Raw genomic sequence first — 72089 nt, forward strand, 5'->3', positions numbered from 1 at the left:
TATGGCATCATCAGTGGACCTGTTGTGGCGGTATGCAAACTGTAGAGGGTCCAGTGAGTCGGGTAGTGCAGAGCAGATGAAGTCCCTGACCAGCTTCTCGAAGCATTTGCTTACGATGGGGGTCAGGGCTACAGGTCGCCAGTCGTTCAATGAGGAGATGGTGGAGGATTTGGGTACAGGGACGATGGTGGCCATTTTGAAGCAGGCTGGGACTACAGACAGAGAGAGGGAAAGGTTGAAGATGTGCGTGAACACTCCAGCCAGCTGAGCCGCGCATGACCTGAGGACGCGGCCGGGAATCCCGTCCGGACCAGTAGCTTTGCGTGCGTTCACCTTCCTGAAGCACTTCCGCACATCGTCCTCAGACACAGTGTGCGCACTGACGTCATCCGCGGTGCGCACACTGTCCGGTCTCATGGTGTTCGCTGTGTCGAATCTAGCGTAGAATACGTTTAGATCCTCACACAGAGAGGCCGTGGTCTGCGGTGTGCTGGTTTTCCCTCTAAAGTCTGTGATCGTGTTTAGTCCCTGCCACATACTCCGAGGGTTGTCAAACTGTTGTTCCACCCTGTCCCTGTACTCACGTTTGGCTGCTTTGATCGTCTTCCGGAGTTGGTAATGTGCGTGTTTGTAGTCCGATGTGTTCGCGGAGGCAAAGGCGGTGTTCCGTGCCGCCAGTGCCGCGCGAACATCTCCGTTAATCCAGGGTTTTTGATTTGGGAAGGATTTGACTGTTCTGGATGGGACGACATCTTCCACGCATTTCCTGATAAATCCACAGACTGAGTCTGTGTATTCATCAATGTCTCTGGCGGCCACGTGAAACATTTCCCAGTCCGCGTGATCAAAACAGTCCCGCAGCGCAGACTCCGATTGGTCCGTCCAACAGTGCACCGCCCTCTGGGTTGGAGCTTCCTGTTTCAGCTTCTGCCTGTAGGCGGGCAGGAGCAGGATGGAGCAGTGATCTGATTGGCCGAATGGGGCGCGGGGGAGGGCTTTGTACGCATCCCGGAAAGAGGTGTAACAGTGGTCGAGTTGCCGGTTTCCACGTGTGTTGAAAAGGATGTGTTGATGGAGTTTTGGTGAGACTTTCTTCAGGTTTCCCTTATTAAAGTCTCCAGCTGTGATAAACGCTGCCTCTGGGTGTGCGGTTTCCTCGCTGCTGATCGCGCTGTACAGTTCCCTGAGTGCACGGTCAGTGTCGGCTTGTGGGGGAATGTAAATGTAAGGACAAACAGATTCAGGGATAGCTTCAGGGATAGCTTCTTTCCCAGAGCTATCACCGTAGTAAATAAGCACAAAAACAATTGAACCTATTCCATACCGTTACTGTCATTATATTATGCTGCTATTCATACTGTCATTATATTAATGCTGCTATCCTGTATATTATGGAACGCCAGGACTGCCATAATGAATTAATTAAATACACCATTAAATAATTAATTAAATGTGGCAATAATTAATTAAAATTGGAATTAATTAATTAAATAAATAGTTATGACACATGTAATTAATTAATTATTTATGTATTTCACATTTTAATTAATTATTGACACATTTAATTAATTATTTAATGATATATTTATTTATTTCATTTTGGCAGTCCTGACGCCTGGCTCTCATCATGAAATAATTTTATCTGTCAGCCTCACCCATCAAACTCAGGAGGCGGGGTTAACGCTGCCCATGCAGCTTCTCTAACATTTGATTGGTTGCCGTGCAAAGTAAGTCAAAACAGGTCGATCCTAGATAATCGATTGCTTGTGTAGACTTGGGGCAGCCAGGTATCCCAGAATGCAGATCAAATCACAGGCAGCAATGGTGGTGGTGTAGTTTTAAAATACCCCGTTTTTCTGTCACCAGCTACACTTTTAACAGTGTTTTAGCCGCGAATGTCGCGCCGTATGTCTGGTCAGGTTGTCAACATAGAATATGTTTGCAAAAGTGCTCAGATGTTTTCAGAGATTTCACTAGCTCTGCTAACAATTAGCATGCAGAGTGCACCGAGGGGGTTACGTTAACCGGTTTGTTTACATATTCCACTCTCCGTGTTCCACATGTTGCATTCGCAGATTCTCATTTTCACCGAACGATCGTCTCTTTCCGCCTGGTCTTGTGTCTCTGTGCTTCTGTAACATAAAGAACGAGCTGACATTTTTCTCACGAAACCAGCGATCAGCTCAACAGACCCTCAGTTTACCTGCATGCATCCTCCTCCTCATCTGTCAGCTGTTTAACACCTGCTGCTAATTCAAGAAACACGCCTACGTTACCTGGTGATAGTCACAGTTTAACTGGGCAGCCGGTGCTCGATATAAAGCAATGTCAGCGCATTTTTCTGCACAAGATAAGTAAATATAGTGTTTTCCCCGAGCGCAGAGCTGCTGGAGCTTGTTTCCTTACAGAGCACTTTATAGGCGAACAGCTTCATCAGCGGCTGATGTCCAATCACCGGCACACAGCTTTCAAACCTCAGCTGAGTTTTAGCTCTCAGTGGTTAAACGCTGGACTTCATTCACTCAGGTTCTGTCTGTCGGGTCACGTTTACTTCGCTGTTTTGTTTACAACTGAGCAAATCGGTTTGGCTGAGGTTAAAGTTACGTTTCATAACTGCATAGTTTCACAGACGTTTAATGGTTCACTGGCACATGTGTTAGACTGAACTATCATCTAAATATCATCTGTTTTTTAATAGTTATTCAACTGTATTCTAAGCACCAGCTGTCTGTTAGAATGTGATTTTTTTTCTCTCTCTGTTGGCAGAGGTATAAAAATGCGCAGGAAAATCTGACGTGCATGGCGAACTTCACCGACGATATTTAGGGAGGAATAAACACACATCAAACATAAATGAACCATTTGCCTGTCTCCATAATTGAGAGCATTTTCTCTTCTTATGTCAACTCTCTCTCTCTCTTTTTTTTTTTTTTGCTTTTTCGGTCATGTTATGTTTACCTGTCAAAGGCTTGTTACAAACTATGAAACACATTGTGCAGACTTCTGGATGTTAGAAGAAAACTAATACTGCTCATGAATGAGACTAAAGGCAGGAAGGTGTCCTTTAAAACTAAACATGTTAATAGGACCTCCCTGTTTATATCATACTTTATGATATAGCACGTGTATTTCAGTAATAGCTGAGGCCACTATACGTGCTGGCCTCATATCAAATGTGAAGGCAGACTGAGTCTATGTTTGACGTTTTTTATATCTAATCTTCCTTTTCAAACATTTAAACAGCAGCGAGTCTGCAGCTGAGGGAATACAAACTCAAATTGTCGGAACAGGTTTGCTCGTTTCTTGGATTCATTTGGTGATTTATTAAATCTATAACTGTTATTCTAATCTGCTGCTGAGTCTCTTACACTTTTCTTTATGCTGTATATTTTCATGTCTCTGGAATAGTTGGAAGTTAGATAGTCAGGTGGGAAACTTTGTGTTAACTCATGGAGCTGAGGATATCGTGGATATCGTGGACATGCTGACCTCGCTGCGTGGTGTACAGAGCGAGGTCAGCATGATTAATATTCACAATAAAAATATTAGCCGAACATCATGAAGTCTGTATGTGTTTCATAGTGTCGAACAACCTTTGTACAGTTAAAGCCAGCAGTTACTACATGACAGAAACACCAACGTTATCTTTTTTATGCGTTTATACACAGGTCACGCTGATTACTGAACAAAAACCCAAAGATCAGATGTTAAACAGATTTATTTGCTCTCTCTCCTCCTTAAACATGTTTTTAATGTTAGTTATAATTCAGAATTGGCGACTGAAACACGTAGGACACATAAGAACATCAGGAAATAAAACACCGATAAATATAACCTCAGTAAAAGAAGTCAGCGGGGGTTACTACAGCTGTGTACCGGGGCCTGCGCTTTGTCGGTGGGATTGCTTGCGAGGCGAGCGGGTCTATCCCACGCTTTGCCGTGAGACTGGGCAGACATCTCCGAAATCATCGAAACACTTTTGCAAAGAGGCTGTATCTTGACAAACCGACCAGACACATGAAGATTAAACCGCTACATTCTCGGCTAAAAAAATATTAAAACGGTATTTGGTAACACACAAACAGGGTTTTTCAAAGCTCAGTTCTGTTAGCTTCCACATGCCGGTTGTTGTGTGCTAGAAACAATGGCCACCAGGCCAAAGCAATGGTTTTGACTCGATCAGCGTTAACCCCGCCCCCTGAGTTTGATGGGTGAGGCTGACAGATAAAATTATTTCATGATGAGAGCCAGGCGCCAGGACTGCCAAAATGAAATAAATAAATATATCATTAAATAGTTAATTAAATGTGTCAATAATTAATTAAATGTGTCAATAATTAATTAAAATGTGAAATACATAAATAATTAATTAAATGTGTCAATAATTAATTAATTAAATGTGTCAATAATTAATTAAAATGTGAAATACATAAATAATTAATTAAATGTGTCAATAATTAATTAATTACATGTGTCATAACTATTTATTTAATTAATTAATTCCAATTTTAATTAATTATTGCCACATTTAATTAATTATTTAATGGTGTATTTAATTAATTCATTATGGCAGTCCTGGCGTTCCATAGTATATATTGTACATACTATTGTTTGAGTACTTACGATTGTTTTGTTTTTTTGTACTTTTTATATTTTACATTTATATTTATTATTGAAACTTGCACCAAGGGAGTGGCACTCCAATTTCGTTGTACTCTGTACAATGACAATAAAGGCTATTCTATTCTATTCTATTTCCTGATAAGTCCATGTAGCAAACCCTACAAAGTCATTGTGGAGAAGATGACAGCCCATACACAGCAATGGTAATGGTACAGACTGTGTAAATATATACCATATTGGCATGTTAGCATTACCAAGGCACAGCAGCACTTCGAAACAGCTTTGCAATTCTGAAACAAGCTATGTTTCTTTTTTTTCTTTTTTTATTGCATCAGCAGAAGCTTTTTTTTTTTCAACAACCGAACCATCAATTCTGATATCAGACTAATGACACTGCTGAAACGATGCAGCCTCATCAACACATATAGCTGCTCTGTAAGCAGTGAGTAATTTCAGCTTATTACCCCTGGTACACCGACCCAACTGCCAGCTCATGTTTTAGCCCTGCACTGAATATCTGATTTAGTTTTAATTGGTTTGGAGACCAACAGACGAAGGGCAAACTACAATCTTTTTTTGTGTGCTTCTTTGCAACAGGATTAAAGGTAAACATGCATAATCCAGTGTAATTCTCTAGACTGACTGAGTGACCTTACAGTCACATTCAATATCAGTAAATCATTTTTGCCAGAAAGCAACATCCATGCAATAAATTATTCAGTAATCCAAGTTGATGACTGAGATGCAGAAGTCCTCCCCCTCACGTGTCACCCTAGTTTATTAATCAGCAGATGCTTGAATTTTATTTTAGCACTAAACTCAGGGCTCAACAAGAAACAACAATGTTATTGTATATCCTGCCTTGTTATGATCAGCTCTCGTGTTTTCTGGTACTGATGTGCTTTTTTTCTTTTCTTTTTTCTTCTTCTTGCTTTTGAACAAAGGCAGAAAATCCTTGACTGACCTGAAGACATTTAGTCGAATGGCAAGCGTGTAACATAAAGAAAAACACAGGAATCTCCAGTAAGCACTATCTCAATACATGTATGTGTATATATGTAGCTATGACATCACATTAAAATTGGAATAACTTTGTGGAAACATCAATCATATATATATATATATATATATATATATATATATATATATATATATATATATATATATATATATATATATATATATATATATATATAAATAATTTAAAAAAATTAATCAACAGATTCTGTTTAAAAAGAAAGAAAAAAACCTTAGTTTTGCTTTTGTAAATGTTTGTGTTGTAGTCAATGATTTAGGCCCTTATAAAAGTTGTACAATAAAGACATAGTATACGCTTACTGAAATTGGAAGTGGTAAGTTACTCAAAGCACTTCAGAGTAATCAGCCTCTCTCCTTTCTCTCAGCCGCAACATACACTGAACCTTTAGATAACATGCTCCCCACTTGAGAGTGGGGAAGAGCAGTTTAAACTTTACTCCATGATTTGATTGAATGCAGTACCCTGCACTGACATTTACCCTTTACTTGTAAGCCAGCAGCAATTTGTACTATCAAAGCTGGATTCAAAGCTGCACCTTTTGCTGCTGTTTTCTTGATCCAAGTAGCTATCTGCATTGTCTGGGGAAAAATATAAACAACATTTAAATTCAATATTTTGATGGAATAAATTTATAAATTGGGCTGGATTGTATTGGTAAGTGTGCATTCAGTCAGTGTTATTATAGACACACGCTCCTCAATCCCAGGGTCTCAATCCTTGTAACCTTATGCCTTGCTGATGTCAGAACTCGGAGTTTGCCTGTTATTTTTTTCTCAGAACTGCAAACACAGCACATGGTCAGTGTGGCTGACAAGTAGAAACAAGTAGACTTTAAACTTCTGTCTCAATTCTGAATCCAGCCAATCCCAGTTCTCTTAAACCAGACACACTCTGGACAGGTTATTACAGGACTGCTCTCAAGTCACTTTATTTTATAGATAGCACAACCAGGTGCAATATATGACTTCATTCAATGAGAGTCTGATCTCGTCTCACCCCTCTCTGTGATGACAGATCACCTCACCTTTTAGTGTTGACATTTGTGAGATATACACTATATATATATCATGGATAGAACACTATTCAAGTAATACTTGGAACAAAGTAGGTCATTCCAGGTCATCAGTGATTAACACTTCCTTTTTTGACTCTTGTCTATTTCATAAATTTTGACTGATTATTTGTTCATTGGTAAATTCATCGGCTTTTTGAGCTTTTGCAGCAAAAGGTCATCTGATTCTCAAATGTTTATTCATGATGTTGCAGGTCTTAGTTTCCTTCTCCAGCTCTGAGCTATTGTAATAAATTTACTGTCTTGCACTCAAGCTTTGCTCCACACTTACATTTTACAGCTGTTATTGGTGAAGTTGTTGTTTTGTTTTGCTTTTTTAAATCTGTGGCTCATCCATAGCACAAAGGCTATTGATACCCTTAATGTTGCGTCACTTCCCCTTCCTCATCTATACTGAAAACTACAAAAATATTTCACTTTACAGTAATACAGCAAAGAACGCAGGCTCTGCGCAGAAGCACTAATTGATTTTTTCTGTTTATTTTTCTTCATATAACAGCTGGTGCAGTAAAACCATGGGCAAGTCAGGGAGTAAAGTTCTCATAGAAACCTCTGTGGATGGGGTTCAAGCACAGGTAAAAGCAGCCACCTTGAACACAACACACAACCTTCACACACAAACACATCCAGAACCTAACTGGCAAACACATATAATATCTGTGTGTTCTGTAAAAACCCATTACCCTACTGTGAGTGTTAATGCTCTGGTGGTTAGAAAAATATGTGTTTCCTGGTAAAATGGGCCAGCTGCTGTACTCACTGGCTATGACAGGTTATGCAACCAGATCAGACACAGCTTCCTTTCACACTTCAATTTTTTTCACATCCCTCCATCATACCTATAATCATCAAAATACATTACTGTGCTTAGGAAAATCCATTTTAGCCATTAATAACAGGACTAAAGAGTTGCTCTGAGTGATGGATAGAAACACAGTTATTTTCTCTTCAAAAAAAGAAAAAACATTATATCTTTATGTAAACTTCTCACAAGAACCGACGTAGCTAGATCAAATTTCCAGTGTGATCTTTGTACTGTAACTTTTTAAGTAAATTAATAACATTTTACAGATAAATCTTCACACTTTTCTTGCACTTTTCCCTATACACAGCAAATCTCTCCAAATGCCGTGGGAGATGTTTTAATTAACGGCCATAAATAAAGAAAAAAAAAATCTTTTGGCACCATCATCACTTTGGGTCATTTTTTTAAAATGCAAACAGTGAAGCCAGATATGATGAAATCAAAAAGAAGAAGAGAACAAATTTAACAAAAAAGTAACTGCTAATTTCACAGAGCTTGAATTTCTTATCACCATAATTTACTCTGTTTAGAAACAACTATTAGTATGAAAAACGGACCATTTACAAACTGGATTCTAAGTAACTGAAGGTTTACTAAATTTGATGAGGCCTCAGAGTTAGTATTCATTTAATTATTTATACTAAAAATAGATGCACTTGTGTAATGGCTTTGTGAATAAATGGCTCTCTGCTGTTGTTGTTGTTGGACCTTGCTGAAGCGTTTTCTAGTCAGACAGTGCCTCCTTTTTTAACTCTGCCAGAGACTTTACTTTGAATCAAAGGCCTCTGTTACTTTTCCAACTCAGAAGTCTTTGTGCTTTGTGAGAATTCAAAAGTGAGACCTCTGAATTAAAAGCATTTCCTTTTCTACACTTCTTCAATGAGTTCAGTGAGTTTCACATTAGGGTAAATTGTGCTTTTTCTTTGCTGTTCCTTTCATGCCCTGTCTAATGGAACTGGATAGTGTTACGCTTCCTGGAGCAGGATGCACAGAATTAAATTAATATTTCAAAATGTTTATAATGATTTCCTGCTGCACGCAAAATGTGCTTTCTTCAATTAAAGCTCAGCTTTACCATAATATTAAATGCGAGTTCACCCTGAACAAGGGCATGTACCAGCAGGAGTTTGTGACATTACAACTTGTTCGCATCCAATGATGGACCAGTGCAATAAGTAGGAAAACAGTTCAGTGAAATAGGACACACATTGTAATCAGTAGGGAAACATTTGAAACAAATAATATTTTGATATTAACTTTTTAAATTATTTAATTAGGTAGAATGCGGAGATAGATAATCACAAAAGTGCTAAATTATTTATAGAGCTTAAAACATGTTTAAAGGGTACCTTAATATACTGGATCTTGAATGAAATAGACATGTGGAATTTTTTGGGAATCTCAGCATTGTTTTAAATAGATACAGAAGTTAGAGACAGCTGTTGTTTAAGACCACATAAAGAGGAGGCCACATTCACTGTATAAACTTATATTAACAAAACAAAAATCACTGAAACTATAAGAGCCTGGGGGCCTGGCCTTAAAAAGGTAGGAGTCTAAGGCTACATTCACACTGCAGGCGAAAGCGCATCAAATCCGATTTTTTTGACCCTATGCGACCCATATCCGATCATGGTATGACAGTGTGAACGGCACAAATCCGATATTTTCAAATCCGATCTGGGTCACTTTCGTATGTGGTACTGAATTCGATACATATCCGATGTTTCAGAAAGCGACTGCTGTGTGAACGGTCAAGTCGCATTAAATCAGTCTTTTACGTCAGTGACACAAGACAGACGCCAATTATCAGCGCCGGAGAAGCGCCCGAGAAGACATCGCGAACGCTTCCTGGCCAGCCGGTGAAACTGCTGGGAAGACAACGTTGGAGAAACGTTAACATTTTATTTGTACTGCATAATCTGCAGATTCTGACAGAAATCTGCAACTATCCTTTGAAGCACCGCTCCTCTCTAAAACAGCAATAAGGATAATTATTAGGTTATCTACATTATTATGTAAATAACAAAATAACTTGAGGCAAAAATTGGGAAACGTGAAGTCCGAGCAGACAAAAAAATCAGATTTGATCAAAAAATCGGAATTGAGCATTAAGACCTGCAGTGTGAACGTAGCCTAAGCTGACCACACAATGGCCCTAAAACCCAAAGTTTCCAATCTTCAACTAATTAAAAAGTGCATAAACTATCGAATAGTACTGTAAAAAAGAAAAAGACCTAAATCTCAAAAAGCCGCAAAACAAAATAAAAAATAAAACTATTGGAAAAGAGACTCCTTTTCTCCAGACTCGCTTAAATTGGTTCAGTTGTGTCCTTGTCTTTGCTTCAGTGTTTCACGCTCATATTTTAAAAGAGACTTTTGAATTTCTAGCACCTAAACTTTGAAACAGACGTCCTCAGTTTATCAGATCAAATGAATCTGTGGTTTGTTTTAAAGGCTGCTGCCCGTTGTCTGTAGCCTTTTGTTCTCCTAATATATGTGTAAAGGACGGTGTATGCATGAAAGACTGTGTTCACATGTATAAATATGTACACTACTTTTTAATGTGGAATGTTGTTGTTGTTTTTTATCCAAACTTTGAAGCACTTTAAAACTGTGTGTTTTAAAATGTTATATACGTTGTTATTATTATTATTATTATTGTTGTTATTATTATTATTATTATTCCAGTGCGTAATATCCTTGGTCATCTACTGTACTTTCCCCTCAGTGCCCCAAATTTTCTTTCATTCCTTAACCTAGCTGACCCAAATTTCCTGTGCCAAGTGAGTGTACTTTTCAACTTATGCTGTGGCTAAAAGTCATACCCTAACACCCAATCTCTACTTGTTCTTGCTGACTGGGTGCCATCATTGTAAGCTCTTGTGACTCGGTGGTGGGCTCCACAAGACGAAGCTAGACTGAAGTGCATTGCTTCACTGGGATTAGGGATTAAGATTTCCCTGGCTGCTTTGGTTGAGTAAATCTGGGGATTATGATGTCGACAGCCTGTGGCTGCAGGAGAGGAAATTGAATTGTGACGGACGGAACACCGATGGCCCAGAATTACAGCGCAGTGAGTGAGAAGTCAGAGATGGGAGTCCGTGTCTGTGCCTTTCTCCTGCTCAGGAAAACCTCTGCTGGATACCATTTACTGCCTTAGGGGTGTAGGGATTGCTTACATAGCAGAATCAATCTGAGTAGATGTTTAGGATGTTGATTGTGTGCTAAGAAGATTTCTGTGTCACTGGTAATCCTGCTCTGACCTGTGAAGCATCAGGTGGTGAGTACTGTGAACTGCAACAGGAAACACTTACATATTAACCAAAGGATTTCTCACTTGTTGTACAACTGAAGTCAGTGTTAAAGACAATATCTTGTCTCTATGTGTGAGACTCCAAAAACATGAGAAGCTGTGTAAATTTGACGGTGTAAGATAACAAACTGACACATTCAGTGCCAACTTACTGTGTTCATGTGTGCCTTGTCTGTCTGTGCATAAGCCAACCCCTGCTGTTGCTCCTCCTGCTGCTGCTGCTGCTGCTGCTGCTGCTGTTAAATTCGAAGGACAAACTAAAACCAGCAGGATGAAGGTGAAATGGACCCAGCTGGGTTTGGTGTTCTTCCTCATATTGTCACTGGTGATGACAGGATGCTTCTTCTGGCAATATCAGATGCCAAAAGTCCAGCCAGGTGAGAGCACGTGATTGGTGTCCGGTGAATAAAAACCTCAAACAAAGCACATTTATATTGATTAACATTATATTAATTATAACACAGATGCAAATAAAAAAAGTCACAATTTAGGGATTTTAAAAATGAGACACTCAAGATATACAGATCTCTTAATTATGAGATAAAACAATCTCATAATTGTATGATCTTTATCTTGTAATTATGAGATGTACCAGTAGCTTTCTTAGTGGGAGCATTTGTAGCATCATTGCAAGTTCAAAATCTCAGAAAGCGGCTTCAGGTAAGGTAAGCTAAGAACTTTAATGCAGTAAAGCAAACCCAGCACAAGATATGTAATGTGATTCTACATCAATAAAGAGGATAGTAATGGGAAAGGTCTTTTGAAAGAAATCAGCTCTTTAGAATTAAAAGGGAAATAATAAATCCATTAAAATATTACATTAATGCATGACGCGGTCACATGCTTTTTGATGAAAGAGTTATGTATCGCACGTTTTGTGAAATTGGATCCTATAAGGTTCATTAAAAAAAGCAGAGAATTATTGAACCACCAGCTCACTTAGACTACATTATACTTGCCCTGTCTGACAGTATCAAGTGGTGATTCCAGTAGTCTACCCTCTCCCTCTGCTCTTTATTTCTCTTTTCCCCTTGTACTGTCTATACCACCCAGATGAAGGAATGGGTCGCAGTGCCAAATCAGAGATGATGTGTCCCCGTTTCCCAGAGCCTCTACCTCTGGAGCATCCTATCCCCAGTCTAAAAGAAGCATTGGAAAAGGTGATGTCATGCACAGACCACAGACTTAAATCTGCAGGCGCTTTTCCAGCATGTCCATTTAAGTCGGAGTAAATTTACAGGCTGGCCGGTAATCCTTAACACCAAATGTCGGTTCAGTTGACAGAGGGAGATTAAAGACATAGTGGATGAAAAATCTGAGAGTCTGTCTGAGCAAAAGGTTGTGTTACTGTAGCCAGGAGGTTGCACTGTAGCACCCACTAGAGAATTTGGGAATGCAATGTAGTGGATGAACATAACTGCAGTAACCACAGAAATAAACTGAAATGAGCATAAAGTCTGGTAAATCTAAGGTGGAGCAGATGATTGCCATTTACACTTTAGTTTGTATTTTCTATCATTTGAGAAAAGCTTCTTTTACTGTAATCTCAGCAGCCACCAAAGCCAAACAGAAAATGGATAAAAGACATGTGAACATTTGATCTGATTACATTGAAAATGTTCTTGTGCTAACATTGCCACCCTCTCACCTGTACATACTAATGTAGTGTAGTAATCAAATTCAGTCATTTCTCCTAATTATTGTAGTAAGATAGCTATACCATATGCTTCTTCTGGGGTATACTCTCAGCAGCATATCATATCAGGTCCCCATAAGGAGAATCATGTGCTAACGGCTGTCTAAATGACTCGGGTAAAGTTTGTAGCATGCGTGCTTGTTTTTGTCTGCTTCCACTTGTCTTTGCACTAGGATGATGTCGGCATAAATGTGCTTTCATATTCGTTGTGTTCTCACTAGTGCTGTCAGTATTGATCTCGTTAAAATGACGTTAATGCCATAACGCGGCAAATCTCCGTTAACGAGTTACCCCAGTGTGTGGGCCTGGACGGTGTCAACACGTTAAAAAGCTAACTGCCCTAACGCACTGCGTGGCACATCTGACATACTGTTTTACTTTTGTCCATGACGCGCTTACCATCAGGGTCATGCTTCACATGAAAACCAAGATAGTTCCAAACGCCAGATCTGAATGAGGGTGGGGGAGGTTCAATTTCGGGTAGCGTTGAGGCAGTTGCCATGTTGCAACGAGCTTAGCTTCTGTCTTGCTAGCTTGTGCTGCGCTCAGTGGATCTGCGCTCGACAGTGCAGCCTAGGCGGAGTAGTCGAAGGCAGATCCACTGAGCTCTCAACACAGACAACATCGTCAGAAGAAAAGTTGATAAAATAAATTTTAAAAAATGTATTGTTCGATTCAAATGCCTACCGAACCGAAAGCATTGTATCGAACGGTTCAATATCGATACGAGTATTGTTGCACCCCTAATAGATAGATAGATGCCACCTTCGTATCTTTAAAATAAAGTTCTAACATGAAGCAAAGAATAAGAAGTTCATTAACTGGAAATATTTTGGAACTAACTACTCACTTCTTGCTGTGTCTCACCCAGGTGGACGTTTTGCTTCGGCAGACCATCAACCCTATCAGCCTTCCTGCCTTGTCGGCCATCGTAATCCTAAATGACACTGTTTTGTGGACAGGCAACTTTGGAAAGCGGAATGCCAGCGACCCTCACTCAGGACCAACAAATGAGTACACAATCTACAGGTGAGTGCCTTAAAGCTCATTCATAGGTCTTATGATCCTGTCTATAAAAGTCCAAACTTCATTAACCTGCTTGATTAAAGAAGAAAATATTGAAAATATAAGGAAATATTCATAACAGCTGGTGAAAAGAATAGTCTTCCCTGGTCCACAAAAAATAATGACATAATGATAATGAGGTGTACATTACCTGTTCAATTATATATTCTTGGAGCAGCAGCTGGAGCAGGTCCTTTATAGAAATCCTCTTAAAACCAAAACTAAATTAAGCTGTTTTCACACAGGCACTGCAGCCCCGACCTCTTCTGGGAGTTACCCGACAGAGGTGCAAATGTCAGATCAGGCATTAGCCACTCTTTACCCTAACCAGCTCCCCTATACAGAGTCCATGTCAAATGTGTGAATACAGCAACCGATATAGCAGTCGAGTGTGTGCATCATGTGTTTTCCTGCCGCACACAATATATAAGCAGTATTTCCAGTCCCACATGAATCATCAAAAAGTGTCTGAAGGTCAAATGTGAAAGCATCTTTAAATCTAATATCATTATAGTTTGTTTATTTAGCTCTAAACTAGTCATACTTACATACAATGAGTCCAAGAGTCTTGGAATCAGAGATAACAAATGTATGTGTTTTCAAATGTGAACTTCCTTCAAGCTCATTGAAAGTCTCACATTTATAATTCAGAAGGCATGACCTCTGTCTGATCTATTGCCAAACAGCTGATGCCATCTTTTGTTACTAAAATGTTAAGTGCAACTGCTTCCACTATTAATGTCACAGTCTGCAGCTCTGCTGGCAACAGGCCCGCTGCTCATGTTTCCGCAGACCTGCCTTGCAGCTGTTTGCCAGATGTCCTCGGGCTTTCCCTCCAGTTCTCTTAACCTGACTACATCACTTCAAAACACTAGTTCCTAGTTGTCAGTGGCTCCAAGATCCCCCCCCCCCCCCCCCCCACACACACACACACACACACACACACAACCACATCGTTCTTTTGTGCTCGTTAAGCTTTTTAGGAGTTTGCTCGATTGGTTTCTTGCAGCCTGTTAGTTCCAGCTGCTGATTGCCGAATGCCTATTTATTGGAACTGGCTGCTGCCTGTAAATGTCTGATTTAGTTTACCTGTTGTGGATGCCTTCTATGGTGCTGACCCTTGATGCACCCACTGCTGCTACCTGGGTAACAGGTGGAGGGCTAGATCATGTTACCAAACAATTCAGCCAGCACACATCTGGATAGTATCAGTGTCATGACAGTCCACACTAGCTCAAGAGGTTAAGTGAAATGAGATCAAAATTTATAACTTCTAACAATGTTCAAAGTCAAAAAATGCAGCAGATCAGATTTTCATGATTTTCTTTGTTTCTTTTGTGTTTTTAATCAAATAATTTTCTATTTCAGTGGAAACATCTCCTCTTGTTATCCATGCAAACACAAGCAGTTTGTGAAATACTCAAGGGATCATGCACTACACATGCAATTCATTCATTTCTGTTTCTAGACCATTACTTTGTGTTCTGGGGCATTAATTGTACTTATTTATTTATTTAATTTAATTCTGTTTTTATCAGTGACTTTGCCGATCTGCTGACCAATCTAGCTACTGTCTCCCCTAATATAATATTGCTGGGTGACTTTAACGTTCACGTGGATAACTGCGACCATCCTCTTACCAAGGACCTTCTATCCTGCCTTGATAGCTTCAGCCTTAAACAGTACATAAACTTCCCTACCCACATTAAGGGCCACACTTTGGACCTAGTCTGCTGTTCTGGACTTACCCCCTCCATCTGTACAGCTGACGAACTGCTAATTTCGGACCATCTACTTCTCTCCTTTAATGTTCACATGACCCTCTCTGTAATTAACAATCCCCGTATTATCTCTTTCCGGAATATCAAGAATATAAATCTTGATATCCTTTCCTCTGCTTTTTCTAGCTGCTTGTCTTCTAACAACTTAGCTATTCAAGAGGACCTGGTACTTTTTTATAATCATAGCCTTAGTAGTATTCTAAATTCCCTGGCTCCACAAAAAACCAGAACTGTACTTTTTTCTCGCTCTGCACCCTGGTACACCCCTGAACTCCGGCTACTGAAAGCTAAAGGCCGACAGCTTGAACGTCTCTATAAGAAAACTGGCCTTACTATTCATAAGGATATGTTTAATAACCACGTTCTGTTTTACCAGGAATGTATTAGTCAAACCACATCTGCTTATTACTCTGCTATTGTCTGCTCAAGTGAGAACTCTACCAAGACCCTTTTCTCACTATTCAACTCTTTTAACAGGCCACCTGATTCTCTCCCTGCTCATCTCTATTCATCTAACTTCTGTGATGCTCTAATGCTATTCTTTATTGATAAAATTCATAAAATACACTTAGACCTGGACCCTAATGCTCAATGTAGCTTCTCTGTCCTAACTTCTCCCCCTTCTCACTTCCTCTCTGTTTTTCAACTTCCATCCTTAGCTGATATTGCTGATCTCATCCATAAATCAAAGCCTTCTACCTGCCAGCTCGATCCTATCCCCACTGTCCTCGTCAAAGCCTGCTTACTCCCTCTCCTTCCCCTCATATCTGCTATTATTCACTCTTCACTCACCACTGGAACTGTTCCTGCTTCCTTCAAAGTTGCTGCTATTACCCCAATTCTGAAAAAAACTGGTCTAGATCCCAACAACTTTAATAATTTTCGTCCTATCTCCAATCTACCATTTCTCTCAAAAATCCTTGAAAAAATAGTTGCTTCACAAGTCCATCTTCACCTAACTGATAATAACCTTTACGAACAGTTCCAGTCTGGCTTTCGTCCTCTACATAGCACTGAAACTGCTCTTATAAAAATAACAAACGACCTTCTTATAGCAGCTGATTCTGGTCTCCTCTCCATCCTTATCCTTCTTGATCTGAGTGCAGCTTTTGACACCATCTCTCATCCCATTCTCCTTAGCAGATTAGCTTCTATTGGTCTCTCTCACACTCCACTAGCCTGGTTTAAATCATACCTATCTGACCGCACTCAGTTCATTCAATTAAAATCCTTCACTTCTCAGCTTTCTCCTTTATCCACTGGGGTGCCCCAGGGATCTGTCCTCGGGCCCCTTCTTTTCATCATCTACCTTCTTCCACTCGGACATATTTTTCGTAAATATAATATTCAGTTCCACTGCTACGCCGATGACACCCAGCTCTATCTCTCTACCAAACCTGACTCTACTCTTCCTCCACCCTCCCTCATCCTCTGTCTAGCTGAACTTAATTCTTGGTTCTCCTCCAACTTTCTTAAACTCAACAGCAATAAATCGGAACTTCTTCTGGTTGGCACTAAACGACTGCTATCCAGAATTAACAATTTCTCTCTCACCATCAATAACTCGCTGGTCCCTATCTCTCCCTCTGTGAAAAGCTTGGGTGTCATTCTCGATAGCACATTATCTTTTAACTCACATATCAATAATATTACACGTGCAGCATATTTCCAACTCCGTAACATTAATCGCCTCCGCCCCTTCCTCACACCTCACGCCACCGCCATTCTCATCCATAATCTTGTTATCTCTAGAATTGACTACTGCAACTCATTATTATTTGGCCTTACACAAAAATCTATCAACAAGCTCCAACGTGTCCAGAACTCTGCTGCCCGTATTATTACTAGGACTTCTTCTACCCACCACATCTCCCCAATCCTGAAGCAACTTCACTGGCTCCCGGTCAAATTTCGCATCCATTTTAAAATAATTCTGTATACATTCAAGGCTATTCATTCTCTCTCTCCACCGTACCTCTCTGACTTATTACAGATGAAGCTCCCATCCCGCTGCCTCAGATCTTCATCTTCTCTTTCTCTCTCTGTTCCCTCTGCTCGTCTGATCACAATGGGAGGGAGGGCCTTTAGCTGCTCTGCCCCTCGACTTTGGAATTCCCTACCCCCGGACCTCAGAAATATTAGTTCATTCTCTCTTTTTAAGTCCACCCTCAAAACTCATCTGTTTAAAATTGCCTATTCTTAAATTTCTGTATGTTTTAACTTTTATCTTCTATTTTTATCATTGTGTATATTTCCAGTTTTTATCTGTTGTACAGTGTCCTTGGGTGCTTTGAAAGGCGCTATTTAAATAAAATGTATTATTATTATTATTTATTTTACTTGAACGTTTTTCATCAGACCTGTTTAATATCTATGCCAGTGCTGAGGGTGAGAAGTTAAAGTTTTACAGCACTTTTAGAATGCTTAATTCAGCTGTACTTAGTAGTAAAAGCAGCTAATCAGATGAGATGATTAGCTAACTTCAATCCACCCATTTTCTTAACCACTTATGAGGGGAAGATGGGGCATATCCCCAACTGTCATAGGTGGAGACACAGGGTGAATCCTGGACAGGCTGTCAGTTTATCACAGCGCTAATTCACAGAGTAACCAATTAATTTGATAAGCAATAATCTTTGGACTATGAAGCTGGAGTACCCTGAGAGAACCCACAAGGGGAGAACCTTCAAAATTGGCATTAACAGCTAAGGATGATGCGAAGATCTACTTCCAAAGCTATCACAATTTATCCTCTTGGGATTTCATCCAAAGGTGGTCACAATTTGTCAGGTTTAACTAAAGTAATTGACCATTTTCCAGAATGCCAGTGTATCTAAAATTGGACTCTAACACTTACCTCAAAAAGAAATAGTCGAACCATGAAAAAGACCTTAGAAATGTTACCTCACTTATTGCTTTAAAGCGGTATAAAGCTGGAGGATTTGAGAAAGACAGATGAGTCAATCAATGAAAGCCTCCAAATCGGACTTTAAGTTGCTAAGCTGGCGTCCTTCGTTTTAACTATAGAAATGTCAAAGGTCTTTCATCAGACCCTCTTTGCCCAATACATGCTGTAATCTGAAACCCCAGTGTTCAAGTTTGTAAAGCAGTCTTTCTCTTAAAAACCCAATGCTAGAAAAATCATTACATGATAAAAGGTTATTGTCTCACACTTAAGAAGTTTTCTCTTTATTTACATAACAAAGCCCAATTTTTAGTTATCACTCAGTTAGAAAAATACTAAGAGCTAGTCGAATACACAAGTACAGTTTATTTTCTAATGAATTACCAGAAATGTATTTAAAATCAGTGTACACCCATGCTTTCCACTGAGCCAAATTGCTCTTCAGTTTTGTGCTGATGGACTTCTTCTATCCACAGTTTCAAAAAATTAACCCACATTGAAACGAAATACCAAAAGATGTGAAAAAACTCTAATTGCAAGATGTCTTAAAGTTGAGAGTGTACAAAAAGATCAGTGATCAAGTAGAAATGAGTGAAAACACAGATGCAACGGTAATCAGGTGGTACAAAATAAGCCACAGTGCGACTAATCAAAGCTGAAGACGCCGTCTTCCTAAAATGACACCACAGACAGTGCAATCTGTAGCTCGACAGGCAGTGCTTTAGATTTGGCACGGCAGTCACCAGTGGAAATCAGAGTTTCTGTGACAGCTTAGATAGTGTGAAGAAAAATGCGTAACTCCGACCTGCATGTAATAAATCTCAGTTGGTCTTTTGCACACAACTTCATGCGTTTTCTAAAGAAGTTTGATAAGTTAATCATATTAAATTAAATTAAATAAAAATTATTTTTTAATAAAAAAAATATTTGGTTGTTTGTTTGTTTTTATGGGTGACACCAAGAAAAAATGGGGCTCACACTGTGAACTACCTCAGTGAATGCGTAGCACGGACAGTGTAGAATGGAGGTAGGAGTGTGATCATATATAGCAATGCAAAAGTTACTGAGAAAAAGACGTATATAGATTGCACCGCCGTGGAGTGTGTGAGGAGGACCCAGGAGCAGACACAGGCAAGGAGACAGACTGTTCCAACAAAAGGCGAGCCTTTATTTCAGGCTAATATACGTGGAACATAAAATAAAGTGAAAACAAACTAGAGCCCAAAAAGACTGAGAAACTCTGACTTCACAAAGAAAACTATGAATCAACTATGGTGCTAAGACTAAGGCTATGAACTAACAAGGAAGCTATGATGACGGTGACTACTATGACTGTGAACTATGACATTAACTATGATCTTTGAACTGTGACTTGACATGGGAAAAATAGCACGATCCGACAAAGACTGAAGGGAAACACACAGACTAAGTACACACAAGGGGTGATCATGGGAAGTGGAAACACATGAGGAAACAGCCGGCACAATAAATCATAATGACACGATAGGGAAAGTGTAAACTAAGCACATAGAACATGGAAACGAGACTTTAAAAATAAACAGGAAACATGACGGGACGGGACGCAGACAAGAAACATGGTTGACAATATGAACCACACAGACATGAAATATGACAGCTTAAGATATGAACCAACAAGAAAGGCCTAACCACAGGGGGCGAACACACAAATGGCTCTAAAAAGCAAAGAACTAAAACAGAGCAATTTAGGAGGTAATATCTAAATTAACTTAACATAAACAATGAATAGCAAAGTACAAGGAAAATCAGATCCTAATTAATTATAGCAACAACCAGAATTTAACATATCTTCAATAACATACGTCAAAAATAAAAACTGAACTCAAAATGCTGGGTCACAGACCCAGCCCGTGACAGATGCACTGGTTTACTGAAGAAACCCAAGAAAAAAAGATACGTGATAAAGCACAAGGGCAAACTAAAATCAAAGAAGAAAAACTGGAAAGAAAAATAAAAGATGGTTAAAAAAATTGACCTTTTTTCAGTTGTTCAGATTTGAGGACGAGTTTAGTCTAAACAAACAGTGATAGTTGGGGATGGATATGAGAAAAAATAACTAAAATAATGCCACTGAAAATGTTGTTGTCTCACCAACATAATACTGCACTGAATATCCTACTACCAGTGGAATTACTGGACTACTTCATGAATCAAAGGAGATTACAACAGAGGACACATAATAAATAATTTCAGAATACAGCATTAGAAAATGTTATACTCTACTCCTAAAATAATTACCTTACCTTACCCTTTGTTATCTCTCTGTGTACTCCAGAGAGATAACAAAGGGTAAGTCTGAAAGAATGCTGCAAATTCCTTGAATGAATCCTTAAAAAGAATGCCAAGAATTTCAAAAAGGTTCCAAGGACTCTACATAAGAGGTCAACCTCAATTACAACATTAAATCTTCCTTATACATTAATAATAAAAAATCTATAATAAATAGTGTAGATTTCCAGTAGATAAATGGGTGCTTTATCACTTTTCTCTCCTTCATAACTCGCTGTCATCTTGCTTTCTCCCTCTGCTGCTCTTGCACACTGTGTCCATCACCATTATTTGGCTATGATCATGGTGCTGAAGAAGATTTTGTACCTTTGGCAGCATCTGCCTGAAGGGACAGATTTCCTTTTTCTTTGAGCCCCTGTTTTCTCCAATTATGTTTTGCACTTTATGTATTTTGGCACTTTATTTTTTATTTTTTTTGTTTGTTGTTTTGTTTTTAGGTATGAGGTTCAAGGAAATAAGCCCCAAATATGGAGAATTTAAATTTTTTCAACAGGCTGTTTTGGCTTTAACACCACTTCACTGACTGGATAAATTTGTATTAGTGTACTTTGAAGTATAGTTTGTTTAATTAACAGTTAGATTTTCTTAAACTATTAACTATTTAAACCAACTATTTTATTATATTATTATCAGTATGACCAAAGTCATTAAAACATCTCAGTCAGAATATACTTTAAATTGCAAATTCATTTCAGGAATTTATTAAATAAAATCCCAAACCCACATATCAGTGTAAATGAATTCAAAATTCAAACTTCTGTGCACACAGCTTGGACTGATCAGTCGGTTTTTGAAAGGATAGCTCAACATTTTGGAAAAAAAAGTTTAGTCACTCCTTATCCACACAAGGAGTGATTTGCTCATGGCACATCACTTTGTGGTTGATGGTTGGCTGCTTGCAAAAATTCCAGTCTCCGGTTGCCTAGATAACCCTCTAGGTTACCCTGTTTACCCTACCCTGTCAATAAAATGCATCCTGCACTCTCGTTAGTATTTGCTTTAGTTATTCGCCTCAAAGCTTAGAAAAGCCTTCTACACAGGCAGTTTCAGCAAAAAAGAACAAAGAATAATAAGCTAAATCCACACCTGAATAGCTGCTTTAATAGTAACAATCCATATAAATTTCACTCAGTAATAAACTGAATTTGATAACTGGGATTGGCACCAGCTCCCCCACAGCCCTGAATTGGATAAGCAGAAGAAAATGGATGGATGGGTGATACTGCAGCAAATGCAGAATATAGCAGTTATTGCATGTTCATCCTGGGGGAATGTTTAGTGTCGCTATCTTAAAAAAAAAACAAGAAAACCTGAATATAAGCCAGGGAAGGGAAAAGGAAACCAAGGAGGAATACAAACAATATGCCTCAGTGTGTGATTAAAAAAACCTTTTCAACCTTAGCTATCATATTGCTTTGTTATCTCTCTTTTAGAATTGCAAGTTTATCAAAACTTTTTCCAACGCTGATGCTGTACAAGCTGTGGGAGGACGGGAAGATTGGCTCTCTTGATGACCCTCTGGAGAAATATGTGGAGAACTTCACCATCAAAAACCCTCTGGGGAAGATGCGAGACTCCGAGTTGAAATATGTGACAGATGGCCTGATATTTCTCGACAGTGGAGAAGTTCAGATCCGCTCATCTTCAGTCACTCTACGGAGGATGGCTAGCCAGCTCTCGGGTACATATTTATACTATATCCCTATGACCTTAAAATAACACTGAATTTTAGCCTTTTCTTGTTAAAAGAAAACAAAATGCTTCAGCAAAGCGGCAGTTGACTTTTGGGTTTGCATGAAAAAGCTTTTTGTCAGCCAATAAACAGAAGTTTATAAATCACAAATTTATCTGTATCTATAATTCATGTGTTAAATATCTGATTGAACTTTAAATAATTTCAACCAGCTACTATTGTGACACCAAAACAGCCCTGACCTGCCACGGCATGGACTCTTCTAGACCCCTGAAAATGTGATGTGGTATTTGGCACGAAAATGTTAGCAACAGATCATTGAGGGTGCTGCAAGCTCTGAGTGGGGCCTCCGTGGGCTGGACTTGTTTGTCCAGCACATCGTACAGATGCTCCATTGGACTGACACCTGGGGAATTTGGAGACCAAGTCAACACCTCAAACTCATTGTTGTGCTTCTCAAACCTTTCCTAAACCATTTTTGCTTCATGGCAGGGGCACGTTATCCTAGTCAAAGCAGCCACAGCTAGATACCACACCTTTCTATTAGAACTAGCATGAACTTTTCAGCAATTTAAGCTAAAGTAGCTCGTCTGTTGGATCAGGCAACAGGTGACAGTTTTTGTTCCCGATGTGTGTTAATGGACCTTGGCCCCTCATGAACCTGTCGCTGGTTCACCACTGTTCCTTCCTTGGATCAATTTTGATGGTTTTATAGGTGCCCGGAACCAGCCATCACAATTTCACTCGCAATCCTTTCAGTTACATATTTTTGCTGCTTCTAACACATCAACTCTTAGGACAAAATATTCACTTACTCCCTAATATCTTCCACCCACTAACAGGTGATGAAGAGATAATTAGTGTTATTCACTTCGCCTGTCAGTGGTCATAATGTTATGCCTGATTAGCATATACATGACTGTATGGTTTTCCATACCGGCCTAATAAGGAGGCTGATTTTGCCAGTGGTCCAACTTGCAGAAATATTGTCTCGCCCTCTCCTTTGAGAGAATGTTTATCAAAGGTCTGCTATTCTTTTTCTATCTCTCTTCCGCCTCTTCCAGTTTCCAGTTATTCCAGTGTTGTTCGTGCAGTTGACCTTTTATTATCCCAGGAGATTTGGTGGCAGACAAAATTGCACAGTGAAAGTGAAGCTTCTCGGGAACCATTCTAAATGCACTGTTCAACAGCCTATCAAAAATATCAGAAAAACAAAATGAGACCAACTTTGAGAGTATGTGCCTCAAGAAACAAGTTTTTGATGGAAAACCTCTTGAGATAATTTCCTTTCAGAGGAAGAAAGAATCCCAAGAGCCATTAGCTTGCAGTTAACATCAAAAGCTAAAGCAAAGAAAATTAGCCACTTCAAGGTTGAATTTATAATCAAGCTGGAACAATAGAAGGGAACAAAGAGACGAAAGAGGTTTCTAGGAAAGCTCTTGCTACATGCTTGATTCCTGCGACAATATCCATTTATTTATTTGGCAATAATATTTCTGGAGACTAATGATGCTTTATGGATCGATTTTGAGCTGAAGCAAATGATTCATGAACTGATGAGCCAAGTGGCAGTAAACCTACTATTACTGTGTCACAATGAAGAATTTGGTGCTTTTCCACAGCACAATAAATTCAGTCCGTCTGGATTTTGAAGAGTGGTTCAGACCCCTCAGTAATATGAAGGTGTCTTTAGAAAGTTGCCAATTTTCTGACATATTCTGACAAACAATTAATGAATGAAGGACAAAAACAATGTAGCTGGTTTGACCTCCCTTTTTATGGCGGAGGCGATCGTAGCTCAAGAGTTGGGAGTTCGCCTTGTAATAGGGAGGCTGCCGGTTTGAGACTCGGCTCCGACAGTCTTGATCGTTGTGTCCTTGGGCAAGACACTTCACCCGTTGCCTACTGGTGGTGGTCAGAGGGCCCGGTGGCGCCAGTGTCCGGCAGCCTCGCCTCTGTCAGTGCGCCCCAGGGTGGCTGTGGTTACAATGTAGCTTGCTATCACCAGTGTGTGAATGTGTGTGTGAATGGGTGGATGTGTAAAGCACTTTGGGGTCCTTAGGGACTAGTAAGGCGCTATACAAATACAGACCATTTACCATTTTGTCATTTAAAGCCATTTAAAATCCCTTCCTACTGTTCTTCTAATTTAATCTTAAACATCTATGATCTTTTCACTTTCATTGATATGCATAAGTAAAGCAGACATTTAAAGGCGCTTGCACTACTTGCAGTAAAAAAAATATCCAACCCTCAGGTGCTGTTTAGACTTGTAACATTTATTCAGATAAGACTTCAGATAAGAGTTGCAATGAACATGCCTAAGCAGGAAACGGTTTATCTGAAGAAGTTTTAAATAAGTAACACTTCTGTCTGTGTAAAGAATTAAAATATGAGACGCTCATCTATTGCAAGGAAGGATAATAGGTCTTTAAATATCCAACCATGTCTCACAATTTGTCAACAAGTCAGAGTGGCTGAACATCATAAACCTTTATAGACAACTGGTCAAATATATCACGTACAAAGAAAGTGCTGTTATAAGGTAAATGAAATAACTATTAGAGTGAAATATAAAGTGATGATATGTGTTTGAGAAGGCTAAAGTATACTAATGCAATTCACCCTTTGTTTTTGTTTTTTTATTTACAAATTTTACTTTTCATTTTATTTATTTTTTTAAATTTAACACTGTTTTGCTGTTGTTTAATCCAGGCCTGCCCAGGAGGCTCCGAGCTACAAATTTGCTTTGGAAAGGAAAAACTCAATCTGCAATCAATCTTCTACAAGATGATGTCCTCGTCGCGGATCCAGGCACCAAGTATGATTTCTTTCATTGTGGTGACATCAGTGTTTTCATGGGGAAATTCTAACCAAGCAAATAAGTGTTCCTGCAGTGTACAAATATTATTCTGTTACTTATTTCTTACATTAGAACTACATTCTGCTTCGTAATGACAAAAACTGTAATTACAATAATCCCTCTTGATGCTACTTAGATTTTACCTGGGGAGGATGTATAATTAAATGTCAAGTTTAATTAGCTCAGGTCTTTCCACATACTGTACCTGTCTCTACATATTACACTGATTAGTAAAATATTTGACCTTTGAGTAAACAAGTGTTTTCAAGTGATATTTTAATATCTCCAGCACCACATTGTGTTTGTATTAAACCTGCAGGGACCTGAGCTCAATTAAGAAATAGTCCATCAAATATGATTTGGAAGCAACGTGTCATTTTTATTCTTTAATATTTGTCCCGATGAAACAAACAAGAGTTAATATTTGAGTAAATCGGTCTTTAACCTGCTAGCTCCATACTGCAAAGTCTCTGTGATGTTGTACTGCACCCCCAAGGGAGCAGTCTATATTGCGTTCTCTGCTAGTGAATGGGATTTTTATGTGCTAGGCTTCCTGCATTTTCTGTCCAAAGAGCGCGCTCACTTAAATTACATGGAATATTTCAAGTATGGTGATATTTAAACGTGAATTATCATGTATTCTTCTTCATTCTCCCAATGCTTTTTATATTTGTTCTTGCAGATGTCACTACAGTAACCTTGCCTTCTCACTACTCGCTCATGTGATGGCAGAGCGAGTGGCCGGAGTTGACTACCAGCGATGGATCACAGAGAACATCCTGGACCGGCTAGGGATGGAAGACACCAGCTTTGACCTCACCCCAGGGATGCAGAGCCAATTGGCTGTTGGAGTGTACTCAAATGGAAAACCAGCCCCACTCTATGACCTCGGCTGGTATCGGCCTTCTGGTCAGATGTTCTCAACAGCTGCAGATTTGGCCAAGCTTGCCATGATGCTGCTGGGTGCGTATCATCGCAAGCTGCTGGAGCCAGACTCTTTGAAGATTATGCTGACCCCACTCTTTAGGTGCGATAAGGATTATTTTGCTAACCGTACTGGAACGCCATGGGAGGTGAATGAGCTGATGGGCTATGAACTGTTGCGTAAAGATGGGGATTTGGATGGCTACTCTGCCACTTTTTCTCTGGTTCCCAGACTGAAGCTTGGCCTAGTGGTGCTAATGGCAGGCAGCCGATCTCAGAAACAGGATGTGGTCACAAAGGCCTACAACCACATTGTCCCAGCCATAGAGAGAGCCTTCAGGGAGGCCAAAAAGGTCCTTGTTGCTCCTCCAAACCCTGATCATTACATTGGATTTTTCACTTACAGCAACATCACTTTCTATGAGATCAAAGTAGGGCCAGACGGAGTCCTTATCATGCAGCAGTTTGGTCCTCAGATTGAAGAGCTCATACCAGAGAAGTACAGGACAATAAAACTTAACTACCTGGTTGATCGTGTGTTTAAAGTGGTGTTTGAAAAAGAGTACCCCTGTGTTTTGCGAGTCGGCACCGCTTCAGTGTCCCTGGAAGCTCAAGATGGCCAATTATTTAACTTCTACGTGTTTAATAAGCAGGGTTTATCTCCAGGTTTTGATGCACCAGGGCTGAACACATATAACGTGGTCAGAATACCCCGTAGGCCATCCTTCTCCAGCTGAATTGCAACCGTGTTGTGGCCTAAAGACAAACGTTGTGTCCTTGGGATGTGTAAGGGGATGTAAATAGACATTATAAAATATCAAAAGACTGAAGTGAGATGTTGCGATTATTCTAGAGGTCAAAGACATGATATTGCTTTTGATATACAGAGAGCACAGATAAGCATGACATGTTCATCCAGCTGTATAATGTCCTTCAGAGAAAATGTATTAAATTCACTTCTGAACAATGCATATGAATATCCTTCTCACGCTGGCCCTTCATTACACTTGAGAACTAAACAATTCGCACTGTGGTGGGAGTGCTTGTGTTTTTTTCCTGTGCTTCATTTGAATTTCACATCGTAGTGTCTTTCTTTTCTTGAGTTTTCATCAGACAGAACTGGAGAACAACTCTTATTGTGGCCATTTACATGAAGAGTTACATTCATTCTATATTCAACTCTTAAACTGTGATTGAAGTTGGATGAAATATGTCACTCATACATATTCATCTTTCTCTGGAAAACAATGTGTTTGTGTTACTTTACTCATGGCAGGTAGAAGTAGAACATTTAAATGGCAAACTGGAATGTCACCTATTAAATAGGTATATTGCCACAGATTTGAAACTGCTGGGTTAAAAGCAACAAACAAGCACCGACATGTCACTAAGGTACAAATTGTTTTTGCTCCACAATAAGAGGCGATTAAGGACAGGAACACTTCTGGGTGCCTGTGTGACTCTTTTCTGTATAATCCCTGAAAATGGACTCATTCATACCGACCTCTAACACCAATATGAATATGAATACTCCACTCTGAATGCTGCGAGAAGATAACACATTCAAGAGAACAAAAGTAACGTATAATGCAAAGGCCGATATTTTGTTTTGTATTAGACAGCATGTCTGAGAATTTTATGGAAATGAAATCTGTATTGAAAATGTTGTTTAGTGTTCAAGCATCCAGTCCAATGAGTGAAAGTGAGCGAATGTGAATGCAAATCTCCCTACTGTATCCATTTCATCCTGCTGTGGCTTGCAGAACTGCCATTCTGCTATTCAATTCAATGTTGTCACAGCTGACTGATTAAAGCTTATTCTGATCAATAGTGGAAAGCATAAAATATAATTTGACTCGTGCGGTGTAGTGGAAAATTAAAACAAAAAAACAAAACACGTATTATACCATGCATCAATTCTCAACCATTGCTCAAAGGATTGGCCAATATGCTGAAAATTCTCAACCATAATAACAGCTGTCAGTATATTTAGAGGTGTGTGTGTGTGTGTGTGTGTGTGTGTGTGTGTGTGTGTGTGTGTGTGTGTGTGTGTGTGTGTGTGCGTGTATGCAGTGCCCCTGCTTCAACAGTAATCATTCATAACAAAAAAGTGTAGAAAACCACCTGCTGGAAAGCCAACAGCGAGGCCAATGGGCCTAAAAGAGATAACTGGTTCAAGGATACCTAAATAATAAGCAAAAAGGTAAGAATAACATATTCTATTGCTAAGTGAGGTGGGTATACAGCCTGTAATATGTGGTGGGATTGGTGAAGACTACCACATATTTAGGCCAGCAACACAAGGGCAGTAGGACAACTTACTAGTGACTCTAAAGACACAATACATTCAACCAGTCAATCTGTCCTAGCTTATTATTTTGATTCAAACCACACTAGGTCTATAAACTCTTGTGGAAAAAGAAATTTCATAATGCAATCACGGTGATGAATAAATTCTTCAGTTTCATGGTTCCGTAATCAAAATGACAGCACTCTAATAATGTGTTTCCAGTATTTACATAGTTCAAGCATGTGACAGCTATGTATAGACTGCTTAATATTTATTTTGCTTTTGAATTAGCCATTGCACAATAGCCATAATCAGTTTTCATTTTTGCAATCACAGTGAACAACAGCTTACCGGCTGGCCATGCAACAAGAGAAAAAACCCCAAAAACATTAGCAACAGCTCACAATAAATTATCACATTCTTTGTCCCACTGAAACACAGAGACATATACTACTTCTTTTTGCAAATTAGCATCACGTTAATTTTCAGGTACAACATATCAATTACAACATGTAATCATTTGGCTCAGATCGATCTGATTTTCCACTTTCTGACATAAGGCATACAGCAGTTAAAAAATAAGACAGCAGGTAAAATGTGCAGGCACTGTTGTCAAATATGATTCAAAGCTTCAAACAAAGGATAAATAATCATTTTACATCCAAGCTTTTTAGTGACATGTGATAAGTTTAAGAAAATAGCAAAACATACTGGAAATTATGCTTATCCACATCCTTTGCTAGGATTATATGAGAATATCCATAATACAATGATACTGGAGCTACAGGAAAAGCTAAGCAACTAAAGACTGTAAATATAGGGGGACGGTTAGCTTGGCTCTCAAAGATTTAAAAAACAAATATATGCCCTTTACCTTTACAATGTATTTTTAACGGTATCTTGATATTTAAAAAAAGGGGGGTTTCTTTCACATTCAACCTCCTATCCTGTCAACCATATTTTTCCTCCACCATCACTAAACATCAGGGGGTCCAGTCCCAGTCCCCAATAACATCATGCTCCATAGTCTCATCAGCCTAACTGCCAAAAATTCATACATTTCCAGTGTCATGATTTTGCAGTACATTTTGTTATTTTCTTCCAAATGATCTCTCTTTGCACTAAAATACAACATGAAAGCAACTTTTGGATTTACATGGCTCATCAACTAGAACCTTTTTTTACTTTTGAGATGAGCCAATGTTAATAAAAGGGTCAGAGACAAGCAGATGAGACAGTTTCATTACATTATGACACAGACTACTTGTCCTCATTTGTTTCAAGTCTCCGTTCTAAGCTAAGCTCATTTTCTTCTGGCAGTATTCATCATACAGCATCATGTCAGCAAATTCTGGAAACAAATAAACCTAAGATCCAAAATGTTAACCTGTCAGTTTACAATATTTCTGCACCAGCTGCTTTCTAGCTTGTTCAAATAAAATGTCAGAATACAGAGGTCTTGCACGTTGTGTCTGTACAAGCACATGTGAGGATTTCAGTGTCCATACTCAGTGTCATATTAGGGGACAGCAAAGGGATGAAAGCATTAGAGTCCTTCCCCTCGGCCTGACCCCTTGAACTTGCAACGGAGGGATCCAGCAAAATTTTAGGAAAAGGAGGGGAGTCTCTGACAGAGTTATTGTCCTCCCCCTGGGAACAAACAAGTTCTCGAAAACACTCTCTGAACCGCGTGGAGAGCAGGCTGTAGATGATAGGGTTGACTGCAGAGCTGAGGTAGAAGAAGACGCCCGACAGGATGTGGACATATTGATAAATGTTGTGCATCAAGTCGGTCCACTGGCTGATAGAGCTCCACAGAAGACGCTCGATGTGAAAGGGTGCCCAGCAGACTCCAAACACTGCCACCACGATTGCTGGAGAGAAAGATGATGAATACATTTATTTTTGCAGAACAGATTTGAATGTTAAAATTAAACTTGTTGGCTTGTGGTCCTTTATAAAAATCCACTCTGCGGTTTATGAGTTCTTATCAATTGTTAGCGATCCAGCCATAAAATGATTTATCTCCTCAACTTTATTTGAAAACCTGTTTAAACAAACTGAGACAAACGTTTCTATAAGGAGTACACAGGTTTGTGGAGATTTTCTTCTTCTCATTTTCATTTAAAACAGCTGTATATGGATGGACTAGAGTTAGGTATTCTGGTGTGTTCAGTCAGTGTCATGCCATTGCACACATTGCATTAGCAAAACTTGAAAGAATAGCATGTTCTTGCCCAAGGGTTTAAATTACTGTTATTCTGTCATTGCTGCTGACATTATATGAATTTGTCAGCTTGTAGGCTCCTGTTTGGTCTGGTTTGTGAGCTAAATGGCCGCACTGTGAAAATAAGGTTTAGGAACATATTATGTTTTGATGTTAAAATGTTCCTTTCTGACCACATCAGTCTTACTATGCTTATGCATTGGACCTATATGCTCATATTTTCTTACCATGTTCGTTTTAAACATCCATAAATGACAAAAGACAGCTTGTGTCAACAGCTTTGAAAAAATGACAGCGTTTAATGCTCCAGGAATGAGAATGAGGTCGTAAGAAGGACGGATAAACAGCTGTATTCATGACCTTTGTGGTAATTGTGAAGTAATTTAGAGTTAAGTTAGATTGCTTATTGATGCCCTTAAGGCAAATGAGTCAAGAGATTCTTAAAAATGGAAATTCAGCATATCATTATCCTTTGACTGAAGTTCTTGTTTAGCAAATGCTGCACTTCAGCAACCACAATATATCAAAGACATAGATTGTAGACTCTCTTAGCTTACAGATAAGACTAGAAACCAAATTCAAATTCAAATTTTATTCAAATTCAAATTTTATTTGTCACGTACACAGTCATACACAGTACGATATGTAGTGAAATGCTTGGACAACTGCTCGTGACCTAAAGAAAACAAAAAAGGAAAAGGCTATGAATAAGATAGGAAATAAATATGAAAAATTAAAAAGGGTAAATTTAACTAGGAAGGAATAAAATATAAATTAAGGTTAAAAATGAAATAACTGTACAACACAAATTAGAATGAAGGGTAAATTTAACTGGGAAGAATAAGATAAAGATAAATATATAAATTAAAGTTGAAAATAAAATAACTGTACAACAAAATACACAATATAGAACTATATAAGAATGTATGAAGAAATCTAAATATAAATAAATATATACACAATAACAGCAGCTGTACAAGTATTAACCGGAAATGAAGAATATAGTGACCAGTGTTGTGCAAAACCAAAGTCCAGAAAGTCCAGTGTGTGTGTAAGAACCATATGTGTGGGTCAGTACTGTGTGGTGGTGTGATTGAGAGACCGTATCGCCTGCGGGAAGAAGCTCCTCCTCAGTCTCTCTGTGTTGGTCTTCAGGGAGCGGAATCGCTTTCCTGACCTCAACAGAGAGAACAGTCTGTTGTTGGGATGGCTGAGGTCCTTCACGATCTTCCTGGCCTTGGTCCAGCACCGCCTGCTGTAGATTGAGTGCAGGTCAGGGAGCTCGGAGCGGATGGTGCGCTCAGCTGACCGCACAACCCTCTGTAGAGCTCGTCTGTCCTGCATGGTGCTGTTCCCGAACCAGGTTAAGATGTTTCCCGCCAGGATGCTCTCTATGGTGCACGAGTAAAAGTTCCTGAGCACCTTGGAGGGCAGTTGGAAGTCTCTCAAGCGTCTGAGGTGGTAGAGACGCTGTCGGGCCTTTTTCACCACGGTGTTGATGTGACAGGACCATGACAGGTCCTGCGTGATGTGAACTCCGAGGTATTTGAAGCTGTCCACTCTCTCCACTGGGCACTCGTTGATGACGGGGGTCTGGTAGTTCCTCTCCTGCTTAGTGCTGAAGTCCACTATCAGCTCCTTTGTCTTACTGACGTTTAGAAGGAGGTTGTTCCTCTGGCACCAGTTCTCCAGATTCCTAATCTCCTTCAGGTAGGCCGTCTCGTTGTTATCAGAGATCAGGCCCACCACGACGGTGTCGTCAGCAAACTTGATGATGGTGGTGGAGCTGGTAGTGGCCACACAGTCATATGTGTACAAAGAGTACAGCAGGGGGCTCAGAACACACCCCTGGGGGGCTCCAGTGTTGAGAGTGGTGGAGGCTGAGACATGTCCGCCCATCCTTACTGCCTGTGGTCTGCCAGTTAGGAAGTTGGAGATCCACTGACACATAGATGAGCTGAGTCCCAGATGCTCCAGCTTGGTGGTGAGTGTGGAGGGAATTATGGTGTTAAATGCAGAGCTGTAGTCTATGAAGAGCATTTTAACATAATTCCCCCTTCTAGTGTCCAAGTGAGTGAGTGATGTGTGGAGGAGATGAGAGATGGCATCGTCTGTGGAACGATTTGGACGGTAAGCGAACTGTAGTGGGTCCAGTGTGTCTGGTAGTGAAGAAATGATGAAGTCTCTGACCAGGCGTTCAAAGCACTTCATCACTACTGAGGTGAGGGCTACAGGGCGATAGTCATTGAGAGAAGCAGGGTGGGGTTTCTTCGGGACAGGAACAATGATGGACAATTCAAACAGGTATTATAAGTCTTATCAATTTTAGGGTTTAACGACTGTTCTTGGCCAAATTTAAATGCTTCATTCTGTGCAACAAACAATGTTCAGCATTTTTTTTGATGATCTCAGGGGCTCTCCCTGCAGGAGATCCAGCAGGCACAGGCAGTGTTTGGCTTTTTATGATCGTGGATCATTTGTCTAAAGCTTCATGGTTAGGACAAAATGCTGTATTTTACAGTTTTTCAAAGAATCATATTTATATTCTATATCATCTTGTTCCAGCTCTTCATTAAAGATATATTTATCTTGGGTGAAATACTTGGGCCATATTTTTCTCTGAATTTTTTGCATAATCTTAAAGAAGTCCAGACGCTTTTCTTTGCAAGCTCCTTTGACTACGATGACCTGAAGGACTGAGAACCTTCACAGACTTTTTGTATAATTGTTACGTGTGTGTTTTACTAAGTCACGGCTGATGTGTTTGATGTGTTTAGAAACTTTATCTTTACTGTAATATAAGAGAAACTTTGGTAACAAAGTTTGGCTGAACAGCATGAATTGACAACAGGAATTGTTGTCAAGAACACAGGGTATATGTGTGAAGATGTTCAGTATGAAACTACAGCTTGATGACCAATAAGTAGCTTTCAGCTTGCTGCGCTTTTAGTTGTTGATAGTGAGTGGAAATCAATTAAAGAGCTTTTATCGAGTTAGCTGCTCATAGATGCAAATGTTAAACCTTTTTAAAAACTAAAATATGCATGTCATTTTTCCTGAAAGTCATTGTGTTGCAGCTACTTTACATGGGAAACACACGTTAAAAACAAAACCAATGTTATTTTACTATCAATTACTATTTGACTAGAAGAACAAGATAAGGAGGATGATGACAGAAGCAGTCTGATCAACTGTGCAAATCAAAACAATCACAATCTTTTTGTCCATACATTTCATATTATTATTTTTAATTTAAATTTTATCACCCATTCTCCAGAACAGATGACATTCCTGATAAAGGAATCCACCTGCAGTGGAACCAGAAAGCATCCCCCAAACCTCTTGTGAATTTAACAACATTTCTAAAAGATCTTCAGTTGGGATTCTTTTAAGAAAAACATAATTTAAAGGTCCCCTGTGATGTTTTAGACATCTAGTAGTGCTATGGATTTATTTGTTTTTGCACCTGTTTTCTGTATCTCTCATGCAGTTGCACAGAACATAACTGCACAGAGAGATGTGTTGCACGGAGCCTACAAAGGCAGAGGAAGCTGTTATGTTTTAGAAGAAAAAGCCATGCGTTCAGCACTTCCATTAAGCCTCATGAATTTACATTTCACACCTTGGAGAGTAACATTGAACGTAAACACAACTTTTAGTAGTTTTGAAGAAAACTCCACAATTTTACTACAATTTATTTGGCTTTTAGAGCTCTGGGAAAAATAACTCTCAGACGGAATGTGCTACATATGAGGTAAATATCTTCTTGCAATATGCAGCTCTACAGATGCAAAGATAAGAATAAGGAAATGTCTTTATTTTTAAGTGTTGCTGGTATTTTGTATGCAGCTGGGGGCAGTTAGATGTTTTTTTGTTGTTATGATGGCTATAAACTTGGTTATATGCTTTTATTTAACTCTCAAATATCAGCACGGATCTCAAAAAGTACAGAAAAGGTCAGGGTATAATTTTAGTTTCCAGTGTTTCATTAAATAAATCACCAGTGTGTTAGCTAAAGAAGCAGTTTAAAATTCACCTTTAGGCCTTTTCTTGAAATATTAGATATTTGTGACTGCAATATCAGTTAGAAATTCATGATATATTGTTTGTTTGTTGCAGGTTTTTAAATAAAAACATAATTAAAAAAAAGTAACGACTAATCTCTATGCTGTGAAATTATGACTGGCTGTACAAATACAATGAGAATAGCATCACCAACATCCACTCTAAACTCCTGAGAGGAGCTATGACAAAAGCTTAAATGCAGACATTTCCTGTGACATTACCACTATCACGCTGCTAATTGTGTTCATAATGGATATTCTGATAATTTACTCTTTGCAATAATTGCCAGTTGGTTCAGAAAATAGGTTTTCAGATTGACTCCTAATGCTATTTTTTGCCAGTTATTATTTTTGCCATTCGTAGTGTGAGAATCTTTAGATGGATGTAATGGGAAATTCCTCAATGTAAAAAAACAAATAGCTACAGCAAAAGGGTCTTACACTAACGTGTAATCTTGTCAAGTTGCAGAATTAGGAGATGCGACTCAAAAGGAAGCCCTTCCGAATCTTAATGATCCATCCAAACTGCTGATAATCCTGTGTCATTATTTACTCTCTGTTTTCGTCATGTTTTGTCTATGGGATCATGCCTTGGCAGTGACAATACAGATTAGAGGAGATATGCTTTCAAGTCAGAGCAGCATGACAGAGCAATGTTTGCCTTTTGAAGAGAAAGAAAAAAAACTCACAGAGCATTTTGATGACCTGTCTCCTTCGGCCATTCTCCACTCTCATCTTCCTTCGAGTGCTGCAACAATTCTTTCCCAGGTTCCAACTGGACTGGCGCCTTTCTCTCCCCAAATGAAGGCCCATGACTAAATACAGCATGCTAATAACCATCATGGGTATAAAATAGAAGCAGACAGTTGTGATTTGCATGACCAGGTTATAGATCCACAAAGGTTTCAGCACAGTGCAAATAGCTGACTCCTCCATTCTCTCTGGCAGGTAGAAGATGCCGTGCAGTGAGGTGTTGGGGATGGCACAGATCATCGAAACCACCCACACAATGGTGATGACCCGTTTAGCGTGCTGGTTAGTCGACAGGTATCGTGTTTTGAGTGGATATACCACAGCTATGTACCTCTCCACACTCAGAGCTGTGACATTAAGGATGGAGGCAAAGCACACGGTTTCAAACAGGAACGTTTTGAAGTAGCAGCCACCCTCACCAAAGGGGAATGGATAGTTCTGCCACAGGTCATAAATCTCCAAGGGCATCCCAAACAAAAGCACGAGAAGATCCGATACAGCCAGGCTCACAAGGTAAAAGTTTGTAGGATTACGCATTTTTTTGTGCTTTGCAATCACTGCACATGTGAGCAGATTTCCAGACAAGCCAATGAGAAAGATGAGAAGGTAAACACTGGTCACTTGGAAGAAAAAGGGAGAGCGTTTCGGACCCAGGATTTCAAAGAGGTTGACCTCTGTGAACTGGTTGTTAGTATAATTCCCAGAGGCATTGACAGGAATGCTGATATTGTGGAGCAATTTTGATAAGTTTAAAGAGGATCCCTGCAAAAAGAGGTCCATTGTTGAGAGGAAGGCTGGAGGCACAAATGAAGGAGTCAAAACATCCTCTGCTGGTTTCTTGGGGTATTCAGTGCTGGGGTGTTGCTATTAAAAGAAAAATAAGAAGATAAAACAGACAGTGCCGTGATCAGAAGAGGGTTTTTTTTCTGTTTAAGAGCTCTTTGATGCTGCTTATTGGGGTCAAACGTAAGCTTAATATTTCTTCATCTTGTTTAATGAATAACTTCTCGACAAATGTATAAATTCCCACAACATGAGACCTAATTTTATCTAACCTAAAAGCTTGGCAGTTATTATTGTTGCCATTTTGGGGGATTCCTGAGTGATTTTGTCCATAATATTTCTGAAAAAGCAAACATTTCCATTTTGCCTCAGAGAACCTCAAGGGACCATCAGTTTGAATCAAAACTTCATCAGATTAAAGTCAATTAGATGACAACAGCAGAATTTTTTTCATTCTGGGTGGGAAAACTATTAACCTAATGCAGTTTCTGTTTCGCTCATGCATTTTCTATTATTCTATTATCTTCTCTGTCTCTCTCGGTTTTTGGCATCCTTTATGTCTAAAACAAACAACAGATGTTTCTTAAGATGCATCAAGGAGTGTGTGAACCAAGATTTTTCAGTGAATAAACTAATTAGTGTGATGATGTCAGTGGCATATCATTCGAAACAAATAAAGGAAACTTTAAGCTAGTTAACTAGGTATGACACATCCTTGTTTGTATTTGCATCATTTTGTTAAAGGAGACTTTGTTGCTTCTATTTTAAATAGCAGTAGCAGTAAAGAACTGAAATTCCACAGACTTATAGAAAAAGAACATTTTCTGTCATTTCTGCATAGGTAGAAAAAAATCATACATTTTTTACAGATTGCAGATTCCCTCGTGGACAGGAGAGCATTGCTTTTAGTGGCAAAATAATATTACTAAACTCTTTCTCATCAGCGGATGACTGTTTGGGATAATTACCACTCTGCACTGAGAGATGCTAATGATTTCATCTCAAAGGTTAATTATGTGGCCAAATCTCATGTATTACTCGGCAACTCCAAGGTTATTGGACTAATATGGTATGGACAGCATTATGAGAATTAACGTTAAATAGAGTTGAACATTATATTTATCTGACATGTCAATTAGGAAATATAACCAGCCTGCAGTTAACAAAAGATTCCAATGAAATTGTGTTTAATGTCTTTAAATCGTGTTGCAAATTTTTTTTATTAATAACTGGATATTTAAGTTGAACGGACTTAATTGCGCATTTTAAAATACTTACAAGCACTAGTGAAAAAAAAATCAAAAGCAGACTAGATGCAGACAACTAAACAGTTTCCCAAAAACTAAAACAACAGTTCAATGTAAAAGTAGAATTAAATTCTCACCTTGGTTCTGCTCATCTGCAAGTCGTTTCTGACTATCCGCTCTCTGTGCGTTCATGATTGAGAATGACGAATCAAATAGCGCAAAAACGAAGCAAATTGAAATATAGATATATACATATATCAGCCAAATGCTGAATGAAAAGTTGTTTGACACGCTTCTGGTCGGTGGTTGAGGGGAGAGGCGATACTTGGAGGATCCACAGGGGAGGAGACTGTAAATGCGCTGCAGCCACGTTCCCATCACACAGAGAGAGAGGGAGGGAGAGAGAAAGAGAGAGCGGATGGGGGGGGGGCGTTTTCTGGGACCATACATCTGCTTCATTTATTTATTTAGGTTAGCCTATTAGGGTTGAATCATAAAGGGCGTGCGTAAGCTTTCATTCATAAAAAAAAACGCCAAGGAAGGGGCTGACCTATAATTTTACACTTAATAATCCAGCCACTGGAAGTAATAATCTACTGTAGCACTCTATGGCATTAGAATTAAGAAATATAACTGTTAAAGGTTTCTTCTGTTTTTGCACTTAAGGGTTAACGGTGCATTTTTTGAGACAGCAGAGGGGGTTGTTTCAGCAGGAACAATTATGTTTCAGGATTGCGTCATTGAGTCTATGGATTGCATATAATTGAAATTTCTGCATAATGGTCCACTGTAAAGAGATGAGTTAGCATAAAGCTCCAAGCAGATACAAAAGATCCCTTCTTTCATAGAGGACTGCATAAATAAGGAACAAAAAAGTGAGAGCCAGTGAAAATGATAGTAGTTCATGTTTCCTTATTGTCATTCAACTCTGCCCACTTTAAGGAAAGCCTGGCTAGAAATCAAATCAAATCAAATCAAATCACTTTTATTGTCACATCACATGTGCAGGCACACTGGCACAGCACATGCGAGTGAAATTCTTGTGTGCGAGCCCCACAAGCAACAGAGATGTGCAAACACAACAACACAAACGAGCAAAATACAAGAATGGCCAACCTGAAACTAATAAATATATGTACAATATATAATAGTGTATGCATTTCTGGATGTGTATACTAAATATTTTCCTATGTGTGTGTGTGATAACAATAATAGTAATAAAAATCATAGTTAAAATGTAAAAATACTAAAGAAATCAGGTTGTTCAACTTTGTCTCATGAAACTAAGAAAATCCTTTGATTTGTTGTCTTTGTTAAGTAAAAAATTGAATTAATGTGGATACAAGAGCCAATGAATATCTCACTGGGGCTTATCCAAGCTGTGTTAGTGCATCTGTACATGTGTTCTGGACTTGATTTATTTTCCATGGTTTAGAACTATGTGAGGGGTTTCAGCTGGCAAGCTCAGTTTGGAGTTCCTCATTCAGAAGTGCAGTCACGTCTTTTTCTTTTCTCTCAGTGGATTGTTCCTCTATGCTCACCAGCTGTAATGTAAACCCGAGGCACATTCTTCTTATAGCTCACCTAATTTACTATTACATGAGCCATCCTTCATGGAAAGTGCAGCTTATTTTTACTGAAGCACAGGTGTGAGTTGAAGAAGCAAATCAAAGTAGAACTGGATTTGGATCCAGTCTCGTATTCCCATGCTATAAAACTTGTTAGCCTCCGTCAGTCAAATGGGGGCAGAACCCTGTCTGACATTGGGTAAAAGTCAGGCCATTACAGAGCTAACATGGAAAGACAGTCAACCATTCATGCGAACAACTACACCTACAGCCAATTTGTATTCAGCATACATATATTTGGACAGGAGGAGGAAGCTAAAGCAACCCAAAAACAGAGGGCGAGCACATGCTTATATAGTAGTGACTTGTGTGCTGTGGAGCATTCCCTTCTTTATCCTTATTTTTGACTCTAGTGGCGATCATCATTTTCATTTTAATGCACAGCAAGATGTTGTATTTAATAGCACCTGAAACTACCAGTTGAGACCTTAAAGTAATACACAAAATTGAGGTCATAGACAAGCGTGGAAAAGTGTGATTTTCTCTGTAGATTTCTATTCAGACATACCTTTTTCATAACCCAAAGAGTTTCCATTAGAAAGAATAGAGGTTTAAAGCACTTTTTGCACTGGTTTCAATCTTCAGACCCCAAAGCTTTATACATAACATCTGTGATCCAGTGAGATGACATTTTCCTGTAAGATGAACTTAAATTGAAACAGAGAGAGGGTCTGTGTGCTTATATCAAAGCTAGATTTAAATAGAAGCCTACATAACTTACTGTAACGTTTTTAAATCGTATTTCTAACATTTTTTCTTTAACTCCTGCTGTGAAAATAGAATTTAATCATGTGTAAAGGTATAAATCTTTGCAGCTCCTTTACTCCTTTATTTTGTTACACATATTTAGTAGTTTGTTAGCACAGCTTTGCTTTTCTAAAATAAACACTTAGACCAACTAATTTTTTTTTGTGGTCATGAAAATCACCTATAAAAATAACAACTGACCTGGCTTAATTTTCATGGGGACATGTCACTCTTGCCACTCTACTGTTTTTATGTTGCTGAGTGAAGTGCTTAAATGGGCATTTAAACCGTTTTTGCTTGCTGCAGTGATTCCTCTTGAAAGCCAGTGATGTTTTTTTCTGTCACTTTTTCTTCTTCTCCCATGCTATGGGAGCCTGCTTTTCAAAGTCCACCTTCCTATTCAGCTGGAAAAAAAACAACAACAACTGATTTGTGACATGGTTCAACAGCATGTCTTAGGTATCAGCTCTCAGACGCCATGACCCAGCCTTAAGTGTGAAGGTTGCATAGAAAAGTTGTAAGGACTTTTTGAGTTTTGAACTTGTCCAGCAAGCAATCCTGCCCTGTTAGCTTTAATGTTGTAAACAGCCTCCTGATGCGTTAAGTGACATTTTGACTAAATAATTAAAGTAAAATGTCATTATTATAGAATACACCAGTGTATGAATGTGAGAGTGAATGAATAGTGGTATTGTAAAGTGCTTTGAGGGGTCCCGAAAAGCGCTATATAAATGCAATCCATTATTATTATTATTATTATTATAGAACACCCGCCGTCTTATGAAGGCCGTCCAAAACAATTATTTCACAATGCCTAGGCCTATGTTTATACCTCGGTGGAGACTGAGTTGTCTGTCCTGTGGTCAAACTGTGTGGAAGTACAAAATGTTTAAAAGCATGTCGGGCAGAATTTTAAGTGCCTGTGGGTAAAATACTTTCCTCAGCGCATCTAACAGAAGTACATCTGAAAATTGTGTCTGGAAGATACTACAAAGCACACAGTATCTAATTTTCATTCTCACACTCCTGACTTATTTGTAATGTGGCTGTAATTAAATAAATCATCATAATTAAAGCTGGTATGTGCGATGTTTAGTGATTTATAAGTTATTACTAAACCCATCTGTCTGGTTGAGTTTTGTGTACAACTATAATTTTGTGGAGACTTTCTGTTTTTATGATGATGAGTAACGTGAGGCAGGTGGTAGGACCCATCACACAGTAATCACCAGCAGACCAAAGCTGAAAATAAGCAAGACAAAACACAAACTACAGAGGAGAGCAGACAAACTTGTGGCATCTGAACACACTTGGAGTGAAAAGGGGAAAGTGAAGGGAAGTAGTACTTTTAATATCAAGTCAAGATGTCAAGATGATGACACTGCTTCAATAATGTTGAGGTCTGGATTCTGGGGAGGCCAGTCAATGACTGATAGTGTTCCATTGTGTGTTTCTTCTATCCACTTGCATTGGCAGAGTGTTTGAGATCATGCTGAAAAGTGAAGCCACTTTCAGTCAGATGCTTTCCAGGTGGTACTGCAAAGTGGATCAGAATCTGATGCTATTCATCAATTTTGACAAGATCCCAACACCACTGGCTGAAATGCAGAGCCAAAATACAGCAGAGCCTCCCCCACCCTGTAGATAACTGTAGACACTCACTATTGCATCTCTCCTGCCCTCCTCTGTAGCTACTGATGATGGGTTGAAACAAAACTTTCTCATTTTTTCAATTTTACTCCAAAAGGCCTTTTGCCACAGATTTTCAAACCAGTTCTTGCAAATTTACCATAACTCAGCTTTTTCTCCCCGTTTCCTTTTATAAGAATGGCTTGTTGACAGCCACCCCCTGGCTGAGATTATTTCTGATTAATCTTTAGTTAACAGTAGTAAACTAAATCAGTTTAAGGGCCAGATGCACCTCATCCTTTTTCTTAAGGACATGACTTTCAGACACCTGCTATTAATAGCTTTTTTAGGTCTGTCACTTCTTCTTTTTGGTTAATAGGTCTTTGGGAACCATCGTGTTCATGAAAAAATACTATTATGTCGTGTCAAATTGTATCATATTTTTTTGCAGTTTTTGCAGTTTTAACACATTATGAGGGGAATTAGTTTTTTGTGAATGGCTGCTAGTAACAAAGTGCCTACAGATAAAATGTCAAATTGGTTCTTTGCTAAATTCCCTCTTATGTGAGGGCACAACACTGGTGCATCACTGAAGTTCAGCGCCTTTTTTATTCTTGAATGATTCATAGATTGGTGGCTGATAATTTATATTATCAGGCAGCAAAAATAATGTAAGTTTAACAAATTATTACACTTTTTGCAAACTTGTAGAGCAGGGGTGGCCAACCAGTCAGAGACCAAGAGCCACTTTTTTTTTACTGTGTTACCGCAAAGAGCCACATCCTACACATGGGCACACATGAACATCACCCATCCTTTCCTCCCTCTCTCTCTCTCTCTCTCTCTCTCTCTCTCTCACACACACACACACACACACACACACACACACACACACACACACACACACACACACACACACACACCAATATGATAATGACTCCTACAGTACTAAAACCACAGGCCAGTCATTTTCAACAATTGTGTGCACTGTCTCACACACACAAACTCTCAGTTCAACCAAGTCCACAAACAAAAATATAATAATCTACAATAGCATTTACTTTTACAATGCATGTTGTTTAATGGGACTTCTGGCATTCCTTGCCTTGTATGTTGACCCAAACATTGACAGTATCTTAAGCGCAGCCCGTTTGACATTGGGGTATTTTTCCATTGGCATACTTTTCCAGAACTCAATGGTCCCTTCCCTTAAAGCAGGTTTCAATTGGTCCTCCTCACAAAGATCGATCATCTCCAACTCAGCCGCAGCTTTATCTGTGACTAGCGAGACTTTCAAACAGCCGGTCTCTGCATTCAATGGGTCGACGAGGAACGTAATCTGTGGCCTTTTCAATTGTAGATCATGGAACCCGGTCACAAAGCTTTCGTGCAAGTTTTCAATCAGCGTTGCATATCTGGCTCTTTGCTTACTCAGGGCAGTGCTGGTGACTTGCCCGCTTGGCTTTTAGCAGAGTGGGAAAATGCGTTAAATCTCCCTTTTGAATATGTGTCTTGAACAGCTTCAGTTTGTTGACAAACGCAAACACACTTTGCACCAGGTCAGGCAGCATTTTTAACTTACCCTGCAGGGTCAGGTTATGTCTGTCCAAGTGACACAGCATGTCGACCAAAAAGGCCAGATCCATAATCCACTTGAGGTCCGAGAGCACGGGATAGTCCTTGTCCTTCTCTTCCATAAACAGTTTCATGGCATCCAAAAGCTCAAAGAAGTGAGAGAGTACCTGGCCTTTTGACAGCCACCTCGCAGTGCAGCGGCAGGTCACCTGGAAGCCCTTGGTCCAGCTCAGCAATGAGATTCTTGAATTGACTGTGGTTAAGCACATGTGTGCGGATATAGTTGACGATTTCCATCACAGGCTTCATGACGTTATCTAAATTCAATGATTTAGACACGAGTTGCTCCATGTGGATGATGCAGTGGAAATTCAAAAAGTCAGGAATAGTTCGGTCAGCTTTGCACAGCCCCACAAGCCCGTTCACAGATCCCATCATGGCTGGTGCTCCATCCGTGGCTATTGCAGTTCATTTCGTTATGGGCAGATTTGCTTTTTCTAATGCAGCCATCATAGTTTCTTTCACATCTGTGCCACGGGTTCTGTCTTTTAATGGCACAATATCCAGGAGTTCTTTGATCACACAATCGTTTGACACAGACTGTGCAAATATTGCCAACTGAGGCTTGTCTTGTATATCACAACTCTCATCCAATGCGACACTAAAATACTCACATGCTTGAAGGTCAGAGTGCAACTGTGTTTCAATAGCCGTGTTAATGTCCGATATTCTGTGTTCAACAGTGTGGCGGGACAGTTGGACGTCTGATACCATGCGTTTTAATTTGTCGTTTTCAGGAGACAAGATTTCAACAACGTCACTGAGGCATTTTTTAACGAACTCCCCTTCATCGTATGGCTTTTTAGCCCGTGCAATGTTCCAAGCCAGCTGATAGGATGCGAGTGTTAAGGTCTCTGACCGCTTCGTAAATTTTTGGAAAAACTGTATGTGCTGACTTTTCAAAGTGGCCAACTCGTGCTTGCGAAGTTCAGTCCCTTTTGGGTCGATGGTTCTGGTCGATGTTAGCATGGAGTGAGCTGAAGTGGCGCTGAAGATTTGAAGCTTTGAAATGCGCTAATGACGTCTGACATATAAGGCAGAATGGCTTGCCATTGCGTTCAACAAAAAAATATAAACTCTCCCACTCTGTTAAAAACGTCCTGTGTTCATCTTCATATTTTCTTTTTGCTGTGTATTTTTTCCTTGCCATTTTAAGGGCAAACTTGCTCCTACTGGGAAACTTTGCGGTATTTTCATCTCACACACATGGCCATTTAATGAAAATACCGTATTGAACTCAAGCGAAGCGAACGTGCACATTTTAAAACAACAACACAAAAAAACCCCAAAACACAAACTTTGATATGAACGTAAGAGCCGCATGAAACCAGGCAAAGAGCCGCATGCGGCTCGAGAGCCGCGGGTTGGCCACCCCTGTTGTAGAGTAAGGACTCATGCACTCATCTTGCACTTAACTTAAAATTAACATTCCATAATACAGGATATTAGTTCTTTAGTGATTGCTTAGGGGAAATTGCCTGCCATCCACACACACACACACACACACACACACACACACACACACACACACACACACACTCTAATACAGGACTGAGACAGTAACTCCCAGTTTACAATAATGCCATGACTGCTGCATTGACGCATGAAAGGATAGCTTGTCTGTATTGCAGTGATGCCAATGGCTTCTGGCAAATACTCTTGGATGAAAACACATCAGATGCAACCTGTGGCACAGTACCTCTGCTGCACATACTGGATAATCAGGTAAATATATGCTTGTATGAATATATGCTGTGAAATAAAGTCAAAGCTGTTTTCATGAATAAATGTAAGCATTTAAAGTTAGATGGAAGAAATGATAGATTCAGTCTGCTCTTTTGGGTCTGCTTGCAGCTCTTTCTGACAGCAAGGTTATATGCACAAGCTCAATCAATTCAGAAGCATCCATTCATACATAATACATCAGGCTTTTCTGTTCTCAGTTTGGAACGAAGGATTACCACCATCACCAAAACAGAATGTGCACTAATCTGCTCTGTCAACTTTTTGGTGTCCATTTTAAATAGACTAAATGCTGCAATGCTATGTATAAATATTTCAGCTACACTGTAATCCACTGAATGACCTTCTTACTTCAATTTCATTTGATCCTTAAAGACTATTATTCTTTTAAGTCGTATGCAGGAAATTGTGATTCTTATTCAGTCCCTGTATGGCTTTCTCTATTATTCCATGTGGTGACACACTCTCTTTGCTCAAAGTACACACAATAAAATTGCTTGTCTGTGCCATTTTTTAAATCCGTAACACCACCAACACTGCTGTTTTTAGTTTAGGTATTCTGTTAAAACCTACTTGAAAACACTTATAGTTATTTATAATTAATGGGCTTCTAAATACCCCAGCTCTTGCTTTATGAGAGCGGAGAAAGGCTTTGTTTGCATCCAGGTAAACAGCCTCTGTAGAGAGTTAGAGAGAGACTGTATTTGCTCAAATGCAATCTAAAAACAATCAAGTAACAGTTTAGGTTTTCAGGTTTCTAGCTGGCTACACTGGAAGTCCCAAATTATTGGTCATTTTTTCCAAAACCCAAGTCACTAGACAGTTCCTGACAGGGTTCAGATTCTGTTTATGGCCACCTTAAGATGTGTTTTGTGGTCTCCTCCAATTCCTGAGGGAAACATTTGGCTTATTGGCAGCTCCATGCTCCACATGTGCTGACTTGCCAGTCGGTAATTTTGTCTGTCTGCTAGTCAGTCTTGAGTGCTTTTATACGTTTTTTGTTCAAAACAGCTGCCTGCTGTGGCCACACTTCAGAGCACTCAGATGGTCAATCAGAAAAAGTCCAAAAAACAACAATAGTCATGTGGTTTCAGCTGGAAAGCTCCTGGAGACCTGCAGTGATTATCTCTTGGTGACAACTTTTAAATTATCCGTCTGACATATTGTTATAACAAGAATGTAATTTGCACCACTTGCAGGGATGAGGAACTTGAAGATCTAGCTTCATTATTACACTTCTGTACCAAGCACAATCCTAAATATATAAGGTTTTAAAATACCACACTGCAACTTAGTGCAATGTAATATTTCTGGATCACTTGTACAACAAATGGGGGCACCTGGGGAAAAGTGCAACCCTTAATGTAAGTAAAGAATTCCACCAAAAGCCCTTCCTGAATAATATCGCTGATGGCAGAAGGCACAGAAATACCAAGCCAAATCCTTTTATGAAACCTCACCCAACACTCGTACTCTGTATTTGTAATTCAGCTATAATCTAATAGTTATTAAAAATATATATTTGTTTTGGCTCAACTTAAAATAAAGAAGATGAAGCTACAGATAACATGTGAATGAACAATTACAGCACAAATAAGTATTCAATTCAACCTTAAAAAATTCATTATAATTTTCATAAAAGGCAATGTTCTACACAAAGCACGGTGTTTTTTCTACACAGTCACATCATAACAAGAGCCAGATGATGTCGTCTATAGCCTTTGATAAAGCACTGAATCACTGCTATTATTTCTAGCTGAAAAGATGCTACACTAAAAAAAACTTCACCACAATAAAAGAAACAAATAAAAAATATTCTTCTTTCATGCATACTGCAATCATTTCCAATTATTTTCAGTGCCATGTGAGATAATAACATGTTTTTTTCCTTTTCATCCACTAATCTAGGTGCACCTATTTCAATTGTCTCACAGGATTTGAGTGGTCTCTCAGATGATATCCCAGCTGGAGAGAAAAACAATTGTTGCCCTTGACACTTCAAGTTGCCAACAGAGGGCACAGCACGTTCAGGTTGTAATATTGACTGGATACACCTCCACAAAAGCAACTGCGGATGTTTGGAAAGCATGACAGCTGTGTGATATCTATAACTAAATATATATTAGTTATTATCATGCAGCAGTTAACAAGGTGGTGTCGAAGTGTCCAACGAAAAAACTCTGGAAATCTGGGTGCTCTTACATGCTCTTTTGCAGCTACAATTCCCCAAAAGTTGGGACGCTGTGCTAAATGTAACTAACAGGCAATGATTTGCAAATCTCATAAACCCATAATAGAAAAGATAGCATGTTTAAACAAAGACATTTTACAGTTTCATGACAAATGTCGACTGAAAAAGGCTGAAAAATTAAATGGTAATAAAAAGAAATGGCTGGAGGAACAATTTCCAAGTAATTGGCGACAGGTTAACAACATGGTTGGGTAAAATGAGAGCATCTTAGAGAGGCTGAGTTTCTCAGTTTCTCATTTACCATGTGGAAAAGCATCGCATCTAAGTGGAAAACTGTTCTGTGGTCAAGTTCTTTTTGGAAAACATGGATGTCCCATCCTCCAGACTAGAGGAGAGCAACCATCCAGCTTGCTATCAGCGCTTAGTTTAAAAGACTGGATCTCTGATGATGTGCAGGCGCATTAGTGCCTGTTCAATCGACAAGTGTGGGAGCACACTGTCAGTGCCCAAAGAGCCATACAGATTTCAAACATATGCTCCCATCCAGATCAAGTCTTTCATAGTTCAGCAAGACAATGTAACTGTAATGCATTCTGCATTACAACAGTGTGGCTTTGTAGTAGAACAGTGTTTCCCAACCTTTTGGAGCCAAGGCACATATATCACATTAGAAAAATCACATGGCACACCACCAAACAAAAATGTTTAAAAAAAAGCATATTGATCATTTTTCCCCTCGCACCACATATATGGGTTTGTCCCCAGTATACCCTTTTTGCCGTCTTCTGACCACTACTCATGCTAGGGCCTTCATCTAGGTTGGACCCAGGTTTGAAAAATTTTCAAATATTTATCTGTTGCTATTACGGCTGCCTTGTCTCGCTCACAGCATATGTAATTTCTTCTTGTCTTCCTCTGTTTTACTGGCAGTTGGCAACCCATTTAATTAGAGCAGGTAGTTGTACTGCCCTCTAGTGGAAGTTGTTCTGCCGGTTACTCATGCCGGTCGCATAGTGTACTAATCAGGTGGAACCAGATAATCTTCCACGGCACACCTGATCATTTCTCATGGCACACCTATGTCCCACAGTGGTTGGGAAACACTGTAGTAGAAGAGTCAGATTGGTGAACTTCCTGCCTGTGCAATCCAGACCTTTCACCGACTGAAAACATAGCTATAATCTTATATGAGACAATGAGAATGGGAAAACCTTCCTTTCCCAGTAGTTTAGCAGCTGGTCTCTTCGCTTCTCAGACATTTATAGACTGTGGTTAAAAGAAGATTGATGCTACACAGTATAATTAATTGTATTCTGTTTTTATTTCAGTTTTACACTGCATTCCAGTGTTTTTTGGAATTGCAGTTGTAAAATACTCTGCACTAATTTACATCTTTATACAAACAGTTAAGTTGTTTGTGGCGACACTCACTCTGCATTTCCCCTCAGTTCCACACAGTGTTTCTGGCTTGCAATTTTATTGTTTTTGGTTTTCTCATACTCCTCCCAATAGCCCTGTTTCCAGCTGCGCAACAATAAAGTTCAGAGCCCAGTATTAAACCCATCATGGCAAAGGCAGAGAAAATTCACAACTAAATTGTGTGCATTTAGAAGCTAAAGAGCCAGAAATTTCCCTCAGGTGTGGAGACCAAAATAGAGCAGGTCTATTGGCAAGGTAGCTCAAAATGAAACTGTGAAAATGTAATGTTTTTGCAGATAGGCACATTTGTTAATAGGTTCACTAGTTGTATTTTTGACACTCAATCAATCAATCAATCAATCAATCAATCAATCAATCAATCAATCAATCAATCAATCAATCAATCAATCAGTTAGTTAATGCAAGATTATTGATATAATGGTGTCCCTTGATTTAAGCCTTTCTGCTATTTTCTCTACAAAGTAAGGGTTTTCTAATTTTGAAGGAACTGATTTCCCCTTTATAAGTTTGATTGGCCTGCTGTAACCTCCAATCATCACTGCAATTTTATGCTAGAGTGTGTACTGATGTAGATCTCATCACTCGACTTCTCGGGTTAACTACCCCACTTTTATGAAGGTGGTAAGAGTGAGACAATTACTTAAATTTGTGCAGTATGGAAACTGATTTATTCCATGTAGAAGTGGAATAAACCATAAGGTTTCATATATACTTTGTCAAATAACTCTCAAATGAATAAAAGCTTGGAAGAGGTGCTAAAGTTTTTCATTATTTAATTGTTGTTAAAGTTCTTAAAATAGTTACAACTTAAACACTTTGTTGAGGTGGGAAAATGCAGTGTGAGGACATTGATGATCGTGGCTCAAGAGTTGGGAGTTCGCCTTGTAATCGGAAGGTTGCCGGTTCGAGCCCCGGCTTGGACAGTCTCGGTCGTTGTGTCCTTGGGCAAGACACTTCACCCGTTGCCTACTGGTGGTGGTCAGAGGGCCCGATGGCGCCAGTGTCCGGCAGCCTCGCCTCTGTCAGTGCGCCCCAGGGTGGCTGTGGCTACAATGTAGCTTGCCATCACCAGTGTGTGAATGTGTGTGTGAATGGGTGGATGACTGGATATGTAAAGCGCTTTGGGGTCCTTAGGGACTAGTAAAGCGCTATATAAATACAGGCCATTTACCATTTACCATGATAGAGATAGGTTTCTGGAAAAATAAAGAAATAAAATCTGAATAAAAAGATGTAACTATTGTTCTGATTGTGTGCATAACTATTCAATTGGTTCCTCTGTTATTGTATGGGATGCCAAGAGGTCATGGTCCCCTTTAGCCACATCTTGGTTTCTCATGGCTTGACCAAAAATAACTTTTGGAACTAATGCAGGGAAATGCAACCAGTTTTACTACAGTGACATAATATAACTGATGTCATAAAATGATATTTGTTTTGTGTTAAACATCTGACGTATGTGTTTGAATGCAGTCTGCTGTAGCTGCTTTTAAGACTGTTTGACTTATATTCATTCACACAACTACACTGAATCATAACAAGTAAAATAAGATGTAGCCTAGTTTTCTTTTAGAAAGAAATTCTGTCATTGATTAACAAGCGTAGGCAACATGAGACAAGGTGTAAAGTGACATCTAGTTTAAACATAGACTTTATGTCCGCAAAGAGTAATAAATGTACAAAACTTCATCCAACATGATTCAGTAAACATACAGCAGGGCCATTCATCTTACATGATGTAGCTTTCACATGTTTTCTTAGAGCACTTCCCCTTAGCGTTGTCATGTAAACATGACTGGCCTTTTGCTGCACAACGTTTTTTCCATAGTTGCTCTTAACAGTGCACTGCAGATGTAAATCAAAGAGGCTTTGAAGTCATGATTTACCAAAAAACCCCAAAAAAAACCACAGGCTGCCTAAAAAGAGCACATATCTCCAGTGTAAAACATGTTTAATCATTGCTATTAGTTGCATCACATGAGAAAACTTTAAGTAGAGATGTGTGGCTGTTTTATCCTCAGATAAGACCTTGGCCTCTGCATCAAATAATCACACAATTTGAATGTCATTTGGTTTTTAAGGCCAGTGTTTCGTGTTGTTGGACCTTTTGAATCTTATTAATTCATTGTTGCTTTGATTTTGAGAAGTGAACTTGTTCCTTGATTCTATTCATTGTGTTTGATCCCTTGTGTTTATGAGTTTTTCTTTTCAGTGTTAGTTCCCTACTATATTATTTGAGATCTCTAGGTCAGTCATAAATGACTTTAGTGTTATGAGTTTACTTCCTCTTCTCTCACTCTTGTCTCTGTGGTTCTTCCCTTGGTATCTATATATGTTAAGCCTGTCATGGCATGTCTCTGTGCTTGTTTACCTTTGGACTCCCCAGCCCGTCATGTCTCACTCTGTGTGTGTGTATGCGTGTCTCACACTCTCTCTCTCTCTCTGTCTGCCCTCTTATGTCTTTTATACTTAGACCCCCGGAGAGCAGTCATTTTGGTTTTCTACCTTAGACCCCCGCGGAGTCATCATTTTGCGTTTCTACCTTTAAAAGCCGGAGAGCAGTCAGTCAAATGCTGGAGTCATTCATATGTATATTAGGTCGTTACCTAGGAATTCTGGAGGGAGGGGAGTGGGGGTGAGTGATTGAGGGGGTGGGGGAGTGGAGTGTTTCAGTTTGCCATCTTAGGGAGAAATCAACACATGTCCTTTGTATGTCCTTTGTTGCTGACATTTATTGATGAAAACAGTACAAAAAACCAACCATTTGTACACATATTTACAAATAATAATAAAAAGTGAGTGAGTACATTTCAACATTTTCAGCAATCACTCACAATCCTGGCACTGCCACGGTATCTGTCGTCTGCATTTACCACATGTGTACCTGTAGCAGTGAACACATCGCACAGTGGCCTGATTTTTTTTGCATCTGTGTTTGACCTGACACGTGGCCCTTTTTCCAGGGCTCGGTGTGGAGTGGCATACCTGAGTGGTGAATTCATTGCGATCTGTCTGTCTAGTGGATTGAGGAATTTCCCTGCGAATCTTGTTGACTGTGCCGAGGATGGTGGTTTTCCGTCTAAGAAGTTTTTGTGCCAGTGAAAGCGATGTGAAGAAATTGTCCGTGGTAACATTTCTGCCCTTGTCTAGGAATGGTTCCATCAGCCTCATTACTACATTTTCAGAAAGTCTCTCCCCAGTGGGACGATTGGGGTCCTTGCCAAGATATGGGAAGACATTGCAAATGTACTTGGATTTTAGGTCGCAGGCCACCCAAAACTTGATCCCAAACTTGTCCGGTTTACTTGCAATATACTGCAGGAAACAGCACCGAGTCTTTGATGGGAAAAGCTGTTCATCAACGGTGATATGTAGACCAGGGTTGTAGCACGTGATGCAGTTGGTGACAAATGATCCCCACACACTGGAAATTGCAGCGAACTTGTCAGTCTTTGCTCGATCACAGCGGGTGGACTTGTCATCAAAGCGTAGGTGTTGCATGATGTCTACAGTTTAGTGTCAGCATAGAAATGTGTGTTAACTGGGACCAAGTAGAGTTGATTCTGATAAGACTTAGCTATGCAGTTATTTGGTCTCAACTTAAAGTCTTGATATTTTTAGCCTGATCCATTACAGTCGAGTGGAAAAGTGTCAAATTATTTTAAAGTGGGATTGATTTATACATGTATATTAACAGAAAATGTTCCTTAGTAAGGGAGTAGGAAATTCACAGCAGTAAAATTAGACTATTGCAACTGAACATCTGTTTCCAACCTGCAACCACTATTTATTTGAGACTCCAGGGACAACATATATGATCCATGTGAAATTGAGTTTTGAAATTTGTGACCTTGAACGTTTCTGAAAAATCCCACTTTCACATTAATTATTCCCTTGACTAGAACATAACATCGTTACTGGCATCAGTTTATTATGCTGTTATTGCTTAGTATGGTCAGTATCATTTTCTTTCATGTATTGCTTACTTGTTTGGGAACCAGAATTTAATCAGCTCATAACTGTTGTACTGAATGATAATTAGGGCCAATAAAGTCCTCAAGATAATCAATATGTAACTGAAATGTCAGCAAAGACTTGCAAACCTTTTCTGTGTATCTCTATTCTATATTTTCCACCCTCAGGCTAATTCATTCCACAAAAGAGGACCTTCCTTCAAGAGTGGTTCTGTTTATGAAAACAGCAGAATCAGAAACCAGTATGGTATGTTTGTCCCTGATTAGTAAAGTATTTGTATCAAAACATCAATAAAATATACCAAAAGAAAAATGCACTGCAGTCCGAGTATGAGTGTCACCATGATGGACGAGCAGCTGCAGTGGTGTCTTTTTAGATAAGCACTCCATTGACTGATTGTTGTGTGCAAAATATGGGTGTCTCTTTTTTTCATTCCAAATATAGATAAGATAACATTAACACTGAATTCAAATGCATGTGTGCAAGTGGCCAATTATAACAAATTAATAAAGAAATACATTTTTGGACAAATCAACTCAGTTCTTTTTTCCTTTGTAAATCTTGAAATGACATAAGATAAGATAAGATAAGATAAGATAGAACTTTATTAATCCCTCGGGTGGGTTCCTCTGGGAAATTCGACTTCCAAAAAAAGCACAGCAACGACCAAAGTTACATGAAAGCCAGTTTAAACCCTTTATCCATTATCTAACTTTAATTACAGTAGTCTCTGTTTTCTTTCCTCCCATTTATTTATTTATTTGAATCAGGCTCACAAAGGTCAACTGTGGTAAAATGGGTACCATTATTCAGTGATTCAGAATAAAAAGCCTGAAAACAAAAAGCATTTTATGCAAGACTGACCTATTTTGCAGTTTTTGCATGCTACCTATCATTTCCTGAGTCTGAAATGAAAAACCAATGTACTTTGTAAGTCACACACTCATTAAATTCAAACTCTTTATTACACAATGTGAAGTACACACAGTGTAGTTTTTATTATAGTGACAACATCTCATTGTAAGTATTAGTGTGTTTGGTGTTATTGCAGATTTACTTTATTTTGCGCTTTGACAATCATTTCTTGATTTGTATTGTATGAATCCGATAATCAGTTTGTATAACTGCTTATCCAACTTAAGTTCATTGAGAGGCAGGCACTTATTCCAAATCTGACAGGGTGAGAGTGGGGTAGATGGTGGACAGATCCCCAGTCCATTGCAGAGGCAGACAACCACATACTATTATATCCACACTTAAAGCTAACTTAAAATCACCATTTAACCTAATGTGCTTGCCTTTGAACAATGAAGGCAAAGACCAAGGACCTGCAGGAACCACAGCAAGCAAAATCCACACAGAAGGGTCCCAGGCGACCAGGAGGTTCAGTCCAGAAATCTTCTGTGATGTTACGCCACGCACACTACATGTAATTTATTAATTATTATACATTTATTGCTTTTTAGAGATTTCACTTTGCATGTGATTGTGGCAGTATAAGCTAATTAAACAATGGCTGGAAACAGTCTGCTACTCTCTACAATTTTGACTCTTAAGCGTTGCCACTCAGACTCAGACTTTTACACTGAACCCTGACCTTACAGGAGAGGCAATATAGACGATAGCTGGAATAATACAAACAATAACGGGAGTAATAAAGACAATAATATAAGGAGTGTGTGCTTAGCCTGATTTGTAGAAATATACAAGTAATATGTAACATGTAAAAAGATGCCTTTGTTAAACAAATTGTAATGTATTGTAACTGTGTTTGGCTTACTCACAATAATGAGATTTTCTTCCAATGTAGATTTGTTTTAATATTTCCTACCTTGCCTTATTTAGTGGCCACTATTGCATTTACTACCATACCTGCTATTTTAATCATCTGTCTAAATGTTGTATTTGACAGCCTTCTGGACAGGTATAGTTCCAAGACCCAGTCTCTATGTAAGCTCTACTATTAAAGAGAGGAGCAGGACTTTTGAGTAATATTTGTTCAACACTCTTATGAAATGTTAGCCTTTTGAAGGAGCTATACGAGGAGAGAATTTGGTAGTAGTCACAGTACTAGCTAGAATAACATAAACAATTAAATGAGTCATGCGTAAATCTGACACTCCTGATGAATTTCCACAAGGATAGTCTGCAGGAAGCGGTTGAGTCCATTTATAGCTTTGCAGCAAAGCTGTCACTGCTGACTCTAGAGGGGTATAAATTAAAGCAGGAGACATATCATTAGCAATGAGTCTCCAGAATAGAATTAACTTTTATGAAATGACCTTCAAAGTTGATACAGACGGCAGGTTGGGAACAAAATCTATTATATTTGTTGAGGATTATTTATACAGCTATAACTTTATTTTTTCCCTGTACTTCTTACTTTCTTCTTACTTGACACTCTCCTAATATCCAAGTTCCTCCTGTAAAATGCTGTGTTGTTGTGGACAGATTAATATATATCAAGAAAATATTGCAAAAGCACAAAATAAAGTAAATCTGCAGTAGCACTGAATGTACTAATCGCTACAATGAGAGATTTTGTCAGTTTAATTACAATTACACAGCGCCTGCTTCACATTGTGTAATAAAAAGAGTTTCAATTTAATGAGTGTGACTGATTCAGCTCATAGTTAATGAATGGAGTCTGTCTGGGTTTTCAGACTGTTTTTTATGAGTCATTCTACTCCTGATGGTGTTGCACTGAAATGGAACCCCCTTGGCTTATTGACCTTATAAGCCTGTGAGGTCAAAAATAATGCCAAAACAAAAAATAAATTAGAAAAAAAATAGCGAGAGTTATCTGGACAAAAATGCCATGTTGAGGAAATAGATGTGCTAGAGCAGCAGAGGTCCACAAAGGGTGCCACGCCTGTCAAGTAAGAACAGGAAACCGAGGCTATAATTTGCACTGGCTCACCAAAATTGGAGAACAGACGACTAGACAAATGTTTCCTGGTCTAATGAATCTTGGTTTCTGGTATGGCTTTCAGATGGTACAGTTCGCAACCAGTGATTCATCCTGCCTTGTAAGTTCAGGCTTTTTGTAGTGAACTGTTGTGATCTGTATTTTCTTTGCACACATTAAGTCCCTTATTATTGAGCATCATTTAAATTCCACAGCCTACCGGAATGTTATTGCTGTCCATCGTTTCATGATCACATTGCACCCATCAACTGATGACTGCTTCCAGCAGGATAAGATAAGATAAGAAAAGCTTTATTTATCCCGAGGGAATCTCTTTTGTCGTAAACATGCTCAATGCAGCAAGAGGAAAAAATGAGTGCAGATAAAATAAAATAACACAACTATCAGTACAAGTAATTATGACAAATGACATAATGCTAATGTTAGTGCAATGAATAATTGGATGGCATGGATATCATGCCATGCCACAAAGCTCACAATATCTCAAACTGGTTTCGTGAACATGACATATCCAATATAGCATCACTGGGATGTGGTGGAACATGAAATTCACATTACACATGTGAAGCTGACAAATCTGCAGCTACTGTGTGATGCTATCATGTTGATATGGGCCAAAATCTTTGAGGAATGGTTTGACGACCTTGTTGCCACAAAGACTCAAGACAGGTCTAAAAGGAAAAGGGGGTCCGACCAGGTACTAGGTATTAAGTACAGGTGTAACTAATAAGTGTATAGTGAATATTGTACATTCAAGCTGTTTTCGAAATTAATCTGATGCAGCCCTTTGAATTACATTTAACTATGTAGCTCTGCAGCATTCGTTAGACATAGTCGCTTTCACTGCTGCAAACTGTATAACATTAAAAACTAGAATGAATATTTGTTTTTTACAGATCAGTAATATGACCGGCTCTGCTTCTGTCAGGCCAGTCACGGAATCATTTTGTTTGTATTCACTTGACATTTCTACAATTGCATTTCTATTATTAGGCCACCAGATGAAATATGAGCCATTGGTTTTTCAAGTGTTTTGGCATTTCAGGGTGTAGTTCGTTATCTTTTTATTGGCTATGCTGTGACATAATAATGTTTGATGGTTATTCTTCATTCAGTTTACAACTTTAGATGCGTCAGAAAGAGTCCACTTTTAAAACCCAAAGGCTCAGATAAGAAAGACCGCTTTCACCTGAATCACGACTCCTAGATTATATCCTGTATCTTGATTGATTATGTGTATCCAGGTTCATTGAGTTTATATATTAAACCCATTTTTTCAATGGTAAGACTGAAATGTCTATAAAACTTTACATTGTCTAAATAAAGGAAGAGATCTAGGTGTTTTTTTTTTTTTTCGCTTTTCTTTCCACAATAAATGGGAAGTAAATATTGAATTACAGACAGAAAGGCCAAGTAGGTATCCTCCTTCACCTAAAACCTCCTAAAACCTAAAACAAAACACTGAAATATGTTATTGTACAGTTACAGTTATTGCTATAAAAAACAAATAAGTGTGCAAAGACTACCATGTGGCCATTAAAGGTCATTTTTTTGCATTGCACTGATGTCACAGCTTAAGGATAAGTCTCTGCAGATGACCACACACGTGCAGACAGACAAACACACATATCACATACACAACTTTCGCCCTGTCTTCCTAACGTGCATTAGTACCAAGTGCAATCTTCTCAATATAACAAGTATTTCATTCTACTTTGTATAGTATGTTATTCTTCTTTTATCTTATTCTATTCTATTATTTTTGTTCTTAATTTTTACTGCTCTTAACTTGTACTTTCTGATCAAAACACTACTACTTTTAAAACATTGCCCACATGTGGGACTAATAAAGGTTTATCTTATCTTCTTAAACCTGCAGTATTTGTGTGTTTGATTCCTGTCTTAGATATCTAACCACCTACCTACCTAATTAGTAATAAATCCCATGTTGTTCTGAACATGTATAGTATTTGAAACTTAGTTTGTTGGAATCCAGTCACACCACACCCAGCTGATGGGCACTTTACCTCGGTATGTAGACTGGAAACAAAGGAAAACAGCTAGCTTCCTATAGTCTTCTTCTTCTTCTTTTTTTAAGCAGCAGAAGACTGTCGCCTTCCCCCTGTCACCAAGTACAAGATATATGAGGCTGTATTTTTGCCTGGGTTTTCATTCAGCCATCCATTCTCTTCCACTTATCCTTATGAGGGTTGCAGGAGGGCTGGAGCCTACAGTATCCTAGCTACTATAGGACGAGAAGAGGGGTACACCCTGGACAGGTCGCCAATCTGTCGCACTACTAGCACAGAGAGACAGACAACCATTCTCACTCACATTCACACCTATGGGGAATTTAGAATTACTAATTCACCTAACCCCACTAACTGCATGTCTTTGGACTGTGGGAGGAAGACAGAGGACCCAGAGAGAACCCACACAAACACAGCGAGAACATGCAAACTCTACACAGAAAGGCACCAGACAGACAGCGGAGGTGAACTCAGGACCTTCTTGCTGTGAGGCAACAGTGCTACTTTATGCACCACGCCACCGCGCTCCCCGATTGCTGGGGTTTCTCTCTAAAATTGTTGGCTCTTTAGAGTATAAAATGCCAACTGAGGTAACTGTTATTGTGAATTGTTAAATTGAACATTTCAGTTATTGTTATCACAAGATTAACATACAATCTATTATAGTCAATTACACCAGAAAGTATTGCATAGTAGATTAAATTTTAGTTGTCAGTTTAGTTTACTATTATTCAATATGACTGCAATGTTGTTATTTCTTGATTGGACTCCACTGGTAGAAAACGATATTTTCACGCGTCCTGTATGTCAGAACCAGATGAAGCCATGAAGTCAAAGTCCACTTTGCCATTATAGATTACTGATCATGGATACATTATAGACCCTATTACAATATAACAAAGTTAAAAGTCTGAATACTTTCTGAGCTAATATTTTGAACCTTTACTCTGAGAGTATCCTATAATAAACATGTTGTTTTTTAGCTTAAACAACAACATGGAAACTGAAAAAAATAAAAATATTATCAAGCGTTCAGTTTAGTATGTTACCAGTTTACTATTAACTACTTAACAACAGAGAGCAAATGATTACTGTGTATGGGTGCAGTAACTGTTATAATGTACTCAAACCTCTTCAAACACAAAAGTAAAGTACTTTTCAAATTAGCAGTGTCTTACCTTCAGTCACACCCACACTGATAAGTCACAGTGATAAACAGTCAGAATGCTTTTATCTTGATGTTGTTGTGATAAAGGATAAATGAGTCAGAGTTATTTTGAGATAATAAATTGCATTTAGCTGCAACAATGCGTAAAAAGGGCAAAGGTTCGTTATCCAACAGTAAAGAAATGCAGTAACCGTGGCACGTTTGGATTTCTCGACATCTCCTTGTAAAATAAAATTTCTTCAATGACCATATGCTTGGATGACATGATTTCAAAATGTTTTACAGCCCTAAAAACATAAATCATAATCATAAAGAGTCAGTAGTAGTTTAGACACATAAATATTTGTTCCAAGTTAGAAAATGGTAAAGTTTATGGCAGGAAAAGCAACAACTGGACCTCCTGCTAGGGCACAGAACAGAATGGGCATCAATTACAGCAAAGTCCCTGAGTGTGACAAAGCAGCAGGTACAATGTTGTACATTGTTGTGCTGTGTTATTGTGTCGCATACAAATGATGTCAAAGGACTTTCAGCTGTATTGCTGTAATGACCTTGACTTAATGTACATTTTAAGTGGCACTCAATTATAATGAAAAACGTCTAAAACCGAGTAGAGAAGCGCCTCGAGTCGGGTAAAAGCAAGTTGGTACTGGTAGAAAAGAGTGAGCAGACTTCTATCAATATGGCTCTGGTGCTTAGGCCCTGTTCTTGTCCTGCATTGATGAGAGCCTTTATTGTGTATTTATTTGTTTGTTTACTTTCATGCTGGGGTGTTTTTAGTCTTAACGTCCACAAATACATCTTAGCAGCCTGCAGAAGTTTGACGGATAGTTTAATTGACCCACTTGAGTGTGAAATGTTGAGAAGTCACTCTACTTGAAGAGATTCTATTCACTCTCAGGCTGATGATTTACTCTCTCCACCCTAAACTGCTGCCATTAGTGTGAATAATTGCCCTTTCCCATGACTTGGAGGCTATTATTCACTTTTTGCAAACAGAAAACTGTTTGTTTTGACAAGCTTGGACAAATAGTGATGCAAAAAAAGGTTTTGACCAGTTCTTAACTGGGCCTCTTAGTCTGGTCTGTTTATTTTATTTGCGATTAACAGAGGTCACTTTGTGCAGTAAAATGCCAGACCCAGTTAAATTCACCAACTCTAACCTATTACTCAACACTTTGTCACATCAAATCAGCCCATAATAATGCTTCAGCACTATTAAATTATTAACATGTATCGAGTTATCCCAATATTTTTACAACCCACTGTACTGCCCACACATTTCCGCCAGACAGCCTTACGTGGCAGCCCGTTGGACTGAAAAGAATCCTTTCCTGTCTGAAGTGAAGATTATTGATTAACAGTGCGGGCTTAGCCTCATGTACTAGTACCACCCTTCTACACTGGCTGTATGATAAAGGCAATGCAAAAACTGACTAACTCAGCCTTTAAATGATGACATAGGCATAATTTTACATTTTAATTAGATTTTATATATATAGTGCCGAACCACAACATTCCCAGTTATCATTACCCCTGCTTACATCATACAGTGACTCAATTGGCTTGAGTCAGTGCCATCATAAACTGTGTGAATGGCATATAGTACAGGTTTCCTGTATGTCACAATTGTTGACACATTCAGACAGATAACATCCTAACGTCCTTCCTAACACCCTTTTCACACACACACATAGAAACAAAGAAACACACACACCTACTAATATCTGGCTTTTTCTTTAATGACTCTCCAGTTTTCACAAACATTCCTCAGCTCCAATTCCAATCAGCAGTGATGGAAAAATTATATTCTAGATGGGCAGACTAATCTTCGCCTGCCTTTTAACACCATGCCATGAGGCGTGATGAAGCTGTCGCCTCCATCAGTAACACCTGTGATCCTTTGTCATTTCAGCCAAAAATCCCTGACTGTCTCCTTTCAAGCAGCACTCAGACATTGTTGAGTGGAGTTTGAAATATATAAAAACTAAACCACCGTGACACTGGCCTCCAGGCTGCTTTTCACTCTTTCCTAACTTTATTTTCCAGCATGTCAGTGACACCAAATGTGGCACACCTGAGAAAAAAACAAAAACATAAAACGCAAACTTATTTACCAGCAATGGGAAGTGAGTGATAACATTGAATATACACATTAGGTATATTTTTATGTGCCATTGTAACATTTTTTTTTATCTTAAAAATGTTTCATAGGTTCCGTGCCAGTACAGTTACAGGTCAGTGAAGCAGGTTGAGCAGGTGGTCAATGCCAAAGGCTACAGCAGGGGCCTGGGTTTGATTCTGCCCTGGGTGGCTTCCTCTATGTTGTTCTCATTTTTACTGTTCTGTTGAAAAAACAGAATTCCCTCATAGACACCTCAACTTTTTTAATTAATTTAATTCAAGTATTATTGAAAAAAAAAAGATATTAATTTAGAAACACGATATAATTTATAATTAATGTGTAATATGTGATTTTGAATTTAATTTATTATGTAATCTATTAGATTAATTTACACAATAATGTTAGTTGATAAAATAAGTTTGGTCAGTTAAGGGTTACAGCATGGCTCCACCAAGGTTATCACATTTGCCTTACAGGCAGAAGAACCCTAGTTTGAGGATACACAAACTCAAGCCAGTAAAAAGCTAGTGTTCTCCTAGTGCCAGCCCTAAAGCTGAAAAAATGGAACAGGCGTATCAGGAAAGGTATCCAGGATAAAACCTGTGCCAAATCAAAGCAGACAGATCCATCCGCTGTGGGAACCCCTAGGGAATTTGGGAGCGGCTCAAAGTACCTTCATTTGAGGGTTAAGGGCAGGACATCCTCAATGAAAACTATTTCTTATAACAGCTTTTGTCAAACTGCAGCACTTTAATGTAGAGAAGGAAAAGACTACTGTCATAAGCTGAAGAGCTGGTCAACCGTGGTGTGAAGTGGGTGTTTTCGTGGGTAAAAATTATTTACCCACGAAAACACCATAAATTAGCATGAATGAGTATTCATTCTCCTCTGCTATTAAACGTGTGTGACTGCTCAGCAGTAAGATAAACTCACTTCAATAAAGTGCAAAGACAGCAGTTTGACTGGAGGCAATCACCAAGCTGTGAAAACAGAAGTGGATAAAACACCAGTCTGAGTGTGGCTATAAATCAAATAAGGCGAGATGTCATAAACAATAGAGCGGACTGTTGTAAAAGTCAATTCAGTAATAAAGAAACCTGAAGACCACTGAATTCACAGGAGTAAAGACAAAACGGTGACTTTCCCCTCCGGTAAGGAAGAAATAAAGTACAGTGCTCAAAACATTAAAGAAACACTCAGTAGGAAAAATATGGAAGGAAGATATGTCAGTGGCCTTGAGCTTTAATGCCATTCCTGATTTGTTGCCCCTCTAGTGCACCTGTTTCATTATCACCAAGGCGGCTGAAGCAACCCCCTTTAGCTACTTAGCCGACTAGATTCTCCACGTCAAAGTATTCAGTTCCCAGTTGTAAGCAGTATCTGCTTCACCAACAGATAAATGCCCTGTAATGTAAAAAAACAGCAGGACAATTAGCAACAGCCACTGCTGTTCTCTTCTTCTCTAAGACAATTTCCAACAGCTGGAAGAAAAACAGTTTAATTCGCTAAATGGCCGTAAAGATTTTTTTTTATCCTGCAGAGGATAAGCATGTTTTGGTGATTTGGGCAATTCAATTAAAACAAATACAAGCATTTTAAAAATTACCCAGAAGAAATACTCACAGATTACCTTAAAGAAGTCCAGTAACTTTCTTTCTGAGCTCATTAGGTTAAATTGTTAATGTTACTGTTAATTTTTTACTTGCTCGTCATGGACAAAATGCATGTACACCATGGTCTTTTCCAATGCAAATTAAAGCTTACAGCTGTGACTCAAACAATTTAGAGAATAATTTTGGTCATGTAAGCAATGAAAGAGCTAGAAGACAAAAAGTTGCTTCATCTTAAGGTCCAATTATAGCACCAGTATATATATATATATAAATTTAACACAGAGCCAGAAATGCAGCAGGTTCACGTTACAGGTGTAATAAGGGACAGTAAAGAAATGAGCTACATAATATATTTGTTATTAGATTAGATTTCTTCAGGGAAGTGAGTGATAATTAAAAAACAAATAAAATAACTTCATTTTCCTGCTCTAGCTGAAATCACCTGATAAATCGCTCAGACTCAAACTAAAGATGACCAAAATATATTTGAGATGCACTGCGCCACAGCAGGTCTGTTCACTGGGTAGATTGATCCTTCATGCTACGGGTAAAAAAATTGTTTTTAATGAACTCATTAAAATCCTGCCAGCTGTGTCTCTGGGCTGCCACACCCACTGCCGTGTACGTGATTGCACATTTGGTGCCATTCCAAAGCAAGTCAATTAACTTTACTTGCATCTCTTTTTTGTTTTATTAATGGAGGGTCAGATGTTTCTTAGAGATCCTGATGCCTGTAGAGAAATACTTCCATAGATAAACAAGTGAGGTACAAACTTTTCTGTACCGCTTGAAGCCTTTTTCGACTTATGTTATACCAACCCTGATCGCACCATGTCAAAAAATCCTTTTAGAAAGCATGACCATGCACTTTTAATGATGATTAATTCAAGTCAGGGCAGGCTTGTCAAGGACAAATAAATAAATAAATAAAACTGAACTCTGTTCAGACTTTAGAGGGAAAACCAGCACACCGCAGACCACGGCCTCTCTGTGTGAGGATCTAAACGTATTCTACGCTAGATTCGACACAGCGAACACCATGAGACCGGACAGTGTGCGCACCGTGGATGACGTCAGTGCGCACACTGTGTCTGAGGAGGATGTGCGGAAGTGCTTCAGGAAGGTGAACGCACGCAAAGCTACTGGTCCGGAAGGATTCCCGGCCGCGTCCTCAGGTCATGCGCGGCTCAGCTGGCTGGAGTGTTCACGCACATCTTCAACCTTTCCCTCTCTCTGTCTGTAGTCCCAGCCTGCTTCAAAATGGCCACCATCGTCCCTGTACCCAAATCCTCCACCATCTCCTCATTAAACGACTGGCGACCTGTAGCCCTGACCCCCATCATAAGCAAATGCTTCGAGAAGCTGGTCAGGGACTTCATCTGCTCTGCACTACCCGACTCACTGGACCCTCTACAGTTTGCATACCGCCACAACAGGTCCACTGATGATGCCATAGCCCTGACACTACACACTGCCCTGTCACACCTGGAGAAGAGAGACACGTATGTGAGGATGCTGTTTGTAGATTACAGCTCAGCATTCAATACCATTGTTCCCTCAAAGCTGGACAGGAAACTGCAGGATCTAGGACTGAGCAGCTCCCTCTGCAGCTGGATCCTTAGCTTCCTGTCTGACAGACGCCAGGTGGTCAGACTGGGCAGCATCACCTCATCCCCCATCACACTGAACACTGGTGCTCCACAGGGGTGTGTACTGAGCCCTCTCCTGTACTCACTCTACACCTACGACTGCACAGCCACTAACAACTCCAACATCATTGTGAAGTTTGCGGACGACACTACAGTGGTGGGTCTTATCACCAACGGTGATGAGATGGCTTACAGGGAGGAGGTCAGCGCCCTGACCCACTGGTGTCAAGACAACCATCTCACCCTCAACGTCGCAAAGACAAAGGAGTTGATAGTGGACTTCCGGAGGTGCAGAGAAGTACACACCCCCATCACCATCAACGGCGCTGCTGTGGAGAGAGTGAGCAGCTTCCGGTTCCTTGGCGTACACCTGGCTGAGGATCTTACGTGGTCAGTACACACAAACAAAACAGTGAAGAAGGCGCAGCAGCGCCTCTTCTTTCTCAGGAGACTGAAAAGATTCGGCATGAGCCCCCGCATCCTCAGGACCTTCTATGTGCCATTGAGAGCATCCTCACTGGATGCATCACCACCTGGTATGGCAACAGCACCGCCTACAACTGCAAAGCTCTCCAGCGAGTAGTGCGGTGCTCTGAACGGATAATTGGAGGTGAGCTTCCCTCCCTCCAAGACATCTACAGGAAGCGGTGCCTGAGGAAAGCGGGGAGGATCATCAAGGACTCCAGTCACCCCAGCCATAAACTGTTCAGACTGCTTCCATCAGGAAGGAGGTTCTGCAGCATCCGGTCCCGTACCAGCAGACTGAGAGACAGCTTCTTCCACCAGGCCATCAGACTGCTGAACACGTCATAGACACCTCAGCTTCACTACTGGAACTTCAACATTATGCACTCCATACTGTATATAAATGCCACTTGTTTTGCACATATTCAACTCTGTATATTTTATATATTTTATTATTATTATTATTATTATTATTTTATTTTATTTTTTTACTATTTAATTTGTAAAAATGTGTATACACACACACACACACACGTAGGAAAATATTTAGTATACACATCCAGAAATGCATACACTATTATATATTGTACATATATTTATTAGTTTCAGGTTGGCCATTCTTGTATTTTGCTCGTTTGTGTTGTTGTGTTTGCACATCTCTGTTGCTTGTGGGGCTCGCACACAAGAATTTCACTCGCATGTGCTGTGCCAGTGTGCCTGCACATGTGATGTGACAATAAAAAGTGATTTGATTTGATTTGATTTTGATTTGTTTTCTGCAGCAGAAGCAGGAAAAGCAGTCAATTTTTTTGCACTAGTATTCAGTGAGTATTCTCAGCCAGGGGCTAATAAGATCTCTGTACACACCTCACATAGGAGAGAACACTATTTGCTTATAGCTGTAGTCCAGTTAAGTGCTTTTGGGTGTGTTTTTGTTGATAAGAAAATCAAAGATATGAAAGAAAAGTACTGACACTGACATAAATAAACCTTTTCTGTAATAAACAACGCGTTATGTGGGGGGAGGCCTATTTAAATATAAAAACTGTTTGTCTGACATTTTTCCACATTAAACAAAGCCCATTATTTGGATCAATTTCTAACAATGGGTCTGTGAGTCACTATCATCCGAGGAATTCAAGATAATTCTTTAACCAACCCAAGATGCAGCACACATGAGCCAGAGATCCATAAATCTAATCAGAGAGCCGATGAGCTCAAAGTAGGATTTATGAATTTCTCTTTACAGCCTTGTAAAACACTAACTCTAATCTCACTAATTATTAACCCGTGAGAAAAACGTTGCTCTCATTTGCGGCATATCTGGTCACATGATAATGGGGCTGCTGGGTAGAATTGTATAAAAGGAGGCTTGTAGGCACAGGGATATCAGAAACATCAAACTGAGCACCTGCTGAGCACATCTACAATAAGACGCAAAAAGACTGCAAGACAAACTGCTGTCTACTGTCACCATGAAAGCCACATTTGCCATCACCGCTCTCGTCGTCCTGGCTCTGGGCTGGACCTCTGAGGCTGTGCAAGTTGAAGTAAGTGCCTTCCTTAGCATCATTGCATGACTGATGTGTTCATGATGAGATTGCAGGCTTGAACAATGGCAATTTTCTGCTCATTAGTAGAGAGAGTGAAGCTCAAATTTTGGGAAATTAAACTAACTTTTGTTCTGGACTTTCATGGATTACAAATCATACTGAAACTGTGTAGACTCTGAAGCTTTAGATGAAGTTGCAGTGCCTTTGTAACTGCAATTGCTTCTCTTTCAGGAGAACGGACTGTCTTTCTCAATGGAAGCTGTCAAGCGGCTTCAAGAGATGTCGGAGAGTAACGGTATGACAGGACAACAAAACCCAAGACTGAAGGCTAACACCATGTCCCTCTGTGCTGACCCCATGCTCCCACAGGAGTTTCTGCCACTCTGCAGGCAGAGAGGAGCATCTGCTTCCCTTGTCAGATTATGTAAGGCATTTATAAATTCAGTTTGCCTGAATCATAACATCTTAGGTCATAAATATTAAATATAGATGACTCAGCAGTGTACCTTATCTGCTTCCATTTCTTGTCTTCATTTTAGCTGCTGTACCCTTGGACATCTGTGAGATCTGCGCATTTGCTGCCTGCACTGGTTGCTAAACAAACAAAGCAAGCCAGAAACATCCTGCTTACTTGTGATTAATTTTTCATCCCCTGCTAAAATGTTTTAAGGAAATTCGACTTTTAACCACATGCAATGATGAACCAATGGCTTTATCTCTGCATTTTTGACTCTGGCCCATTGGATGCCTGAAAAATTTAGACTAAAAATATCTCAAAAAGGAAAAGAAAAAAAGAATCTGACAAAATGGGGAATGTTTTGCAAACTGTTACTTAGCATAATATAGCATATTTACTATTTTATTTTTCTGCAAAATTCTTTGGCATGCATTTTGTTTTGGATTTTTCGTTTGTTACATTTCCATCTTGCCTTGCTTTATATTCATATTTAAAGAAATGTTTTCTTTTTATTATTATTGTTTGGAATAAAAAGCCTTCATTGATAGATGACGTGTACATTGTGGTCTATTCTACAAATGCAAATATGCTATTGCCATTCTTATTAACACACTAGTAGGTAAGGTAGCAAAAATATTATTTTCATGTTGTTAGTTGTAACAACATCTGACCCATATTTTAAATGGAAATTTGACTACCAAAGCTACTTTCAGCGCTTTCCTCGTCACAGGGCATCACTACAGCACAGTTTAATGCTAGATGCCCTTTCTGTGAACAGTGTTGCGACTTTTTTTCTAAAAAGCGACTAGCGACAAATCTGGCGTCTTTTTCTGGTGTTATTGGAGACTCATTTATGACGACTTTTTGACGTGAAAGCGCATATCGCTCTTACTCTCAACAAGCAGCAGGTGCTGCAGTGGGCACCAATTATCAGCAACCCTCCCCCAGCTGCTATCAGGGCAGGAGATGTTCCCATCTATGCGTCCAAACTGCAAATGAATCGCGCATGAGCAAAGCCGATACTCCCGTACTGACTGTAACGTAGTCAGTTCTTCTTTTACTGTTATTGTCATGGTCTGGCTGGCAGACCGTGGGGATGTGGGGAAAGGAGGACCCAAAACGCAGACTCTGCGATGCAAACAGTGCTCTTTATTTACAGTGAAAAGGCTGTAAATACAATAACTCCCCGTTGCTCCCTCGAACCCCGTGTGCGTGCTTCCCTCCGATATCTGTGCTCGTGCTCCCCGCTGTTGTGTTTCCGCACCCCCGTGCGTGCTGCCTCTCCGGACCACTCCTCCTCCTGTAGGGAAACCAGAGACGCAGCCGTCAACACTAACCCTCGGCGGGCATATACGCACAGCACAGACCTAAGCTAACACACACTGACTTGGTAAGATAACTCAATGATCCCGCGCCGGTGGGAGCTCCAACTCTCTCCTAAGTAGCTCCCCCGACGAGCCCTGATCACCAACAGGTGTGGCATGAACTTCAGGTGTGGCCAGTCCTTCCGCAGGGCCACACCCCTCAGGCCTGCAGGTGGCTGAGCTCCATCCTCCAGCCACACCCGCAGACATACACACCCATACCCTGCCTATACATATGAGTGGGACACAGACTAACACAGCACAGTGCAGAAAAACACACACATCACCAAAATAAAAATAATAACAACAATAACATCAACAGTCAAAACTGCTCACGGACCCCGAGTCCTCCAGAGCTGGGTCCGTGACAGTTATGTTGTTTTGTAGGTCACAAGGTTTAAAACTACTTATAAACACACACACACACACACACACACACACACACACAAAGTAACTCCACCAGAGTGACTATTTCGGGTCACTTTTGGAGCAGGGTTGGAATTGTGACATTAAAAATAAAACAATAATTGCTAAAAGAAATTTAATTTGTAGTTTTAAATAAATTCTAAATGCATTTAGGACGTTTTTAGCTCACTTTATGTCTCTTCCACGATGTTATTTTTCTCTCCTACAACGTAGGTTACAAATACATTAGCATGACCAATTATGCAAATTAGGTGATGACGTTATTTAGCGACTTTTCGCTACTTTTAGGACAGCCAATAGATGGTTTCCTTACTGAGGAGTTGGCAACACTGCCTGTGGAACTGAACCATTACACTGTGTAATCGCAACTGGCCAATATATATATATATATTTTGAAAATGGCTTGTAACATTTTATAACACTTACTTACTGAGACATCCAGCATTATGTAGACTCCCCTTTAAAATCCCCATCTAGATCTTTAAATACTTGATCTAGGGCATGATGTAATTTATTTCAGTCAAGTGTACAGGGAAGTGGAGGAGCAATAAATGTAAACAGAACCTGTGTGCACACAAAAAAGTGATTTCATTTCATGCAATATTATAGCAGGAAATTCGTCATCACAGATGACATGGACCCAGAGCTTTTATGTATCTGAATTTTGAGGGTTTTGTGAGTATATTTGAGTTTGGGTTTCTGTTTTGGGAATATTATTCTAGTATTCGAAGTTTTTAAGTTCTTGATCGTTACATGGATTTCATTATTATTCTAAAATGATAATGATAATAGTTTCCAGTTTGTACCTAATTTCATCTTTTCTGTTTTGCCATCTGTATTGAGGTTTCATGTGAGTTTTTTTGAGAAGCACAATTCATGGCTTAGCAAGCTTCGGGGAGCTGAAAATCAGAGTTTTCTGTGTCATGGAATTGGCTCTTTTGTACCTGGCTAAATGCCAAGTAAAAAGGGGCCTTTTGTGTTCAGCATAATCATGGTGACTGATGCTGTACACATAAACTGATTGGGAGCAGGTTATGGTATGAGTTTTGGTTTCAAATCATCTAGAAAAACCACATTTTCTCTTTTATTCATGGCACATTTTAAGTTTCTCTCCTGGGGAAATATGTTTTATATGCGCAAATATTTAAGCCTCATCTTACTAAAAGACACTGAATGAACTGCAAACTGTATATCGCATTGTTAGGGAAATGTCTATTATTCAGAAAAATGTATGAATGCTTTAAAAACTTTAATCTGCTGCTTAGTATGTTTTACACTGCTGGAATTGCAGCTGCAATAACACAGAGCATACACCTAGAATACCCGTGCAATAAATTAATTTCACGTTGATCTGCTAACAAACTAAAGTGATTTCCACATTTCTTTTACTAGGCAGTTTTAATGTTCTGGAAGATCCCTCGGACACCTGCAGAGAGAGTAGGACGGTCTAAAGTTTTTCAGTAGTGTCTAAAGTCTTTGTGTTTCCCTGATCAGCATCAGCATTAATATATGATGCTGTTCCTAAAACAGGAAACTTACACTGTACTTTTTGTCCTCATGTCAAATTTGTACATACTCTAATGGTGCTGTATATTTTGAATAAGTCGCTATGGAAAATACCTGATCTTAAACCTCACATACGTGTTGAAATCTCAGTTAAAGTTATTTTATCTGAAGAATTCAAATATTTGGTGTCTGTAAACCGTGAGTGCATGGGCTGTAGTTAAATCATAAAGTTAGCTTAAAAGTGCTACAAATCAATAGTGCTAACGAAAAGCTGGAGAGGCCGACGGTGACCTCTGATTGTGTTTAAGGGCTTGTTTATATTAAATAAACCATGATACAAAGCATTACAGCCCATTAAATAGCCAACAGCCTTAATGAATGCAGCAGGAACTCAGAAGATTCATACAGCATCACTTCACAAGCAGAGAAGTATAAAGACTTCTGCATTTCTACAAACTGCACACCATCATAACACCTCAACCGATATTAACACATGGCCATTTTTTTGTGTGTGCCATTCTAAAAAACCTGCTCAGGCATTAATTTCAATGCTGTTTTTCCTGGAATACCCTAAAATCAGAATCAGCATCAGAATACTTTATTGATCAAATTATGTTGGTTACAGTGCTCCAGTACAAACAGTAACAAAGACAGACACTACAAGAAGTAAGACTACAATATATACATACATATAAGTCACTTATTGATAAATATCTGAATAAGAAAGAAGAGCATGTGCAAAAAGGGTGGAGCTATTGCAGTATACAGTGTTTTAGATGGATGAGTTGTACAGGGACATGGCCACAGGCAGGAATGATTTCCTGTGTCGTTCAGTGGTGCTTTTTGGTAATCTCAGTCTCCCACTGAACATGGTCCTGTGGCTAGCCAGCATGTCATGGAGTGGGTGGGAGGTGTTATCCAACATTGTCTTTATCTTGGACAGCATCCGCCTCTCCGACACCACCTTAAGAGAGACCAGCTCCATCCCCACAACATTGCTGGCCTCAGTTTATTGAGTCTGTTAGCATCAGCAACCCTCAATCTGCTCCCTCAGCATGCAGCGGCATAGAGGATCGCACTGGCCACAACAGACTCGTAGAAAATCCTGAGCATTGTCCGACCACTGTTGAAGGACCTCAAAAAATAGAGACGACTCTGGCCCTTCCTGTAAAGTGCTGTGGTGTTTTTAGCCCAGTTTATTGTCAATGTATACGCCGAGGTATTTATAGTCATCCACAATGTCAATATTGACCCGCTGGATTGAAACAGGGGTCAAGTGTTTCCTGGTCTTCCTGAAGTCCACGATCAGTTCCTTGGTCTTTGCCACGTTGAGCTGCAGATGATTCTGCTCACACCACGTGACAAAGGAGTCGACCACAGCCCGGTACTCTGTCTCATCATCCCTGCTGATGAATCCAACCACTGCAGAGTCATCAAGAGAATATACACCTTATTCAAAACTCTACTGCACACATTTTGTGTATTTTAAGTATTTTGGTTTGTTTGCTTATTTCTCCATTTTATTATATTGGTGCAATCCAACCATTTTCTGAAGGGTGACAGTAAGGGTCTACAGTCTTGAACCATTCACGTTCACATTCAGCCAGATTAATTTGCCTAAAAGTCCTTGGACTGTAGGAGGGAGCAGGAGTACCCATAGAGAACAGTGGGAGGCGTGTTTTTTACTATGTTTTGTTCTTGTGAAGCCTCTGAAATATTTCTTACAAATAAAACTGACTTGACCTGAAAGTGGCTTTATGTAAGACATTTGTTGGTTCTGAGCTTTCAACCCTGCATTCTATTCAATACAATTCAGTTTCATTTATACAGGTCCATTCTGAGTTTAACATTTTAGTTGTGTTTATTATGTGTTTTGTGCAATTTGTTCTTGTAATTTTTATTTCTGCGTTCTGTTAATTTTTTTGTTATTTTATTCTCTACTTTGGTTGCAGTTTCTTTCATAATTTGTAATTAAGTTTAAGTTTTCCTGCACTTCTGTACTTTCGTGCAGTTTCAATGTTATATGAGCCCGTGCTGTGTTATTCCCGGTTTTATTTTGGTCTGTGGTAAGTGATAGTAAAATAATGAAATATATAAGAAAGTCAAATGTGTAAAATTATAAAATAATATTGCAAAACCTAGTATGAACCATAACTAAGGTTAAATTACTATGATGTCCGCCCCAAATTTGTCAACAGATGCTGGGATCACCAAAAATAGTGCCAGGAGTTTCATACAGATGTGGTGAGAAGTTTAGAGGCTCTTATAATGATTATGAATATTATATTGTAGTTTGGGGCTTTTAATGATTTCTCTAACTTTACAGTATACATTTTAATGAC

At 39.3% G+C, this 72089-nt stretch overlaps 4 protein-coding genes across 4 annotated transcripts; 2 read left to right on the forward strand and 2 right to left on the reverse strand.

The window, feature by feature from the left end:
* The first annotated feature begins 7239 nt into the window (after positions 1–7239).
* On the forward strand, positions 7240–28171 carry lactbl1b (lactamase, beta-like 1b). The gene is made up of 7 exons (XM_085457388.1): positions 7240–7309; positions 11043–11232; positions 11909–12015; positions 13423–13580; positions 22064–22311; positions 25039–25144; positions 25869–28171. The coding sequence occupies exons 1-7, from the start codon at positions 7250–7252 to the stop codon at positions 26845–26847; spliced, it is 1848 nt and encodes a 615-aa protein (XP_085313514.1). The 5' UTR covers positions 7240–7249; the 3' UTR covers positions 26848–28171.
* A 483-nt stretch (positions 28172–28654) lies between these two features.
* nmur3 (neuromedin U receptor 3) lies at positions 28655–37757 on the reverse strand. The gene is made up of 3 exons (XM_085457389.1): positions 37612–37757; positions 35381–36308; positions 28655–30274 (listed from the first exon to the last, which is right to left on the reverse strand). Exons 1-3 carry the CDS (start codon positions 37624–37626, stop codon positions 29844–29846), a joined length of 1374 nt encoding a protein of 457 aa, XP_085313515.1. The 5' UTR covers positions 37627–37757; the 3' UTR covers positions 28655–29843.
* A 4784-nt stretch (positions 37758–42541) lies between these two features.
* On the reverse strand, positions 42542–43488 carry LOC146710125 (general transcription factor II-I repeat domain-containing protein 2A-like). The gene is made up of 3 exons (XM_085457981.1): positions 43221–43488; positions 43035–43168; positions 42542–42940 (listed from the first exon to the last, which is right to left on the reverse strand). The coding sequence occupies exons 1-3, from the start codon at positions 43486–43488 to the stop codon at positions 42542–42544; spliced, it is 801 nt and encodes a 266-aa protein (XP_085314107.1).
* A 22351-nt stretch (positions 43489–65839) lies between these two features.
* LOC146710126 (guanylin) lies at positions 65840–66998 on the forward strand. The gene is made up of 3 exons (XM_085458095.1): positions 65840–65991; positions 66226–66418; positions 66534–66998. The coding sequence occupies exons 1-3, from the start codon at positions 65917–65919 to the stop codon at positions 66590–66592; spliced, it is 327 nt and encodes a 108-aa protein (XP_085314221.1). The 5' UTR covers positions 65840–65916; the 3' UTR covers positions 66593–66998.
* The last annotated feature ends 5091 nt before the right edge of the window (positions 66999–72089 follow it).

Source organism: Copadichromis virginalis, linkage group LG5 (assembly GCF_057382275.1).
Source record: "Copadichromis virginalis isolate Kocher_CV1m ecotype Utaka linkage group LG5, C_Virginalis_male_GT1.1, whole genome shotgun sequence".
Taxonomy (NCBI): Eukaryota; Metazoa; Chordata; class Actinopteri; order Cichliformes; family Cichlidae; genus Copadichromis; species Copadichromis virginalis.

Bases quoted from the DNA above. Each gene is read 5' to 3' on its own strand.
- lactbl1b (XM_085457388.1), top strand. From the start codon at position 7,250: ATGGGCAAGTCAGGGAGTAAAGTTCTCATAGAAACCTCTGTGGATGGG. The intron at 13,581-22,063 runs GTGAGTGCCTTA...TCTCTCTTTTAG, and splicing joins AATGAGTACACAATCTACAG to AATTGCAAGTTTATCAAAAC. The intron at 25,145-25,868 runs GTATGATTTCTT...TTGTTCTTGCAG, and splicing joins GTCGCGGATCCAGGCACCAA to ATGTCACTACAGTAACCTTG.
- nmur3 (XM_085457389.1), bottom strand. The intron at 30,275-35,380 runs GTGAGTTTTTTT...CTTTCTCTCCAG, and splicing joins ACAGGTCATCAAAATGCTCT to CAATCGTGGTGGCAGTGTTT.
- LOC146710125 (XM_085457981.1), bottom strand. From the start codon at position 43,488: ATGGGATCTGTGAACGGGCTTGTGGGGCTGTGCAAAGCTGACCGAACT. The intron at 43,169-43,220 runs GTACTCTCTCAC...TGTTTATGGAAG, and splicing joins GGTGGCTGTCAAAAGGCCAG to AGAAGGACAAGGACTATCCC. The intron at 42,941-43,034 runs GTGCAAAGTGTG...CTCTGCTAAAAG, and splicing joins TAAAAATGCTGCCTGACCTG to CCAAGCGGGCAAGTCACCAG.
- LOC146710126 (XM_085458095.1), top strand. From the start codon at position 65,917: ATGAAAGCCACATTTGCCATCACCGCTCTCGTCGTCCTGGCTCTGGGC. The intron at 65,992-66,225 runs GTAAGTGCCTTC...CTTCTCTTTCAG, and splicing joins CTGAGGCTGTGCAAGTTGAA to GAGAACGGACTGTCTTTCTC. The intron at 66,419-66,533 runs GTAAGGCATTTA...TCTTCATTTTAG, and splicing joins TGCTTCCCTTGTCAGATTAT to CTGCTGTACCCTTGGACATC.